Genomic DNA, 66,321 nt, shown 5'->3' on the forward strand with positions numbered 1-66,321 from the left:
ATAGCAGAGAGGTTTGATCTCAGCGGGTGGGTTAACTCCACAGGCCTTAAAGCTTTATTCTGAATCACTTCTGCTTCAGGACCTGATTTGTAAGATTTCTATTTATCCCTTTTCTGGGATGTAACCCGTTGCTAAAACATTACTTGACACTAAAGAAAAGAAAAACAAACTTACAAAAAATAAAGGATGTGTTTTTATAGTCTCTTTTTTTTTATATCATTTTTTATTGTTTTCAAATAAACTTCACCCACAGTTCATATTCATTTGCGACTGAACAGAAATATTTCCTTTAATGCCATTGAAGTTGGCATTTTGGGGCACAAAAGACTTTTTGAAAAGTGTGCTTGATTATGACATTAATGTGATGCCTTGCCAGAGCTTAAACCAGAACATATTTTGCTACAGTGTCTTAAAACTATTTCTTTGTATTTTGCAGCAACATTGTATTTAAATATACAATATATAAGGTAAAAGTAGAGTTCTAAGTAAAATTCTGATAAGCTTGAAAGTCAATATTCGGTATGATTACTTTTATTCTTTAACACAGCCAGAACTCTTTGGGCAAGCTCTCTTGCAACTCCTTCCAGTAGTGTTTAGGAATAGCCTTGTTGAAGGACATTCAAAGCTTCTTTGCATGTTGGCTGTCTTTTCTTCTGTTCTCTGTTAAGACGATCAGGTATTTTTATTGCATTGGCAGTGTTTATGGGTTATTTATACTGCTAAAAAAAAATAAAGCCAATCAGATGCTTTCTAGATGGTATTGCACGGTGGATTAATTCAAATCTGACAGCACTTTTCTGGGTTCATCTCTCACTGACATGTAACCCCAAACCATGATGGAGCCTCCACCGTGTTTTACAGATGACTGTAGACACTCATTGTTAGACCTTTCTTCTGTCCTCTTCCATTCATATCGATGGCAATTTTAACCAAAGATTATTCATTTTGGTTCATTACTCCATGAGACTTGTCACTGATTTCAGTCCAGTTCTTGTATAATTTCACCTCGGCCCTTTCTCAGTTTCCCTACCTTAAGAATGGCCTCTTGATAGCCAACCATCCATCAAGACCATTTCTGATGGGCTTGATGAAATATCCACAGCCCCAAACAGTCATGATTTCACAAATGTGTGCACAAAAAAAGGTTGGCTAATGATGTGTCATTAGAATATTTATTGAGAGATGTCAGTTTGCTGCCTATTAACAGAACACCTGTCAATACTTTTCTAAAATAAATGGGGGAAAAACCCAAACATTTCAGATGAGCCTCAACTACTCATCCACAACTGTAAAACATTTCCCTTTATTATTCTGACTTTTGTTGAACCCATTTAAAGCAATTTAAATAAAGTTAAGGTGGAAATATTGTTTTTTGGCAATAAACAAAGGAAGGTTGGCAATCAGACTGCTGACCTTGAGTCTAGGACACCCATGTCAACAGTCTTGGTGTAATCATTGATGAGACTTTAAATTTTTAGTGGCCACATCAAAGCTGTAGGAACAATCGTTCTGGCATCTCAAGATTATTATTATTAATACTGTGTCCAAGTACATCTTCGTAAGAGTGAGTCCTGCAACATTTGCAGCTCTTTTCAAATCTTGCTACTCAAAAAGAAACCTAACAGAGACCACTCACTGCTCAGTTTTTGGTTGATAGTTTCTGATTTTCTAGTATATGAATTTAAATAGTAAAGGACTTAATTATCAAGCTCAGTGAGTCATAGTATTTTGGAATAATGTGAAAGTAACAGTTCCTACTGGAATATTCAATCATAGCAATAGTTTTACGTGATGTCACTTACATATAAATCTTGACTAGAAGCAGTAGTGCTTAATACTTCATACTTAGTAGTACTTAGCTCAGGTCATCCCTTTTTAACTGGGAGGAAATTGAAAGATGGTGCAAAGAAAAATGTTGAACCAAGCATTTGGTCTGTAAGGTGTAATAAATGTTTACAGGAGCAAGTATGATAATAATTGTACAGATTATTGTTGTTGTGGGAGGCGTCTGTGGCTCAGGAGATAGAGTGGTAATCTAACAATTGGAAGGTGGGCATTGGCTCCGCCAGTCTGCATGTCAGTGTTTCTTTGGGCAACATACTAAACCCAAAGCTGCCCCAGATGCATCAGTCAGAGTGTGAGTGTATCTGAGAAAGTTAGAAAAGGGCCTCAGGTATACAAACGATGTGTGAATGTGTGTGTAATTGGGTAAATGATGGTTGTAGTATAAAGTCCTCAGTTAGAGTAGAAAATCACTATATAAAAAGGTAAGTAATATGCTGCTTGAATGTCTAGAACGATGATGTAAAAAAAAAAAAAAAGGTTTGCAGACCAGTTAAGGCCTGCCAAAATGTGTGATCTGGTCCACTAGATGGATGTGCAAAGAATGAATTGTGTCACAATAGTGGTTCAGTCATCATCAGCTCTGCACTTTCTGATAAAGAGATTTCCAATGGCCTACCATAGCACACAGCCATGGAGCTGCATTTCTAAGTAATGGCCATTAATACATATTTGACTGCTTGTCATCTATTTTGTATAGAGTTGATTCATTAATGTGAATGTTGAATGAGTGTTTTCAGAATGTGCTTCTTTGCACTAAAATTAATATGGGGAAAGAAATGTCCTTCATTCTACAGCGGAAACAATTCATTCACAAGTGGAAAACATTCAAGTCAACTGCCAATCTTCCCAGAAGTGTATGTCTTAGCAAAGACCTTACCACACAGTGCACAGTGATCACACAGCAAAGAGCTACATCTCAGAGGCCTCAAGCTTCTAAAAGGAACATTGAAGCAAAGCTTAGGTTTGCAGAGTAGCCTATGAATAAACTGCAGGACTTCTGGACTTGTGTCCTTTGTAGAGATGTTTGCCAATTAGCAAAAAACTACACGCAGCATATTAGCACAAATGGGGGAAAGAGGGATGATGATTTTGACTTGTTTTGCAGTCATGGGGCCTGGCCACCTATATGGAGTCAGATGTGAGGCCAAAGTCCAGACCTTAACTGGATTGAAACGCTGCGTTGAGGCTTTAAGAAAGCTGTCAAAGCGAATAGCCACAAACCGCAATTAACTGAAGCAGCATTGTGAAGACGAGTGGGCTAAAATTCCTCCACAATGATGTGAGAGTCATACAACATAGGACTACTTAAAGATACCGTTGCTAATAGTGGTTCCACAAGTCACTGAATTATGATGTACATTGAGCACAGGACGACACAGAAAGACTGTGAAAACTTTCCTTTTTCCCCATGACTGTATAATTACCCCTCCACAACTGCCGTGTCGCCTTTACAGATGCTGAAGTCACACATGTGTTGTCATTTTCTCAGACTGTTGGACCAAAGACTTCAACTTTACAGCTACAAAAAGCCTCCATCAACATGCATTATTCTCTTAACCTTCAGCTCCACAAACACAGAAGATCACATAGAGACGGAGACGCTCCATACACGCTGCATAAATATTTTTAGAATCTGCACTGTGGATCATACTGTATAAAAATCTTCAATATGTACTAACAGTACCCAAACTGCTATTATGCTCTTCAGGTGTGATGAAATCTGGCACATCAGAATACATTAGCGATAATGAATTTCCCTGGTCTGTTTTTTCACGGCGAACAGAGCTGGCCGAGGGAAGAAAAGGCAGTGGAGTGATGAGGCTTACAGTTCGATGCGTTTCCCTTTTTCCTTTTCATGTGGGAAGTGACACTGTCACGCTCGTGCCTCACTGACAAATGAAAAATATCAGGTTGATGACTGCTTTTTTTTTTTTTTTTCATTTGTTTCTCCACGCTTCCTGTCAAGATTTTGGAGATGTCTTTTCTGAGCCCTTGTGTTCGGTACCTGCTCGTTATTACTGCTTCCCCACATTTCCGGAAGATTACAGGTTTCTCATGCAAACAAGACAACAACACAATGCAGACAGACGTGCTAAAAGAAAGAGTGAAGTTAATGGGTGCTCAGCCACACTCAGACAGAAACACAAGCGCCTTAAGTCTGCCATCTATTTTGTCCCTTTTCTCCCTCACACACGCACACACACACACACACACACACACACACACACACGCACACGCACACACACACACACACACACACACACACGTACTGACAGTCAGCCACAGCAGGAAAGCCAGACACGCTGGCCCCCAGCTTTTTTCCTGCTTCAGCCCTGAAAATGCTGAATCAAACATAACACCATCTCCTTCACAGCGGCCTTGCCCACCACCAAAAACACCTAAAAGCTGCAGACACATTTTGGTTTTTTTTTCCTAAAGTGTTTTTTTACCAAGGGGGTTAGCTCATGCATGAGTATTTGTTTTCCTTTCCACCGTTTGGTGTGAGTGTGCTGTGGATTTGTATGTTTTTGCACGTGCATGCATATTTTTGTGACAAGGCTATTCATCTCAAACAGTCCCATCTGCGAGCAACAGCCTTGTTTACTTATCCCTCGACCAGAGAGCAGCAGCACTCCTGTCCACAGGTAAGCGTGCAGCCAGAGCCCAGGACAAGCGGGAGGGGTGTGATTCTGTCTTCATCCGGGGATAAATCATCCTTTACACAAGCGCCAAACTTCCAAACCTTTGTCTCTGCCCATGCTGTCTGCTCGTCGCTGCAGAGTCATCCTTTTCTGCTCTCCATTTTGCTGCATCGTTTGCCACTTTCTCACACCAGTTTAATTTACTCATCTTTCCAGAGCAATCTCTTTCACTTCCTCTCAGTCCTCCTCTCGTTGTCCTCTCTGAGCTCCACCCACACCCCCTCCTTTTTATACCCTTTGCCATTTTTTACCCCTTCTCTCTTCTCCCACACCTTTTCCTTTGTTGAGTGGCTGTCTAGTTATCTTTCTAAAGCCATCCTTTCCCACACCTAAGCCTTTCTCTCTTTCCTCCTCTCCCTTCACTTACCGTTCACCCATCCAACTTGTCTTTCTCATCTGGTGGTCAAAGGCATCTTTCAAAACATAGTCATTTCTTCCCTCAGTCTGCTTCTCATCTGTCTCGGCTCTGATTCTCATCAACATATTCTTAGCCCCATTCTCTCTTTCAGTCCCTGACAGAGGACAGGGAACAGCCGGCACGGGCTGATGGGGTGAAATAGCACCCAGTGATGAATATTCATCTCGTCCCGCCAGTCGCTGTTCCCGGCCGCCGTGTCACAGAGGCCTGCAGAACACAGATGCCACTATGTATTTGTCTCAGCCAAGATGGGACCCACAGGAAGCTTTCTTCTCTTTAAGCCCGATGAGGGAAGAAAGATCAGTGATTCCCACCCATACTAACATCCAACTGATACTTTCCATGTTAAAGAGAAATGAAGAACGGGGACACATCCCAGAACTCAGAATCACAGATTTAGACAGATTTAGGCAGACAGCTGGAAAAACACTGGAAAAAATGTTTCCTTATTTTGTTACAATTTTGACTTTTTATTTCTTTTTTTGGTTACACTTTAATCACAGTCTATATGATTGTAAATGTAATTCCTACTATTTTGGGTTCAAATCACCCAGCTGGCTTTCTGTGCATATTCTTCCTGTTCCTCATGTTCAGTGTACATCACCCATAACTTCTTCTGATTTAGACTTCCACAGAAATCTATGTCACAAACTACGATGTAATTAGAAACCACTTTTAACCCTACGACATAACCTGAAAAATAACTACACATCAAATATATAACTGGTCAGTTCAGCACCATTTCCAGCTACTTTTTTGTTTTTTAACTTACCAGTGGCAGAATAGCAATCATCGCCTCAGCACATAGAACAATAATAATAGCATATATATATATATATATATATATATATATATATATATATATATATATATATATATATATATATATATATATATATATATATAAGGAATCGAATGTCAGCAGATTCCTGGAGGGAGATTGCTGAAACGACCAAAATGGACTTGAGTGAATACGAAGAAGTGGAAAAACCTGAGAGACTTTTTTATCAGCTGGCACCACATATGTAATACCACACGATAATTAACACGTAATTACACACAAGCATGAATGTGGGCAATGACGTCAGCCAGTTATGTGACAGAATTTGAAAAGGCGCTGTGGGCATATATAATAATTTAGACTTATTAATGTTAATCAGATTTTACAACTTCTTTCTTTCTTCCTCTTTTTGCAGTAAGGGATTGTAATCAACAATCAGTCTTTCTCAACAATCAACAACCTTTATTTCCTGCTCACGTTCATTATTTTTCCTCCAGGCATCTCATTTAGATGACTGATTTTTGACTTTTGTGGCTTCTTAGACTTTGAAATGAAGCAAGGTGCTTTTTTTTTTTTTTTTTTTAAATGAGCATGAAAACAACTGTGTAAACATATGAAGAAAAAAAGCATTGTATCCCTGTATCAGTGCATCAAAATGTAATACAGTGACATTACAACAGGCTTGGCAAATACGTCACGATGCGCATGAAGCAACTGAAGCTTCTGCGCTGCTGTGGCGACTAAAAGTAGCAGCAGACAAAAGCGTCAGATCCATGTGGAGAGATTAAGAGACTATAACAGTATGTCCTCACCAAAAATACTGCATTTTTCCATTACCTTTTTTTTCACCTTTTATGGTTTGACTACGGTTTAAAGCTTTTTCGTTTGCATCTGGAAAACAGAACGTGGCAGGAAAATTAGAGACATCAGCTCAAATGTGTATTTTCTGTATTTTCTGTCAGTATTGAGATATAAACCTAACATTAACTACTCACCCCTTGTGAATGCTTACACTTTTACAAATTTTCACATTACAAAGTGTTTACAGTTTTCCCAATACTGTGCAGTATGTCATCACAAAAAAATACTATGAACGACACAAGGTAACTTTGATGATTGACTGTTTGAAGTCTAACTGTAAGCAAAAGCGATGCCATCTTGGTCCTTGTGGCATCACAAACCCCTTTGAATGTACTCACTGGTTTGATGATATAGTGACGCTTGAAGGGTGCTTAAAATCATTCTTTGTCTTTGATCGCATTCCCTGCCTTAGTGGACCAAAGCGGTATTATTTTCCTTTAATAGTGCTGCAAATTTTATACACTCGCTTCGAGACCCTGCTTCAGACTCACAGATGATTTTCTCTGAAGGCTCCCTGTAAAATATAGAAGAAAAATAAGGCTAATGGATTAAAAGAGAGCAGGGTCAGATGGGGCGAATGTGCCGACATGATTGGGGTTCCTGCCCAATTAACTGGAGATCACTTAAATGGTTGGCGAGCTGAAGAGGTCATTATCCTGAAGAGCTCTAAAGAAACCCATTAGGGCTTTTCAAAGCTGGACCCATGACTCTCCCACTTTAGTTTTACATTTCTCCAATAAAGAAAACACATGGCTGATTCTGCTTTATGGAGGCTGTTGGCCTTTTTGTTAAATTCTTTACCTTGATTGAATCTGGGGAACAGGTGCAGTCATGCATGTCATGTGTCCGTAAATTCAATCCTCAACACACTCTATCAGACATCCACTGCTATAAGCTGTGACGCATCGTATAAGCTATAGAGCAACTTTATCCTTTTTACGCCAAGCTAAGCCAAAAGGAAAAAAGACCAAAGAACAAATCAATGTTTTCCACAAACTGAGCACTGCACACAAAACAAATCCAAGAAATATTGACTTTCACGTTAGCCCTGAAAAAGAGATGGTAAACTAAACAAAGTACAAATGTTTCCCTGAACAGCCACAGAAACATGAATTGCAACATCAATATATACAACTGCAAAGGGACCGGGTGTATAAAAGTCTTTTTCAACTGGATTCCACATGCACGTTGTGTTGGAATCATTCATTCATGCGCAGCAGCTCTACATAATCACACTCTAACTGTGAACATCACAGCAGCATCTCCTGTATTAGTCATGCAGTCCCACCAGCACGTTAAACATGAAGCAGTCTGTTTCAGCCTCTTCCGAATCCCCATCATCCCTTAACTGACTTCTGGATTAAAACTACATTTATTTAAAAGGGCTTTTTTCAAATGATGTCTGTAGAAAGTGGTTAAAAGTAGAGCATAAAATTCTGATGAGATTGGAAGACCAGGGTATGACTGAATTGTAAGAGTGTTACTAGTTTCTCACTTTGCTTATATAGAGTGACTCTAATTTACTAAGACTGTTACACACAATGAAAGTAAATTCAGCATCAGTGATAAACAGCTAAATTAATCTCAGTTACTTTTCATTTCTGAGTGGATTATGTTTTGCCTATTTTTGGTCATCCTATGTACAAATAATCCAGATGAGCTGAGGGCACATCAGGCTCAAAATGTTCTGTTTCAAACGGATTTTTTAATATGTTCATCACACACTGTGATATTATTACTTTTATTTAAGTGCATAATTACTTCTTATTAACATTTAAACCTGTTTTTTATTGTTTAACTGTTAAAGAGTACAAATTAAGTCTGCAATGTGAAAATGCAGAGAAAAACAATTTCAGCTTGATGCCAAATTAGTCAAGAAAAAACACAAGGAGCACAATTAACTCGAAACAGATCCACCAGATACAGTCATGTGAAAAAAACGAGAGTTTCGCAGGACTCAGTGCAGCATTGCAAATAACTAACTCGACTCAGTAGCATGTAGAACCACCTTTATTAGCAATTACATGAAGCACTTATTTTCTGCAAGAGCTGATCATTCTCTCATGTTATTGTGAAAATTTTGGCCCACTCGTCATGTTGTTTCATTTCGTTGCAAGTTTTGGGCATTTGTTCATGCACGGCTCTCTTAGGATCCAACTTCTCCGATTGCTGCTGTTGCATGACTCGGTTTCAGCCACTCTTCAGCTCTTGGACAGATCTAGAACAAGTTGGTACACAGAGTTCATGGTTGACTCGATGACTGGAAGGTGTCCAGGTCCTGTGGCTGCAGAACAAAGCCAAATCAGGATATCTCCCCGTTTTTCTTGACAGTTGGCATGAGGTGTTTGCGATGCTATGCAGGGATTGGAATTGAGATCCAGTCCTTGGTAAGAACTTGTTCCTTTTAGTTCAGTTCCTTGGAATTCTTAGTCTGCCGCTTATCAATCGTACAATCACCTGATTTCAGTTCTTGTACCAGAAGAGGACATTAGCAGTACAGTCTAGAGCACTGATGTGGATAATTTATTTGTGTTTTATTGCAAAAAAGGACAAGAGCACAATGGTGAAGTGGTAAACTGCATCCAGAACAGCAACAGCTGCATTATGCTGCTAACACAACTTCAAGCCTGCAAGCATCTGCACAGCAGCATTCTAATACTAAGCTAGCCAAGAAAGCCAAAGTGATGTTAAAGCTGAGTGAATGCTGACTCCAGGCCAGCAGCCTGAAACTGAACTTCAACGGGTATCAAAAGCACTGACGAGCATTGAGGCTGCAACCTCTGTTTCTACCTGTTTCTAAAGTGGAATCACCATGGCGATCGCTTTAAAGTCTCGGCGCTGGTTTCCATCTTTATTTTCTGTTGTCAGCTTTGTGTTCATACCTAAATACTAAGAGAAAGATCATAGTGTGTCCTCATTAGCATAGGTGTTTGTGTTGGTGTGTGGAACCACACAGCATGCAATTACTTTGCACAAATACCTTTGATCTGCTGCTTAGCGATAGTGGTGAATCTCAAAGGGGAGCCAGTGAGAATCGGATAAGAAAATCGATAATGGAACCGGAATCGCTAAATTCTTATCAATTTCCATCCCTACTGATATGCTAGCATGTGGTGTTGTTCAATATGAGCAAACATCTCCATTTTGGTCGTATCTACCCAAGGGGTGTTATTCCAGAGGTCTTGTGGTTTGTTGAAATACAATTTTTCTAAGCTGTCCTGTCATGTTCTTTTCACAGGGAAGAGACTGTCTCCTGACAAACACTTCAAACAAGCCTTACTTTTTCCATTTTTTCTAATTTCAATAAGTCCTCTGAAACTGCTCTTTTTCACACGACTGGATAGAAATTTTGCATATTCTCTATCAGGTCCTTACTATCATTTTAGGCGCAAAAATCTACTTTACGCCCTTGCATCTCTTGCCAGGTGTGTAGCGTGGCTTCTTGTAGAATTCACTCTGCTGATGATGAAAAAGAGCATAACTTATTGCTACTAATGAACTGCTCATTTGTAATGGTGGTACATAATGGTGATGAGCAACAGGAGTTCATAGTTTTTCCCACCTTTTTATTCCTAACCGCATCTCTTGCAGCACAGCCCCAGTAGAGACATTGCCATATGACCTAATTATCTCTCATTAGTGGCCTCAGTAATTACAGGCCCTTTTACAGCTCCATCTCTTCTGTCTCACATAGGAGGGGATTTCAATTAGGCTTGCCTTGCAGCTCTGCCTGCCTTACTTTCACAGCTAAGCCACACTGTCACCTGTGTAGCCAAGCATAGCCAAGCGGCATGAAGCCCAGTGCTCATAGAAAGCTCCCAGCAAGTGTTTCTGCATCTGAGTTTTATTCATTCCATATCATACCCCCATCAATGAGACATGACAACGAGACAGCTTGAGGAGGTATCTTCTTTCACTGAAGAGAAAAATAACCTTTTATGCCATCTTCTTCATGAAAAATACATAAGAAACAAACTATGTATTGCAGCAGATCTGCCTGTCACAGGTAAATAGCATGTGATATGCAAAATCTCAGACATCTGAGTGACAGAAAATGCCTCCATCAAGCCACATTCGTCAAACATAACTAGAAGGGGAGAAAAGAAGATTGAATCAGAGGCCCCTACGTTATTCAGCTAAAAGCACAGTCAGATTCATAAGTACAGGAAAGTGGGGCGGGGAGGGGGGGTATGAACAGGAGGAGGCCTGAAATTGTTGAGTGGAGGCGACGAATTGCTGCACACACCTCTTCCCTCTACTCATGCTTATCATTTAACTCTCACTCCAACCTCAGCGCCAAATCATTCACCCTAATTAAAAGGCCAACGAGGAACACCAATCAATACTGCAGAGGGATAATTAACCCCTTGTGTTCTCAATTGTCTCTACAAAGGTGAAATTGAAATTGATTGAGATTCCCTTTTGTTGGCTAATTGTTGCCCTCAGCTGGGTGAAAGAGTGTCTGCTAATAGCGCGTGCGCTGCTATCAAGAGCAAGTGGCATTTATGCAGGTTGCAGCAAAGGAGCTTCATGACTACAGTACAAGGGTTGCTTTTATTTTGAAAATACATTGGGGAGTAGCCACTTTGAAAAAGAAACACAGTACAGGAAAAGGATGAGTTTTATTACTTAATGAAGCAAACAGTATTACCTTTAAGCCTGCTTACCTTTTACATATGTGCATCACTGCTGTGCAATATGGAAAATTTGGGTGTTGATCAGATACCAAGGAAATGCGAGGACAATACTGCCGATACTGATACCAGCACCGATACTATAAAGCCAGTTTATGTAGGAGAGAGTGTGTCGTGATTTATGAGATGAATCATTATTAGTTTGCAAATTCTGAACACATTTTAATGACCGCTAAATCACTTTGATTTTTACTTTCCACAATAATTAGTAAATGCAACAAATCACTCGTTTTGTTTTTTTTGTAAATGTGCCTGTTTTTAAAGCACTTTGGGGAAACTTCTGTTGTTTAAATATGCTAAAATAGAGACAGTCAACACGAAAAGGTTCAGACATTTTTCATAGCGCATGTTTCAGTTATATTTTTTTCATTTCCAAGAAAAAAATGCAACACAGTTCAGTGGGCTGCATAATGAACTTAGAGGATAAAAACAGAGGATCGATCACGGCAGTATTGATCCCATACAAATACCAGCGTCGACATTTGGATCAATCCGCCCACCTCTAATGTGCATACAGGTCAGCGCACTGCAAGCACATGTGTTAAATATACAAAACACAATATGCAAACATGTTTCAGCAGCCTTTTATTCACGATTCGTGTGTATGTGTCGCAGAGCAAACTGAGGAAATACAGCATTCTCATATTTTCATCATTTTAACAAGTCCTCTCTATTGGCACCCTCAGTGACCAGTGGATACTACTAGAGCCACAGAAACCCATTTCTCTTTTCACCACAACTTGAACAATGTCTGTCAAGCCCACACTCGGCTCAGCTTCATTTCATTTTCTTTTACCCGGCGTCGAGTCGCCTCAGGTGTCACAACCCCTAGAGAACACTTCGCCCAGCAGTCCTACTTCCTTTCTGCGCTCTTTTTCTCATCTGTTCTAAACCAACCACCTTCTTGCACCTATGTCCATCTATCCTCGGCGACTAAAGGCTATCCCTGCACATTACTAACTTCATTTGTTCTGGCCTCATTTTGCCACCAAAGTTTGGGTTGTTTTTACCAACCTAGTCCACCATGACTTACACTGAAGTTGAATGACAGACGTTTCTTTCTTCTTCATTATGGGACTTCCTACTTTAGGGGCAGTAAACTGTACATACATGATCTCAGTAATAAAATTAGAAAATAGGGCAAGTCTGTAATTTCATTAGGGAGGTTAGGATGAAAGGTGTTGCTGTGCCCCAGCTTGCTAAATGAGGCTGAGCTGCAAGAACACAGAATTATTCCCATAATTCATTTTCTGGGACAGCTGAAGCTTGTGTCAGCACGCACTAAAACACCGAAACTCTACTTTTACCATGATCTGGATTGGTGTGGACGTTTGGTCGTCAGTTTACTCAAACAAGGATTCTTTGAAATAAAAATGTTTAGATGCATTCACCTTTATAGATGCCCGAGGGCAAAGTGAACCAAAAGCTGAACGAAAATCAGCATAAACGACATGTAGCTTTAGTTTCTGTAATTAAAGAAATTAACATTAGTCATCAATACAACAGAAAATGTTTGAATTGGAGCTGCAGGGTCTCTCGAGGTTTTTAATGTGGCGATCACCTGACTACCTTTTCTCTTTGAGAAGGAGGCAACAATGAAAAAAGGTCCAGTCTCAAAAGACATCAGACTTCAGGCAGGTATAGCTTTGAAACCTGCTGTAATGAGCTGTGACAGTTGGAAAGCCGTGGACAGAAATTTCCCTCATTAGCACTGAGAGTAAAGACCAGCTAGTTATTAAATATTGCTTTCTATCCTGGGCAGGACAAGGTAATTTGGGGTTGATGCATGCCACCCTCATTGTAGGTACATATAAATCCATCCTCGCTGCAGGGGAAACAATTTTAAGAAAGAAAAAAAAACTGTGAAAACATAGCTTACCAGGTCATCATTCCTCCACTGTCACCTTGGCTATAACAGCTGCGCTAGATCAGAAATATCAGTTTTGTTCCAACAAAACAAAAAGTCTCATTGGTGTTCCAAAACCCCTCTGGGAGGGGAAACTATTATTTCACAAAGATCGGGACGAGGAAAAGAAAATCCTTGAAGATATACGCTGCAATCGTATTAGCATTAGGTAATGATGCATAATTATTTGTATTTCAGCAAACTTTTTGAAAATCAATAAGCCTCTCTTCACAGTTTGAAGCCAGAGCTTTCCAGGTAAGAGAGGAGGACTCTGGGGAGTGGGCAGCTCTCTAACTGTTGAAACCGATAAAGGATCAAGGCGGGATAAGGCTAGGGATAAAAGTAGCTAAACAGAGATGGGAGAGAAAAAATTAATTGTGACTCTCTAGAGACATGGAGTGGAGGACGGACAACCTCTGGAAACCTTAAAACAGGACAGGTAGTCACAAAGGACTGTGAGAAAACTTCTGGAGTTCAGATGGAATGGGAAGAACAACTGTTTTTTACACTTCCTAACCTTTACCCATAGCAGGGCCCCTGTAGTGACAGAAACATGAATAAAATAGATCAGAGCAAGATTGTATCCGAAGTCATTCACTGCAAAGATATGGTAAAAAATGTCACCTTTTAGAAAGGATGGGTAAAAGGCCAGCTCCACCAGGAGGACCACCGGGGACTGCTAAGAGCCTTTGAGCTGCCCCTGACATTGTGTACAGCTTCATCTTCTGCTCCCAACGGGAACAAAACACCGCAACTGTAACATCGTAAACTATACAACATACCCACTAATAACACCACTAATCACACCTCGGGGTACCATTCAGCTTTTAATTTATAAATATTTTAGTCTTTTATTTGACACTATTTAACTGAAATACCCCAAATATGCTGCTGCTTTTGTGTTGCCTGAGACTCAAATTGGAAAACACATGGGTAAAATTTGGCAAGGATTGCGAAAAATGCTAATCTTCTTGCATACTTTGGCACGTACGTGCAAAGTTATTAGAAGGATAAAAAAAAAAACAGCCTAATTTCCATGTTCGAGAAAATCCACAGCAAATAATTGTTCAGTAAATAACACAGAGGCCTTTGTATGTGTCATTCACGTAAGTGTGCCAACGAATGTGGACGTGTCTCCGGAGATTATCGCTGGTAGAAATTATGGGTCTCCTCCAACCCTTGCATGCATACACCTTGTTGGTTTGCAGTAAATTATACATATACATGGCTGGACTCCAGCCAGAGCTGAAAAAAGGCATCAGTCAAAAGTGTAACGTGTGATGTGTTCAAATGAGGTCACAGCGATTTTCAAAGATCTTTTCAAAGTGCTTTAAATATCAAATAGGTGACAACAACACAGCTACCCACACACACAGGTAATTATTAGGCTGCCATTACAGAATAGGGATTCTACCATTTATCCTTCAGTATCCTAACATCGCCTTCAAGGCATATATGATGGTCTAAAATAGCTTTACTACCTACACACGGTGTTTCAAAAAATGTTACATTGACAACATTCCTATATCCAGTTAATCTAATCTCCTTATATGAGCCCAGTCCTTATGACAGCTGTATTGCAACATATTAGAGGCTCTTTCTGTGAGGGATAATGGCCAGTAAGGAGAAAATTGGACAGGCTTGCTTTTAGAGTGGATCCAACCTGCCCAAACTGACATCACTGACACTGGGGGCCGCTCCTGAGTGACTGCAGCTTAGTGAGAGATGACATGACAAGCACATAGTGCTTTCTGCTGCACATCCCTGGTGTCACAAGTGACCCACTTTCCCCCCTCTCTCTAATTGCAATTCCCTCTTTAAAACTGTATTACTATGCACACCCGAAGATGCATTGTGCAACTGCCTTCTGCAGTGACACGCATAAAATGCAAAGGGAATTAGTGTTTATTCTCACAGTAGTTCTGTGTGTTTAGTTTGCAAGTACAAGCACATACGTTATTATACACTTTGCAACCCTTGAACTCATGCGGTGTATTTGTATTATGCGATTTTATCCAGTGAAATAAAGGGGGCTCTCCTAAAACGAGTCCAGAAATGTGAAAATTAATGTCTCATCAGGCAACTTTATACAGAGACAAGTTTGTTTCACACATCTGCCATAATCCTTATCAAACCATCCACACGGAAACATTAAAACCACAGGTTTACAACATATGTTGTGACAGTTTACCTGCGCTGTGAAAAGTGTTAATGAAAACGTAAAATGAATTTACTGTGATCAACAAATTGTTCAGAGTGCTAACAAGATACATTTCCATTGTTTCCGACTGGGACTGGGTTTTCATTTGTCTAGTTTAGGTGATATATTTACCAGAGTCATATCAAATGACAGCAGAAGAGGCAAAAAAAGCCTCAAAACATCTATTGCAGCTCACCAGACTGCAAAAAAAGTGATAAAGTGCAAGAATGCCCACAGACAAACATTTCAGTGTTACGTCTTCATCAGTGTCTCATCGTGCATCACAAGTCCTTGTACATACAATGTGGTTTTGTTATAAATCTCAACTACTGCGAGTTGATTAGGCTCTCCAGAATGCTTCATTAAACAACTTATCAGTGGACAATGGAGTGTAGCATGCCGGGGAGTCTAAAAGACCCGCCAGTATGTCCTCTAAATCAGCAGAAGAAGGGTGCATTGCTTTGAAATGAGACACTGAGCTGATACAGAATCCAGATGCTGAATTAGGCTACAGTTTGAGTTTGTATTAAATGCCATTGTAATTGAATGGAAAGTAAAAAACACTAGAGTCTGGCAAAGGAGAGATGCTATTATCAAGACCGAAGAAAAGCCAGCTCGTTTGATGAGGCCTCCTGGACATCCTGTAATTTATGTGAGCGAATGCTGCACGGCTTCTCCTGGGTTCCGAATGCAGAACTGGGTGTATCAACCAATTGGTTAATGGCTGGCAGAGAGAAAACCTCCCACACTTCCTGTTTTCCTGTTGGGTCTCACTCACAGGGGATTTTCCAAAATGAATAATACATCTTCTCCATTTAACTTGGAAAGCAGTCATAATGAGGCATTTCCCATCTCCAGGCTCTCACGTGCCACGAGCACTGTGCGGTTGAATTCAAAGCTGCGGTGAACCAACGTAAGGATGAGGCTCTTAAGACATGCGCAGAGTCATATTTTAAATGGGTGCAATATTGCTCGAGTTATTTACTGGTGCATTTTATCTCAGAAGATCAGAAAAATGATTTTGGGAAAGGCCCAGTTAAATATTTTAGCACAACTCAAGTGAAGAACCTGGTACCTAGTCTAATCAAACCCTGTCCTTATTGATATAATGAGATGTCAAAACCTGTCTCTAAGGGTGCTGGGAGATGGTGATATCTAGTCTTTATGGGAGAAAGAGTTAAAGTTTCCAAGTTATCATTTTAAATATCAATTAATCATTTTTTAAATTAAATATATGTTAAATTAGTTCATTTAACAGTAAATGATGCATATTTTGAATAGTATTACTGTCAGTAAATCTGTATTAAATTAAATATATAATGCTTGCCTATAGGGCCACATGGCATTAAGTCAATTAAACATAAGCTGGCAAAAGCAGAATAACAAGCTGTGGTTAAAAATCAACAATCTGAGCTGCTTTATAGATAAGATTAAGAATTAAATCCTCAGCTAGTTTTTTTTTTTTAATAATTTTGACATTTGTGATAAGTAGTAACATGACAACGACCCCAAACTGGGAACAACTGGGTGAATATGCAGTTCTTTGCTAACATGTGGCCAGTAAGAACTTTAGAGCCTTCTCAGAGCTTTTTTCTAAGGTCTTCTGCCCCCTAGTGGCCAAAAGTGGCACGAAAGAATTTGGAGATGCTGCGGATGGACGATAAAATCCTCACGCCCATTATCAGAAATTGTGCTTGTGTCATGGGCCCTGAGTTCCTGCTGCTTCAAGAGAACATCCAGTGTCCAACAAGAGTGTATAGGAAGTTCCCGGGTGATGACAGATGTTAATACCATTAACTATTGACAGCCCTTCACATTCTCCAGGCCTAAATCGAACTGAGAACCTTTGGGATGTGTCAGTGAATCTGAAGCCATCAAATAGCACTTGTCCAGGAGCTTACTGATGTCTTGACCCAGGTCTGGAAGGAAATTCCTTGACCCGATCTACCATCTTATCAGGAGTGACACTGTCAGGAGTGAACATGGCCTGTGATTTCAAATTTCAAACCCTCAAGCCGTTTGTGATTTTTGTTTCCATTGACCATATTGCTCTCAACAAATTACAAAATGTATACCATTAAAGGATTTCAACTTGGATATTTAATTCATTAAAAGCCAATTTGTGATTGAAGCACTCCCTTATTTCACTGAGTGAATTTGCTTCATAGATGTCCTGATATATTCAGTTAAAATCAAAGAGGAAAGGTGAATTGTATGTAGAATAGAATAGAATAGAATTCAACTTTATTGTCATTGCACATGCACAGGTACAGGGCAACGAAATGCAGTTTGCATCCATCCAGAAGTGCTTTAGTGATATAGATATATTACAATATATATTAGCAATAATATAGATATGTGAGTATATTACAGAAATGGGTCTATTATGGTATGTTATAATGTACACGGTATGAAGTATGTTGTGAATATTCTATAACTATAAGTATGTACAGGCTGTAGTGAGTACAAGCTATGTACAGGATATGAATATAAATATGAAAAACTATACAGAATATGAAATAAATAACTTTACAGAATCTGAGATATACAGCTATACAGAAATGGGAACTATGCAAGTTGTAAACAGTTGTAGGATTAAAGATTATTGAATGTACAGAATGATTATTTACACAGAGCTATACAGTAGTGCAGTTAAGATAAGTGAGATATAATTCCTACAGAGGCTATATAAAGTGCTGGTGGTTGTGAGTGGTGGTTCAGTCCATGTTATTATTGTGTTTGAGGGTACAGTTGTCCATTGTGTGTGTGTGTATGTTCAGTCCATGAGTTTAACGTGGGTCAGATGTCAGGAGGCAGAGTTCAGGAGTCTGACAGCTGTGGGGAAGAAGCTGTTCCGGTACCTGGTGGTCTTAGTCCGGAGGCTCCTGTAGCGCCTCCCAGAGGGCAGGAGGGTGAAGAGTCCATGTGATGGGTGACTGGGGTCTTTGATGATTTTCCCAGCCCTTTTCAGACACCGCTTCCTGTAGATGTCTTTTATGGCAGGAAGTGGTGCTCCGGCGATGCGCTGGGCAGTTTTCACGACCCTCTGCAACGCCTTCCGGTCCGAGGCAGAGCAGTTCCCGTACCAGACTGTTAAACAGTTGGTCAGGATGCTCTCGATGGTGCAACGATAGAAGTTCACCAGGATGTCTGAGGACAGGTGGTTCTTCCTCAGAGTCCTCAAGAAGAAGAGGCGCTGGTGAGCCTTCTTGACCAGCTTGGAGCAGTTGGTCGTCCAGATGAGATCCTCGGAGATGTGGACTCCCAGGAACTTGAAGCTGCTCACACGCTCCACAGCCGTCCCCTTAATGTGGATGGGTGGATGTGGGTCAGCATTCCTCCTGTAGTCCACGATGAGCTCCTTGGTCTTCTCGGTGTTAAGCAGCAGGTTGTTTCTGTCGCACCACTCAGCCAGACGATCCACCTCCTCCCTGTAGGCGGCCTCATCGTTGTCACTGATGAGGCCAATCACCGTGGTGTCATCTGCAAACTTAATGATGGTGTTGGAACCATCAGCAGGTCTGCAGTCGTGGGTGAAGAGGGAGTAGAGGAAAGGGCTCATCACACAGCCTTGTGGTACACCGGTGTTCATTGTGATGGTAGATGAGCAGCGGTTATCCAGCCAGACATGTTGGGGGCGGTTGGTCAGGAACTCCAGTAACCATTTGCAGATGAGGGAACTGATACCCAGATCTGTCAGTTTCCTGATGAGTTGTGAGGGGTGGATTGTATTGAATGCTGAACTGAAGTCTATAAACAGCATTCTGGCGTAGGTGTTGTTGTTGTCCAGGTGTGAGAGGACAGAGTGCAGTGCGATGGAGACTGCATCCTCTGTGCTCCTGTTCCGGCGGTATGCGAATTGGTGGGGGTCCAGGGTGGGGGGGAGACAGGATTTGAAGTGTGCTAGGACCAGTCGCTCTAAGCACTTAGTGATGATGGGGGTGAGTGCTACTGGGCGGTAGTCATTGAGGCAAGATGGGTTGGAGTTTTTGGGTATCGGGACGATGGAGGTGGATTTGAAGCAGGCCGGTACCACAGCGTGGGCCAAGGACAGATTGAATATGTCTGTGAGCACTCCTGCAAGCTCCCCAGAACACGCTCTGAGAACACGCCCGGGGATGCCATCAGGGCCTGCAGCCTTGTGGACATTGATCCTGCTCAGCACCGCTCCTACATCGGTGGGGGAGAGAGTCATAGGTTGGTGGTCTGGCGTCATGTCTGCTTTGATTGTGGTTGTGGGGTTCCCTCGCTCAAAACGAGCATAAAAGTTGTTGAGCTCGTTGAGGAAGGAGACATCAGAGGATGCGGGGGAGGGTTTGGTGGTCCTGTAGTCTGTAATGGTCTGGAGTCCTTGCCACATGCGTCGGGGGTTGGAGTTGGAGAAGTGTTCTTCTACCTTCTTTTTGTAATGGTGTTTGGCTTTTTTGATGCCCTTCTTTAGATTAGCCCTGGCTGTACTGTAGGCGTGTGCATCTCCTGACCTAAAGGCAGTGTTGCGGGCCTTCAGGAGGAGACGAACATCCCGGTTCATCCAAGGCTTCTGGTTGGGGTAAATGGTGATCCGTTTCTGGGTGGTGACACTGTCTGTGGTTTTGGAGATGTAATCCAGTACAGATGAGGCGTACTGGTCCAGGTCTGTGTGGGTGAACATATTCCAGTCTGTGTTTTTAAATCTGTCCTGGAGCACTGCGTCTGTCCCCTCTGGCCACACTTTAATTGTCCTCACAGCAGATTTCACACGTTGGATGAGTGGTGAATACCGAGTGTGAGGAACAGGGAGAGATGGCTGTATTTCTAAAACATAAACATAATACAGACAGCTTTTTTCTGATCTGAATGAAGAAAAGTGCAGTGAGGAGCAGGGAGGAGACATAGGGGAGTATTAATGTGATAAAGGGGCATGACCCATTAAAAAAAACTCCAGGCCCGACTATGACACAGTGACACGCACTCTCACTGTAATTTTACCATAAAGGAGTCAACCATTCCCCGGATGTAAATTTATTGGGGAGGCTGTAACATTTTATAGCCGGTACTCTGTAGTGGATGTGACCACATTTGTTCAGAGCTGTTGAAATTATGATCCCAGACATACTGCTGAGGAGCTTCCAGCCTCGCTGAAATTATTTTCATTACTGCTGAAAATTGCAATTAATGGCTAATTGCAAGCTGTAAAGCAGCAGAAGGTTTTCTGCGTGATAAAGAAACGAGTGTGTTTTTGCTACAATTCTTGGAACTTATTAGGAGTTTATACGGAGCCGTGCGTGCACAGCCTGTCGCTGTGATTTTAAGAGAAAAGCGAAAAGTAAGTGAAAGTATCTCTATCTGTGATTTAAACAGTGGTGACAAATATTAAGAGCGTCTCCCGTGCAGAAACAGATGGCATCCAGTTTGCTATATAATCCCCTCTGAGTCACTATCAGAGCATCCGGAGCATGTGGCCTTTATCAGTCTAGACTACTTTATCGCTTAGCTTATTTACAGATCAACAAATCAATTTGGTGTGAAAAACAAAAAAGAACACAAACAGAAAGCAGAAAAATTAACGCCATAAAAGTCCCCGTTTTCATTTCTTGGTGTGAAGTTATTTACTCGACTTGTTTCCCCGCAGACCCACGCGCTGCCTTTTCATTGGTAATGAGCAAAAACAGAAATCCTACAGAGGCATCCCGCAGCAGAGGGAGCTTAATTAAGAAATAATTGACTTATATTTTCAATTAATGGGGTTGTTTGAAGTCTGCCTCTGACAAACCGTACCTTTAGAAAGCAGGCACCTTGCGCGCATGTTGGTTGAAATGCGGAAAAGATGTTTTTTCAGAGACTGGGGAGAAAAAAGCTATGAAATAAAGGGCTTGAAATTGGAAATCTAACGCGATTTGAGATGCTAAGAGAGAACGTCTCACTTGTGATGCCCGATAGACTGGATGAGAGAGAATGCGATACTCCCTCTGCATATGTGTGTGTGTTTTTAAAGATGATTCCAGGTATAAGTTACAGAATTATGGGGAAAAAAATCATCATGACAAATTTATGTTTATTACATTCCAGCCATTAATTCAAGCTTGGCATGTGCGCACCCACGCACTCCACAAACATGTAATCTCCCTCCTACGGATTCTGCGGAGAAAGCAGAAATTTACAGATCACGCAGATCTGTTGTGACATCTAATATGAGTGGCGTTTAGCTGTTAGCACTGAGCATTCCTCCACCTCCACTCCAATAGAAACTCCACTTAGCTGTGGCCCAGGAGCAGAGGAACGTTTGAAATTCTAGCGATGTACGCGTGAAAGGGAATAGAAATGATGCCTAATGTATATGAATGGAAGCCATGGCGTTCAGGTATTTCACACTGCATGCCCTGACAGAGGCTAAAGTGAATAAGTCGTCAACTCGCATTGAAATTCATATTGTATCTCTGGCTGGGGCTGAGCCCATTTTCTCCACTGCGCTCTCGCCATGAGCCATACAATAGTCAGGGAGACATCTAATGAGGCAGGAGAAAAAATATTAAGAGCAAAATCCTTAAACTCAGGAGTTGGCATACTCAATGACCACACTCTAAATGCAATGAGAAAATCTTTTTTTGGTTTTTTTTGTTAGGAGCTTGAGGCCGGTGGGAGGGAGAGAACAAAAAGCGGGGAGAAGAAAAGATTGAGTGAGTGACTGAGATGGGCTGTGACAATGTCAGCTTTGGTCTGGTCAGCCCGCACAGATGATGAGTGAATATGAGGGAAGCTGGAAGAAGAAAGGCAGGAGGGGAGAGCCGGAGCACAAAACCAGAGCAGGAGGGAGCTGCCAAGTGGATAAGAATATTGTAAAAAGAGTGAAAATCTGTGTAGGACAGCCACTCTGCTCGCTACTACAGAGTATCAGGTGCTCTGGGAAACACCTTCTTTCTTGACTTGGTGGGTCAGCATTGCAGTCCAGCTCGTGTACAAAGCAGATACCCAGATTTTGCCTTTGATCCACTGGCTCTGCTGCTTCATGCAGCTTGACCTTTGGGTCTTCTTTAACCTTGCCCCACTCACCATCTGCTTGCCATTCTCAGAACCGGGTTTTGTTAGCTATGAGAATTTTCTGTACTTCAGTTAATGGCCTTCAATTTATTCCCTCTGTAAGTGCTATTGAAGCCAGAGAGTGTTGAAGTTTTCATTTCAGCAACACATTAAAGCAGCCGGCTCGCGCCTTGTGCTAATCAGGGAGCTATCACCTGCAGTGTTTAGCCGGAGTTCTTGGGCTTTTGGTAGCACTCAGTAGAAAAACCTCTTCATGACCTTCCTCCATTTAAACTTTGACCTGAGAGCGCCCTCCTTTCAAAGTCAAGACAACCTGCGCATGCTCATTTTGTGGCATCATTGCATTTTCTGTCCCTGGGATTTTTTTTGTGCAATTATGCTGAGCGTCTCCTTCGCCCTTCTGACTTCCACGTGTTTATTTGTACACTCTGCTGCGTAACATGTCCTTTTTAATAGTCCCTGTTTTCAAACCGAGCTGTGCTGTAATTAAATGTAGCTAGGCCATTACAATCACAGGCTTTGAAAGCACAACATACATGCTAAAATATCTGCAGCAGATACTGTAAATTTAATCTCCACTTGACACCAAGTCATGCATTTTATCAAACAGCTGCTTGTTGGCAAAGATCAACTTCTGATTTTCCGAGCTTCCCTAATTAGACGTAATCACAAACAGGATCCACACACATGAAAACAGTTTGAACGCCTGCTTGTTTTGATGTCTATCATATTGTTTTAAATGGTTTCAAATAAGTAGAATTTGTGATTTTATGGCCGGTTCTGCTATTACTGTTTGTCTTCCATTAGAAGAAACACAGGGAGCAGCTGCTTGGATCGTCTTTGGCTACATACTGCCCCCTAGTGGTGAGGCGCTGCATTGTCAGTCCTTATGCTGCACCTGGTTGTTTAACACAACTTTTTAAAGATGCCAAGTAACTGGATGGAGGCCAGCCTCCACATTTGAATCAACTAAATGTTTTGTTGGGAGATTATAAAATGAAGTAAACTAAATTTGCTAAACAATTTAAAGAACTCAGAAACTACCTGAAGTTAAGTTTGAATACAATTACAGACAGTTAAGAACACTTTGAATGAGTTTTATGATTTTAACACACAAAGTCTGAATTCTTCTTCCTCAAAAGAACCAGACTCAACAAACATGCTAATGTTTTTCATTTAAGATGTAAATGCTATTAAAAAAAAAAACAACTAACAATTGTTGAAAAGTTTTCCATTTCAAAAATAAAAATATGCCACTGGAAACCCACTAGCTGCTCCACAGATAAAACCAAATGCGTCATGCATCTGCGCCTCCTTGTGAGTGCATGGCATGGCAGTAGCGCCCAATCATACTGATTGTTAATAAAACATGAGTGAATGTACAAGTTTTGCTTTTAGTATGCATGCCCTGAAAAACACATTTGTAGCAATATTAATTTGCACAACACTGACGTTCAGTTGTGCCACCCATGCAAGAGCTGCATTCAAGGATTTGTGATAACTGCTAATGAGCCTTTTATATCACTGTGGAGAAATTGTGGCCCACTCTTCTCTGCAGAATTGTTTTAATTCAGTCACACTAAAATGTTTCAAGCATGAACAGCCTGTTTATGGTCTTGCCGGAGCATCTCATCCGGAATTAAGTCCAGACTTTGACTCGGTCACTCAAAGATGTCAAGTTTGACTTTTTGAGACTTTCAGAGGAGGACTTGCTGTTGTGTTTTGGATCATTGTCCTACTGCATAACCCAAGTGCCCTTAAGCTTCAGGGCTTGAGTTGATATCCAGATATTCTTTTTCATGATTTTCTGGTAGCGAGCACAATTCATGGTTTCATCAATTACAGCAACTCGTCCAGGGCCTGAAGCAGCAAAGCAGACCGAGACCACCATGCTTGACTGGTGGTATGAAGTTCAACTGACTTTCATCAGTCCACAGAATATTTTCCCAAAGATTTCAGTGATCATCGAGATGTTTTTCTTTTCTTTTTGTGGGGCCAGTAGTGGATTTGGGCTTGGACCTCTTCCCATGGACACAATTTCTTATTGTTGAATCATGAGCTCTGACCTTAACTCTGGCAAGTGGAGGTCTTTAGATGTTGTTCTAAGTTCTTCTTTCTGGGTGAGTCATTCATCACTCTTAGAGTAATTTCAGTAAGATGGCCACTCCTTTCAAAGGTTCTCAATTGGGCTTCACTGGAGTCCCAAAGCCTTAGAAATGGTTTTAGAATCCTTTCCAGCCGGTAACATGTCAATGACTTTGTTTTGTCAGTTGTTTCTTTAGATCATGGCATGGTGTGTTGCTTTATGAGCCTGCTTCACTTTGTGACAAGGTTCTATTAAAGTCATTTCTTGATTCAGCAGGTCTGACAGTGGTCAGGCCTGGGTGTGACTAGTGAAACTGAACTGAGCTTTCCAAAAATTCTGGTTATTTATCTTTCCTAATATGTTTTTTAAATTATCTGAAATATGTTAGTGTGATAAGTGTTATACATTTTCACTCAAACTCAAATTTTGGGTCATAGTTTTTGTTGATACTGCAATATTCCTGAAACAATCATTTTATCCACAGATTTGATCATTTGATCATGAACACAACAAAAACAAAAATAAACTTTATTATTCTGATGCATTTCCTGTTGTTGTTGACTTGTGAACAATCAGCAGAAATTACAATTTTCACCAGACTAGCACCAGACTAACAAGAAGAATTTCTGTTTTTAAAGGTAGAAATGCATGAAATTAAAGCTAGAATTATTGTAATTAGTCGAACAAGAAGATGCCAGAACTTAGTGCTCAGCCCGTGAATATTAGTAAAGTCAATAAAAACGCTCAAAAGTAGAGAAAAAATCAAAAAATGTATTGAATTGAAATCAGTTGATATTTTAAGTTTAATGGCCTTTTTCTTTCTTACAGTGTGCATGTCAAAAGATGTCTCCTACTTAAAATCTCCTGCTTCGGATTTGTATAAATAATGTTATTGAACAATAACAAGACTTCCAGTCTTTTAAAGCTAATTGCTCCAAAGAAAAAGTGTTGCTCTCATTAGATTAGATCTACAAAAGGCATAGAAGTTAAAGATTCAATATTATTCACATGCAGATAACACTCTAAGCAAGAGGTTGTGACTTGTTCACATTCATTCATAATAAAGGTCAGGTAGAGCACATTTTAAAGCTTTATAAACACTCCTTAAACCTTGCTCAAGTAATCAGTAGAGAACACAGCTGCACTGCACTTGGAAAATTAGAGTAATTGATGCCCCCAAAGCAGGAGAAGGCTGCAAGAAGACAGTAGGAAGATGGATGTTTCCTCAGTTAGAAGTGCAATTAAGAAATGTTAGTTAACAGGAACGGTGGAGGCCAGGCTGCGGTCAGGAAGACCTGGAAAACTTTGAGAAAATTGCTCATAGAATCGCTAGAGAGGCAAATCAAAAGCACAGTCTGAGTGCAAAAGACCTTCATGAAGATTTAGAGTGGTGCCACTGCATTCTGCTGTGTTCAAACAACAACTGTAAATCCCCCCAAACAAGAACTGAAAGACTCATAGCACCACAGAAAGCACCTTCATGCTGTGATCCTTGCCAAAGGGCACGCTGCTAAGCGCTGACCTATCTTTGCTGTGGGCCATTTTTTCTTTTTTATGTTGAAATTGTGGAATATGCAAATTAAAGAAAAGCAATTTGCGTGAAATATTAAATCAAATGTATCCTCTTTAACTCGGTGCCTTTTAGAAATCAGGACATCTTTATTGGCCATTCAGAGTCATTTTGACGAGCACTACTGCCCAAACGTCTGCACGGCACTGCACGCAGAGAGAAAAGCAGGCCATGCGAGTGCAGCAGAGGACCTGCGCTGCCTGTCTGAACCAGCTCTGAGTTATTCATAAGGTCGCTCACTGATGTTGGATGATGAGTTCTGGCTCGCAGTCAATGTTCTAGCTCATCTCAAAGGTTTTGGATGGGGTTGAAGTCAGGTCTCTGTGCGGGCCAGTTCTACACAACTTCTTTATATTTCTTTATATGGCTGTTTTTGTTGGTTGGAAAAAAGGGAAATGTAACAATTTCTTGACTGAAAGAACTCTTGAGTTCCGTTTGATGTCTTCCATTTAGTGGATCTGTCCTTAGAAAATGTTCCCCTGGAGTCAGATACTTTTTCTGTGTTTTACACGCTATTAGTAGAGACGCTGTTATTGGAAAGTTGATGGACCAACACTTACTTAGCTGATGTCTCCACTGGCATTATTTATAATAGCTTCAGGATGGAAAGATGAGCATTCTCAAAACAGATAAAATACAGTACCGCCCCTCATTTCTTTATATTTTGCTATATATGTGTGTATGTATGTATATATGTATATATATATATATACATATATAAGGCAAAAACAATTTGTACAAGCTGGAAAGTTAATATTCAGTATGACCACCTTACCAACTTTCTAAGGCAAGCTTTCTTGTCATCTCCGTGAGGACTCTTCAGTAATACTTCTTCTTGTCTTGTACTTGTCCTTTTTATTTTGCAATTATGTGGAAGTCTCCCTCAGTCCAGCATCCATCTTTTAACAAGTTCTTTCTCTATGAAGAGAGCTCCAAGTAAGATTTCCCCTCCAACGTCCTTCATGGCACACTGAAAGTCACAGTAACAGCTCCCTCTCCTGGTCATACCATGACATTACTTGTCACGATCAGTGTAAAGGTGTTTATGGTGGTTCTTTTTTTTCAGTAATTTTTGCTCAGCATATCAAATTCTCCTCTTGTGTGCTACATCTCATTTAAGGTGCAATCCCCAGCTCCTCGCTGATATCTTCTTTTTTTTTTTCTTTTTTTGGGTGGGGGAGATGTGCCGCATCCTTGATTGCAGACTACACAAGTATCAAAGCATACGCCTTGGGTAATACAAGAAATTAGTTTTATTTTTAATACAGGGGGGGAAAAAGAAGAAGATCAAAGCAATCAATGTTGGCATCCACACAATCTCCTCTCCACACACACAGACACACACCTAAAAACACAGCTCTGGTTTTGGTTGCCAGCACAAAAAGTGGGGTTTAAGAAGCTCTTAAGAGGCCAGAAGGAGGAGCAGGAGAGTCTGGCTCGATGTGAGGAGAGGCAGTCGGGGGGGAACAACAGATGTTCACAAGACACAGGAATACATTTTTTATTTGTTGAGTCAGGATGTTTGTGTTTGTAGGTCTACTTGTCATCATTTCCTCATGTTTTGTTCCATGTTCTGCATGCCAACATTTCTGCTTTCATTCATAATAGTTTATCCAAACGTCTCCTCACTTCCTGCCCCGTCCGTTGTCCTTAGCATCACTGGCATTGCGGCATTTCTGCTATAAATTGTCATAAAACAACTCAGATCTAGATCTTTTGTTCTTCCCTTTCTATTGTGCATTTCTTTAAGAGGATTTATACTGTGTTCTTGTTCTCCCAAAACATTCTTTTAAAACCCATTCGCTATCCCGATGAGTAGTAGGAAACGTAAGGTCTTATGAGGAGTTACTATAAGGCAATAACACTCCGAGATTTCATTTATACTCACTGAAATCTGAAAAAGCACAAAAAAGGGTCAAGTCTGGCTCCTCAAGGTCACACTGTGACATTTCGAGTATGGTGAATCAGATAAACAGCAGGCTTTAATGCTGACAAGTACGTCTTAACTGGCCTCTGCGACTGCACTCTTTAATCTGCCACATTTTTCTTTCCACTCTTCAATTTGACAAACAGGATTTGAAGTGAAGCCACCCACACAGTAAACAGCCAAGAGTGAGCTGCAAGTGGATGAGGCAGGTATTTACCACTCTGTGTGTTTACACATCATGCAATCTCTAACAACAGCAGCAGCAGCAGCTGGTAGTCCGCTCTTCGTCTTCCAGCGTGGAAATGTCACCGGAGGTGAATGACAGAGGGCTTGTTTGCTTGGAAGCCAGCAGATATAGCTAGAAGTAGCTGTAAATGATAGCCCGCCCTCCCTGAAAATGGCAACCGTGGCTGCTCGGCTTTATTTGGCCATATAAGCCGCTACTTCCTTTTCCAAACTCTGGGCAAAGCGGTGGTTGAGGAAGAGCAGCTGGCCGTGAGGAAGCAGGCGACTGAGCAGGACGTCGATCCGGTTGCTCTTCAGCAGGACCTGGAGAGAAAAATGCCACAAGTGATGACCCCGAGCAGGCTTCTCGATTAATCAAGAGATGCTTAAAAGCTGGTAATAAGAATGCGCGCTGCTGCAATCTAGTTTCATTACTGCTGAATTTTGCTTTATTGATATTTTTCATAGCACGTAATGAGAGGCTGCTCTTGCGAGTCTCGATACCAGTGTTCGACAATCATCTTTCTTTGGGGAGGTAAACTGTTTAAGTTAATGGATTGCAGTCTGATGATGCCTTAGGACGCATATAGACACAAACACTCGCTACAGTTTCTGAATACAAATGCACTTTACAGCAGCCGGAAGATGCATGAGTCACAGTGATCTACTGTATGTTTGTGGTAAAGAAAAGATGTTTATGCAATTATTCCTGTCAGAAAAAAAGAAAAATTGGAGAAATGAAATAAAACAATACATTTTATCAACAGCTGGTCAGTGACTCATGGCTTCACTAGGTTTGTACAAGTCAAAAGGCTCAAGAGGTCTTTAAAGTTTCACTGTTGAGAATAACTTCAAAGCTAATGACATGTCTCAGTGTTCTTCACACACTTCTCACTGAAGCAGCCATCAGAGATAACACTTCTTTAATCTATGAAAGCCTTAAACAGTATATAAAAGAAGGCATTAACAAATGTGATGTTGCACTTCAGCTTGTGACATCCCCATGTTTAGCATTTTAGCTGACACCAAGATTAGCCAGAAGCAACTATATTTCGATGAGAGCGCTAAGCTATCAGCAGGTTTATCGCACAGGCGCTAAAAGTAAGTGCTGTGAAACACACAAACACATAAAACACCATAACTTCATTCATCAAAACTGAGAGAAAGACTTCTTGCATGGTCTGTCAGCACAATCAGTGACACATGGCCCCATATTACTTGTCAGATAATTGAACTGATGACACTCAAAAAGGCATCAATACCAGAGTTCTCATTCAGTGACGTGAATTAACTGAGATGAAGCTCATGAAACTGCTGCTGGCTACAACCCCGCAGGCAGGCGTCCACTTCTCAATCAAAGGGACAATACTCCTGATAATACAAAGTTTAAACCCAATTTAAATGGGTTTAACATATGAAAATTCATACCGCACCAGACCATAGCCATTTACAAATTACAGTAACTGGAATTGGCAAGTTTGAACTATAGTAATATGGGCACTTATTATAACTCTGTCATATTTATGAAATCTAAACTGTATTTGTGAAAATAGATCCTGAATACTCCAGACCAGGGGCCCGTTCTTCGTACCTCGCTAAGTAAGTTAGCTGGATTTGATTGTTGACGATTTCGCGTGATCCTGGATCGTTCGGTTCCCCGAAGCTCATTCGGGACTTGCTGCCATAGCAACAGAGCCGTAAGCGTAAACCTGCTCGGGAGCAGGTTTACTTTATGTAAACAGGATTAGATCGCGGCCACGCAGGTATGTCCGCTTCATTTATACGAAAGCAACAGCGATATTTTTCCACTGTTTCACCATAAATAAATATTATCAATGTAACTAAAGATAATGCAGTACTTGATCCTTTTATTGGTTTCACACAGATACATACAGGTCATTTCCTAAAAAAGGGAAATGTACTATTAACATTCTATTACATGTATGTGATTATTACAGATGTAATTCATATTTTAGAGTAGTAATTGTAAATTACTTCGTGTAATCAAGATGAGAGACCACGGCTATAAAAGCGAAGGTGGATAAGGAGAGTTTTCAGAATTCAGCGTATATTGCGGGACAGACAGGATCCTTTAGCTCAGCGCGACAGTGTGCTCATAGAGAGATATCGATTTTCCCGTGAGGGTATTATTTACTTAACCAACTTGTTGACGAGGGGGTGCAGGACCACCACCTGTCTTTTTTTTGCTCTGCCCTTTTCTTGGTTGCTGTTATGAACAAACAAACAGAGTATTTCAGGGTCTCTTTCCAAGAGACGAAAAGCAATATAAGTGATAAATATTACCATTCTGTAGAATATTCTTATATTTCACTTTTACTTGTTCCCATGTTCTAGTGGGTCCTGTTGGGGCTCTAATGTGAAAGGGGATATAATATAACATAATATAATATAATATAATGTAATATAATATTGGATAATATAGTGTGATATAGGGCTGCTCAATTAATCGAATTTTAATCACGATTACGATCTGGGCTTTCAACGATCATTAAAAATGACTGAGCCGATTATTAGCCCCTCCCTCATTTATCCGTGACACCTTAAAGGCCGGTCCGTGAAAATATTGTCGGGCATAAACCGTCCGTGGCGCAAAAAAGGGTGGAGACCGCTGATTAAGAGGACCCGAGGGAAGCTCGGAAAGCTAAGCAGAAGTTATTTGGAGAGTGACTGCCGTTGGTTGAAAAGAGAGTTTTAAAAAAAAAAAACTTCAGTGGTGTTGCACACTATTTTATATTATTTTTTTAAAGTCATTGTTAACCCTTTAAAGCCGGTCAGAGCAGCACGCTCCGTTTTGCGTAACTATTTTTAAACCCCTGTAGAACCTGAACCGTGTAAGCTAGCGCAATAATTTGTTTTGCATATGAAACCGGAGGAGTTGTACTTACATCTGATGCCATCAGCTTGTCCTCGGTCACGGTTTCGTTCCACATATAGCTTTGCAAAAACTGCATAAAAAGCGCTTGCAGGAACAAAAACATAATATTCCAGAAACACGCTTTGCCGTTCCTATCAGCTGTTCGTAACACTTCCCACAGTGAAATGATGCACATGCTGTTTTCTTTGCAAATTTGCATCATAGGATTGTTTTTTGTTTTTCCTGCAGTATATAAAAATTGCTGTATCTCCAAAATAAAACTATGAAGACACTCAAAATAAATTTCCTGTTGTTGTAAACTATTTTTTGCAACTTTATTGTATTTAAAGTTTTGAGGGATAAACCTCTTAAACTTCTCCAAGTAGAAATATATGTAAACAAAACAAAAGCGATTTTCAATTTTTTTTGTAGTTTATTGCACTTTTTTGCAATTTATGTAATTACTATGCACTTAATGCATACATATTATTAAAATATGGGCTATAACAGTTGTATTGATGTATAGCAACTTGAAATGCTCCCACAAATGGCACTACAGCATGTAAAAAAAATAAATAAAAATAATATAAGCTCTGGTGGACTTGGTTCTATAGTAGGTCTTAAAGGGTTAAATAAATATCGTCAAATAATCGTGATCTCAATTTCAGTGAAAATAATCGTGATTATCATTTTTGCCATAATCGAGCAGCCCTAGTGTGATATGAAATTACTTACGAGTTTAATTTGTCAGCAACTTTCTGCCAGCCCTCTCTCCTTGCTTTTGCAGCCTTTGCAGTGTTCCCTTGAGTTCTGATTAAACTCCTGAAATCCCTCACTCAAGAGTTCTTGCTCTGCTGCCGAAAAATACTGAGCGCGCTCCTTCGACATTTTCGCCGACCAATCAGAGGGTTGCCGATCAATGTTTCTACTATGGATGCGTAGCCCCTTTTACGACACCCAGTGATCTCACATTAATTCATCCAGCTGTACTAATCGTCAACAGCAGGTGTGTTCGGAGAACCGGATTAGCGAGCTCACGGTTAGCGCGATGATTTGGTCTTGGATGTAGTAAGCGACGTACGAAGAACGGGCCCCAGGTCCAAATTAAACACACATCGAGTGCAACAGAGTGAGTATGCTCACTCTAGAAGAAGTCCAGCTCTCCTAGAGTAGCTACCTGCCTGCTGGAATCTCCTGTGTGGTCTTGAGACTGTGCTATGAGACACAGCAAACCTTCATATTGAAACATATTGATGTGTCATCCTGAAGGAGTTGGAGTACCTGTGCAACCTCTGTAGGGTCCTGGTACCAGAAAACAATCAGAAAAGATGAGGCAGGAAAAAAATGTCAGGGGCCTCGACCTGTAAAACCTGTTTTGGGGGTTGTCTCATTTTTGCCCCTCTAGTGCACCTACTCTTAATTTCAAAGCAACTGAAACTTATTTACAACCTACTGCTACTTAGCTGACCAGCTCAGTATCCCAGAAACTTAACTGACTTGATGGTGTACGCTGATTAAAAAGTGTTCCTTTCATTTTTTTGAGCAGTAGAATGTGTGTCCACGGCTCACCTCGCTCCCTTGCCCCAGCATATGCAGGTGCTCCAGGCAGTGGCGGGTCAGGTTGCGCAGTGTTCCCTCAGCCAGCAGCAGGTTCTCATGAGGCTCACAGACGAGCGTGAAGCCCAGACTCTGAACCCCCAGCCACAGAGCGCTCGTCTCCTCGGAGAACGGGTCTCCGGCTCTGAGCCGCACCACGCCGCAGTCGGCGTCCTGCAGAGCCAGATTCTCTTCGCCCGGCAACGTCTCCACTATCAGCCGACCCGAGGCTTCCCGGGACAGAGAGATAGCACTCCGGACTTGTCTGAGACACAAAAAGTGTTTTGCCATTAGTTAGGATGCTTTCATAGTCACAATAACTGTGGGACTCATTTTATTTTGAGCTATTTAACCAGTTTTACTGATAACATTAGAACAACCGTTGTCTTTGACAGTAGTAATCACTAGTTACAGGCTGGAACAGGAGAAAAACAAAACACACACACACACAATTAGGGATGGGTATCGAAAACCGGTTCTTGTTGAGAACCGGTTCCCACTGTTTCAATTCCTTGGAATCGTTTGCCATTTTTGCAAACGATTCCCTTATCGATTCCAGTCGCCCCGAATGACGTCACCACGTTGCGGAGCGTCATTTACCTGGCAGGAAACACGGCGCCTAAGCGGCTCAAACGCTCAAAAGTTTGATTATACTTCATGAGAACCGATGACAACAGGGCAACTTGCAAAGTAGATATTTCATTTAAGGGAGGAAACACTACGAATATGCAAAAGCATTTGCTCACAAAACACACGATGACCTTAAATGAATGTCGTGTTTTTAATTCCACTCCGGACTCGTGACTCTCCCAGCAGCAGCGGTAACGTTTGCACGCCCTCTTCCGTTAATGCGGCAGGTAAATAATCAACTAACAGTGCATATTATGTTAGCGTGATCTGCCTTATTACAAGACCTGCCATTACTGTACATGTAGGTGACCATGATGAGAGAGACAGACAGAGTCTGGCTCAGATGCTGGCAGTTCTCGCTGCAGTCTGCCGGCAGCGTCTCCTTTCAGGCCAGGATAGACGAACGTCACAGAGCAGTGACTCAGTTTGTGGTCAAAGCCTTGCACCCGTTTGCCACAGCAGATGATTTTTGGTAAGTGAATGTGTTTAATTGTAGGCAGGGACATTACTGGATATTCTTGTGTAATTGCCACAGAACAATTTATGTTATACTTTGTTATTGCTACAGAAGAATATTTATTTTATTATTTTACATTTACAATTTTTTTTCCTGGGGACCCTGTGACACCCCATTGAAGAGCCGTAGGCTGGATCTCTGAAGCTCTCACTGTTGGGTTTGTAAGGCCATGTTACTCCTAAGTTTCTATCTTGTTCAAAGAGAAGATATAAAACAAAGTTCTAAGCTAATCGACCTTAGTGTTCTCCTTTTTTAAAAAAAAAAAAAAGAATCGATAAAGAATCGAATCGTTAAACAGAATCGAAAATGGAATCGGAATCGTTAAAATCTTATCAATACCCATCCCTACACACAATGATTCATGAGTCACTGAAAAAAAATATTATTGTCTGGCATTTTACATTGTGTGTTCCCATCAAAATAGCAGGATGCTTTATATGAGAAAACAGAGAGGTGATTGATGGTGAAAGAACTGCTATTATGAGTTATCAACAAGAATAAATCCTAAAAATCACTAGAAATAAAGCCAGGGTGCTATTTTCAGTATTTTTTTAAATTACCTTCATACAATTAGCAGTAAAAAAAAAAAATTGCTCAAAAGCCAAAAATGGCTCTAGGTACTCTGGCAGGTAAATTCATTTTTTTAAAGCATTGAGACTGAGGCCATCTCGGTGTCTGGCAGACCATCTGTATAACAAGTAGTCCTGTGTTCTTGAGTCTAAACATAGCTCCTGTGCTCATCGCTGGATAGATCTTCATGACACTGCATGACGGATATGAATAGAGCATTCAAAGAGCCTTTTGAACAATACTGTATATGACAAACATCAACAGGCAATGCAGGGACACGAACAGACGCCACTCAACAGAATACACTGGCTGCATGTCTTTATCTGGACAGGTGTTAGTTCCAAAACATGAAAAGAAAACACACATCAGCTATCAGAGCTGACTGAGACATTTATTCAGGAGGAAACAAAAACATCTTTGCCCCCTGCAGTCTCTGCATGAACTGCTGAATCCTGTTGTAAACACGAGGGAATAGTGTAAATCAGATGCATCCACAAAGCGGAATCAGAAGACTACCACAACAAGTCCACTGCGCAGGCCTGGGGCTCTCACTCTGTCTACCTGGTGGAAAATGAATGAAGCTCAAGTAATGGGACAGAGCCTTGGGCTGTCAAGTCGTTTCCACTATGTTAATGTAATGCAAAAACACAGAAAGGTGATTAACTGAATTTAATTATGTCTGCTGTCCTTATCTCTTCACTCCTACAGGCAAAATTATACAAAAAGGGCTTAATTAAAGTGTCCACTTCTGTCCCAATCTGTGGATGTCCAGAAAAAAAATGACTTCGAATAATGATTTATTTTTAACTGTTAACCACAAACACCCACCTGGCTACTGCGGTCACCCTCTCCTTCTGCAGAAGCCTTCTTTCCTCCGGGCTGAAGTCTCGGTGCCGCTCGGACAGGACTCCGTCATCTGGACCGAAAACCCGGGAGTACAGAACACGGCTCTCCCCGGCAGACAGAGCACTCACCGGGCACACGGTGTGTATGAGGAAACACCGAACCATGCTGTCGTACTAGGGGAGAAAAAGTTATCCAAACAGAGCTTTTTACTTTATTTCTTCTGAATCGTTGTTTACACTGCTGATTTTAAGCACTTCCGCATTGGTCAGCTGACCAGTCTCGTGCACTGTTGCTTTTCATAAATATAACCACCAGAGGTCGCTCGCAGTCAGCGACTCCCACATATGCTCCCAGCAGTGTTATTCAGAGCCATACAGTATCTTTGAAGACTGTTTGTTTGTTTGTTTGTTTACACTTACAAATGATTGTTTTTAAACGGCAGCATGGAGCTGTGTGGTGGCTGTGTGTAAAATCAGAATGGTTTAGCCAGAATAGCATTGCTTTAGCTGACAGTCTATAGTACACTGATCATAGACAATACGATCAATAATTCTGACCGTAACATTCTATTGAACAGGTCACATGTGAAATTAAACACTCCTGCTTTCAGCTCAACATACCTCACTAACTCAATAGTCTCTTTCTTCCTAGTACAGCTCTCAGGACTGAGGGACAGGAGAGGCTGCAGAGAGGCTGAGTGAGAACAGAGGGTTTCGGGGTCTCAGCAGATAAACAGAGGCAGCTGGTAATCCAACAGCTGCTGCTGGTCATGCTTCTTTACACTGAGAGGCCCTCCTCTGTGTGTGTGCATGCGTCTGTCTGTGTGTGTGTGTGAAGAAGAAAGAGAGCATTCACTCTGCTTTGTTAGCATTCACTCCACCATCCTGTTAACCTCTTCACCCTCAGCCCTGAACTTACTTGGTGTAACTGAAACACAGTGTAACAAGACCTGGGGATAGTTCTAGCTCTTCATAGGATTTTATTTTATTTTATTTTATTAAAAGAACTGCTGATTTTATGACATTCAGAACTCCGTATGTCATTATTACAACTCTAACAGCTGGAAGAGAGTAGCATCATGAGGCTGTTAGCAGTCTGGCTTTATTATTAGGTAATAGGGACTCATGTTAGTTCACCACGTTGGTCCAGAATGAAACATCTCAGTAGGTATTTTAGGGATTTCTAGGCTAGACTAAACTAGACTCCTTAGCATCAGGCAGGAAATCCTGGAAATCCTTATTTTGATCCAAAAGGCCACAGCAAACAAGTAACATAGGCAAGAAAGAAGGACTGTATTTCTCCCATATTAGCTTCTCTTCATTGGTTCCAGGTAAAATCTAGAATGTCATTTTAAAACCCTTTAAAAAGTCTCTTCTCACATGCAATTTGACATGACGATGAGACCCTGTCATATGTTACAGATCGTTTAGTGTCATATTATCCCAATAAAGCACCCTGCTCTCAGAGTGAAGGCTTACTTGCTGTTCCTAGAGTTTTCAAAAGTAGAATGGAGGGACAGCCTTCAGTTTTCAGGCCCCTCTTCTGTGGAAACAGCTTCCAGTTTGGATTTGGAAGACAGACACAATCTCTACTTTTAAGATTAGGTTTAAAACTTTCCTTTTTGCTAAAGCATATAGTTAGGGCTGGATCAGGTGACCCTGAATCCTCCCTTAGTTAAGCTACGATAAGTGTAGGCTGCTGGGGGATTCCCATGATGCATTGAGCCCTTCTTCTTGAGTCAGCTTTTCCACTCAAAGTGTGTTTATACACCTCTCTGCATTTAATCATTAGTTATTGTTCATCTCTGACTCTCTTCCACAGCATGTCTTCTATCCTGTCTTGCTCCCCTCTCTCCAGCCGGTTGTGGCAGATGGCCCCGCCCCTCCCTGAGTCTGGTTCTGTTGGAGGTTTCTTCCTGTGGAAGTTTCTCCTTCCAACTTTTGCCAAAGTGCTTGCGCATAGGGGTCATACGATTGTTGGGGTTGGTTGTATTATTTTAGGGTCTACCTTACAATATAAAGCGCCTTGAGCGACTGTTGCTCTGATTTGGCGTTGCATAAATAAAATTGAATTGAATTGAATACAACAACTTCTCGCTGCTTTCGATAGGTTCCACATTTTGGTGATTCATCTTCCTGAATTCAGTGGTACCCTGACTCTTCTTTTAGATATACAGTTTGGTTTAGTTACCTCAGTCAGGTTTAACCTGAAATTAAGCTGTCTTGTTTCATTATTTAGCTAGGACACTCATGTCACCTTTGTTTCTATTGCACATTTAAAACAACAGGAGTTCTATCCAGTTAAAGCAGATGTATTTATACTCCAGGTCTACAAAAACTCAAGTACCATAATTCACATAAAAACCACCAGTCAAATAGAAATGACTATATAAACAATGTCTAAGAATACAAACAGCAGCTGACATAAATGAGCAGGAATAAAACATTCACAATGGACATGACAAAAACCACGAGGCCCCTCAAACTTAACTCAAAGGGAATACAAATAAAAGTAAGTCTTCAGATTTGATTTAAAAACAATCACCTGTTTGACAGGTTTTTATATGGGATGGCAAATTATTCCAGAGCCTGAGGGCTATAAAAACAAAGATGCGGTTGCTTTTAGGCTTTAGGCGAAAAGGGGACGCTGAGAGACGTTGCTGGAGGATGACCTCAGTGACCTCGAACCTGGAGGCAAAATTTGGGCTTAAAACATCCGTGAACTATTGTGGAGCTGATCCTCAGAGGGCTTTTAAAGTAAATAATAATATTTTAAAAACAACTCTATTTCACAGGTAGACAGTCCAACTGAGCTAAAAAAGGAGGGATGTGTTGTCAGGCAGTTAGAAGTCAAGCAGCAGAGTTGTAAACCAACTACAACTGAGAAAGACACTAATACAGGGAGTTACTGTAACCCCACACAAAAATTACTATCTTTTATTTTGTTTGAGATGTCTCCATATAAGCATACAATATTGTAGCTTAAAATGACAGTGTGTAAAAACTTACTACTAGATGTCTGTAGATTGCAGACTCCAGTCAACACACATGGGATGCTTACCATTTGTTCCAGAAGACAGACCATTAATCTGTAGTGAGTGTACTCAGGCATTAAAGTGACTCTGGACCAAATCTGCCCTGGAGTCTTTTTGCTATCTGGGCAGGCCACTGTTTGCCTCAACTGTCAATATGCAGATGAGAGGCGTCCACGTCTATTTACTTTTAGGAGGCTGTAAAACTTGAATACGAGTTGATGTGTCAGCGATGTTCACTTCTGTTCAATGGCACAGACACTATGATCTTTTTTTGAAGATATCCTGTTAGCTGTTAGCCACCAATAAACTCGGTTAGCCGCTGTTAACTGGTGTTAGAGAAAATTGGAACTTTGAAGTTAATATAACATTATTGGACTTTGGCACTTTGTAAATAAACTCATATGACGTGAGAATGTAATCAAACTGTTTATCAGAGGGAAAGTGTGATTTTTAGGAAACTCCATTAGCTTTCACAATGTTAGCTTATAAACAGCTGTTTGTAAGCTAGCCAGCCTTGAGCTGTCCAGATTCTCTTCTTCTCCACCTTTTGCAAGTCTCCAGACGCATACATAAGATGCGATTACGGTAGGTGGAACATGATGACCATCTTGGCCATTGTAGTCAAGATGGCGGAGCAACATAGTAGCTGCCACAAACCGGTGTTAACTCCTGTGTATTTTTAATGGGTGAATTCAAAGTTATGACAATGCATACATTTGTTGGAACAATTACTGTACATTTATGAGAATAACATTCTTTGACTCTATTAAATAATTTTTTTTAAAAAAACAACTGTCTGTACTTTTAAGATGCGCATAAAAATTCCATGTTTAAAAGAACAGACATAAAAATGGGAAAATATGAAGATAGTTGTAGCACTTCTCAAATCACTGGTTAACATATGAATGTTGTGCAGGTGAAATTATGTTCCACTTACAGAAAAGACAGAAAAGAATTGAATGAATGTAACTTAATAACTAACTATTCTTTAGACCAGTGTGTCAAACGTAAGAACAAGCCTAACAAAGAGCTTAATCTGTACGACTGCGTGGCTGGTGCATTTCTCTATGATGACAGTGAAATGACTGAACATGGAAAAAATTAGTCAGAGCGTTGAAGACGCATTTATTTTCTCAAGACTTCATTAGCTTTTCGTCATCAATTTTTCTGAATGGGTGGTTCATCAAATGTGAACGTTTCCACAATATAAATCTTGAGACTAAAAGAAAAATGATCCAATACTTTTGCGTCCCACTTGAGATCAAGTGGCCCGTGAACAAAAACGATTCTGCTGCTTTAAACACTGACTACTTTGGATTCAGTTCAAGTCTGGTTTTGATTCATGCTCGGAAACCAAGAGAGAATTTTCAGCCTACTTTTATGGAGCTTGTCATCAAAATAGACATAGGAGAGCAATATTTCTGCAACACACACATAAGGTAATGATCTACACATGCACACATTGCTCCTCAGCAATAAAGTAAAGGGTGGAGATCACTGCAGGTAATAATTAGACAAAATCATTGAGAGCAGTCAGTGTGAAAGTGAAGGCAGATTATGTTGTCATTGTGAAATTTCAGCTTCAAACACCAGCTGTTTGACGAGGATCGCGTTTTCAGCGTGGAGGAAAACAAAAAAGCAAAAGCAGCGAGCGTGACTGAAGTGCAGAAACTTGTGTCGAGATCACCACAAAAAAAAGTCAGAACACGTTTCGGTGTTTTTGACCTATGAGTCACATTTCCTTGTGATGAAATAAAAACCAGCTGAATATGAAGAACAACAGGATGTGGGGGATGGCAAGGGCAATCAGCCAGTCATACGGACCAATAATGATGAAACCCGCCAATTTGAATTAAAGGAAGCTGAAGACAACATGCAGCGAGTGACATAAAGAACATTTTGTCTGCTGCGCAGGGTGAAATCTTCTTAAATTGTGTGTATGTGTGCGTGTGTGTGTGCAGAAAGCAGAACTGTGAGTGAGACATTAAGAAGTTTCTAATCCTCAAAAACTTTGACTTCACCTTAGAAAACCACAATCTCCACCCTTTCCTTGAAACCACACTGTTACGCTTCAGAATTTCACCACCCTTGTTGGCCCGTGCGACCCTTTGATTTGCAGGCTGGTTTGTCAGTTTACTGACAATGTCGGCAGTCGCACAGCAAACAGAGGTTTATGGGTGACACCCAGGCTGGAGGTTTGTTTGAGGGCACCTTTGATCGGCTTTGCAGAAAAGGAAAGACAGTCACAGGAAGGGTGGCGAGGTTTTAAGGGCAATTCTACAGAGCGCTGGCATGCTTTTTCATCTCATGTCAAGTCTTTACATATCTTCATCAGTCTTTGGCCATATTTGAATTAATTAAACTGATTTAACAGGAACATTGCTTCACACCATCAAGGGTCCACATTTAGTCATTTGACTAAATCCAAACCAAAGTAATGAAAGGTCATCAAACAGCATCCACCATCAGAGAGTCACACACTGTATACGCAAAGTATAGGTAGTGAGTCTGTGAAGTGAGTGCCTTAAACATGCATTCAGAATTTCCCTTTGTTGCAAAAAGAAGTCCAACAATCTAGCAAGCTGTGGGAAAGCAGCCCTGGGCTCGCTTGAGCCATGTCCCCAGGAGACACTTTCCTCAAAGTTTACAGACTCGATTGCTGTTTTCAAGTCTTCCTGAATGGAAAATGTCGTTTATTTTATTCTCTGTTGTGCCCAGAAGGTACCCTTTAGGGTATGTCTTTATAATATACACTGTTTTCACTATGGAAATATGGGATTCCTCCACTATACAGGGAGTGAGACCTCTATTGTGGGAGGGAAAAAAAGGAAAACATACACATAAGATATTGTTTCTGTTTATGTTGTATACAGTTTAGAGTTTACATTCATTCAACTCTTTTGAAAGCCGTCAGATAAACAAAGCACACCTTTGAGAACAAGCCACTCGGTAATGCAGCATTCATTCGTGGAAATCAGTTTAAGTGTCCCACTGTTGCTTTGCTGAATTCTTGAATCTCCTAATTGGATGAGTCTAATTGTAAAACCTGGCTCAGTTTACTTTTTGAGGACCTGCCAAGGACTCATCTACATTTTAAAAACGACTATTGAGGTGGAGAAGGGAAGCTTGTATTGAAAGGATCTCGCAAGTGTTGCATTATGTATGCCTCGTGTAAAGGTGTGAGGCCTCTCAAATCTAAGCAGCTGGCCTGGTAATTGCAAAAAAAAAAGGTGAAAGATACCATAGACTCACGGACCAGTATGTGTAAAGACTGTGGAAGCTAAATAGTCGTTTATTAAGCTGTGTAGTGTTTGCTCTTTAGTGCTGCTGTCAGTAATTTTTTAGAGGATTTAGGAGAGACTTGAAGCAGCTTCAGTTGCACAATTCAACCAACAGACATTAGTTTCGGCAATTTGCCACTGGCTGTAAATAAGTTAGACTTCACTCACTGGAATGCAAACAAAGCCTTGCCCTTTCGTTCCCACAGCCACATGGACATTGGGAAACTGTCTGATTTCAAACTTTGGTGAGGTGCCAGCAGGCTTGTGCTTTTACAACCTCTCCTCCCTTCATGTCACGTGTTTTCAGCACGTGGTGACTGTGATATTTTCCCTCCACTCCTTGTCCTGTAACAGGACAGTTAACCTCATGTCAGGACACGTCAAGCTGCCAGGTACTGCCTTCACAGAAAGGAATGTGTTTGTATGCGTGGACACGTGCTGGAAAGGAGAGGCCACTCCCACGGCCAACTCGAGAGGGAAAATTTGAAAAAACAGGAAGCAGCCTGTGGAAAGAAATCCTTCACCGTGCACAGCAGGCATGCTAAACAAAACGGCAGACGGGCTATTCTTAGAGATCAAATGTGGAAAACTGGCTTTGGGTGAACTCAGGCTGAAAGCTGAAGGAAGTTTAGGTCCAGGATGTGTACAAATAATGTGTATATCCCGGAATATGAATAAAGTTTCTCTAAACTGGTCTATCAGTTCTTTCAGTTAGTTTTTGCCAGAAAGCAGTGAAAAAAAATTACAAAAACAAATGTTGTTTAGAGGCTCTAATGTGATTCGTGCAGCCATCAGAGAGCATTTCCTACATTATAAATCACTTTATTAATCAGAAACAAATCACTGTTCCGCTTGGAATGAAATTTCAATATCACAACTTGGTCAATATTAATATACAAAATCAGCATCTTTCTTTAATGTAGTTTTGTGTATTTAAGACTAAAGTTAATCCTGAGACGAGAAGAGGAAATAAGAATAGTGGCCCTGTTGACACATAGCATGTATATCAATGAATAAGATGTGAGATACACACATGCTAAAGTGACTTCACTTTGAACTGGTCATTGATTTTCAACACTAATCAGAAAAATAGTCGGGGGGGGGGGGGGGGGGGGAAAGAGACTCCCTCTGGGCAACCAATTAATTATTAATCATTGACAGGAAACCTGCTGCCTTTTCAAAGAAAGCATTCAATTAGCAGGGTAATAAACTGACTACACTCACGTATAAAGTATATTCAAATGCATCAAAGGCTAAAAATTGCATAAAAGTATTGATCTATTGAGCCTTTTGTACATTTTTAAATCTAGGCCTTATTAAAGACCGAGATCGATATATCTATGAACTGATAGTCCTAATTTTAAGTATGAATTTTAGTATTCGTACCTCACCAAAGCAGCTCAACTCCTTAGTAGGACATACATACTGAACATTGAGACTTTCTTATAGAACAACTGGTTTCAGCTAATAGACGTGGCAATCATGAAGCCAGTGGGCACTTTTAGTCCCTTAAACTCTGCACGAGTGGTTGTGGCCATTAGAGCTCAACACTTTCGATCTTTGATGGTCTTGCCAAAACCATAAAGGTTTAAAGTTTGTCAAGCTCAACTAAAGCCTGATTTTATTAAATAATTCTGACAAACCATTTTTAAAGAATTTTAAGTTTATTTTAAAAAGTATTATTCATTCACAAACTACTTGCAAAGAAATATAATTTTAAAATCCTGCGTGATAAAACTCCGAAAGAAGAGGCTGCTATTCATCTCATTTCAACACACATCAGATCTTTATTTCAGCAGCTCCCCCGCAAGCCTGGACCAAAATACCAAAAGCACCCTGCTCATTATAAACCAACATTATTAGCTCGGCAGAGGGTTAGACAGTTCTCTCTGGATTTTAAAAGGTGTCAAAGCGAAACAAAAGACTTCTTATAAGACAGAAAAAGAAAAAGAAAAAAAAAAAATCTGTCCACACTTGCTGACCTGCAGCATCAGAGAAATCTCACTGCAAAGTAAACAGGTAGCTTTGTTTGCTTTGGTATCTTCTGACTGAGGAAAATAATTATTGCAACAGATGTGGGTGGAGGTGATGGGGCAAAGCTCTGCATTGATCTTGTGCTTTCACATGTTATCATTAAGTATCCAATTTGCATTTTGGAATGCCTGGAGAAATGCACACTCCAAAGAATACTCAAATCATTCTTTAAAAACAAAGTGTGTGTGTGTGTGTATGTATATATAAAAATCTTGGGGACAGGGACACCTCTCCAATTCAACTTTTTTTTTTCTTTAATTAAGTGCTGATATAATGTAGTACATGACATTAAAAGAAAAAAGAAAAAAATCCAGTGGGGGGGACTGAAAGACAAAGTCCTGGCAGTGTGGTCTGTTTGTATATTGCAATATGGCATTGATTCATATCACTAATGCCAGCTTATATTTAAAAAAAAAAAAAAAAGGAAAAGGAAAGGTAAAAAACAGGCAGTAGGTCCTAGTGGTTTGTTTTGTTAAAACATACAAATTGTTTCAAATCACCTTTATAAAATCTGTTCACTGCACTGCTGATTTCTTCAAGGATCCATCATTCCACATCCTTCTCTCTTTAACTCGCATAAATAACTAAATTGGCTATAAATGAAACTTTGTAGGAAATTTAAAAATCCCTTTTTCTGCTGGCGCAATCACAGAAGGCATTTCTCCTTGGTTAGAGTGAGGCGTTAGACACATGAGGAGGTTGCACTGAGTCCGTTTCATGGAGAGGCAGTGTGTTTTAGCGGGAGGTTGGGAAGATGAGGACGTGCTCACAGCTTCTTCAGTCGTCCGTACATCTCCCTCTTACTGCGCTCTCCGGCCCAGGTGCGACTCTTGAGGCGGCACTTCCTCAGGTCCTCCTTGAAATCCTCATGGTGCATGGGTCGGTAAGACTGAGGTTCACATTGTGCCTGCACAAGAGAACGAGATGAGGATTCAGAGGACTGAACAGCTGAGATTCATGTGGGTCTGTGATAACTGATATGCTAAAACATGAGCACGCAGTTCTTTGGACTAAAACCGAAGCATTATGCTCCAGATACACAAGGCCTCACCAGCATTTATATTTCACTCCTTGAGAATCAAATCAAACCCAACCTGAAAATGAGGGAAGAAGTCCTTGTAGCCGCCCTTGAGGATGTAGAGCTCGGGGTAGTGAAGTTTGGGATACTCGTTCATGGCGCGGTCTTGCTCTCTGACGAAACGGCACATTCGGGGGCCGCGCTCCGAGGAGAACTCGCAGTGGAAGATGATGACGATTCGTTTGTCTGGGCTGGATGGGACAATCGGGTTCTTGAGGAGGAAGTCCTTCACCTGGTCCTCCTGGTGTAGGTTTAGCGCTCCCTGGAACAAAAACAAATACCTTTAGAGCTCAGGGATGGATCACCTACAGAGAAGTCTTTAATTAAGCAGTTTTTACATCATTACCCCCCCCACAGTTGTTACTGAAAACATCTATCACCGATTTTCACATCGTTCTGTGTGATTTTCCAACACAAATTAGGAAACACTCGAGTTTTATGTATACTGCAATGTCTGTCACTGACTCACCTTGATATGTCCTCCTTCAAACTCATAAGGATAGCGGCAGTCAATGACGATGACTTGTTCAACTACATGATCAAACTGGCCAGTGAGAGCTGCCACCATCTAAAGACCACACAGAACATACTTTTAATGTTTTCAAAAGGAGCAGTGATTACTGTGAAGGGACTGAGCGCTTTGACACAGTGCGTCTACTCACCATGTCTGAGGTAATGTATTTGAGGTCTTGGTGTTTTCCATGCACTGTGGGTAGAACGAAAGGCTAAAAGACGAAAGAGGATTCGTTATTCCACTTTTTCAAGCAACTAACTAACAAGCACACAGAAGAGTTTTCATTCTCCCTTACCTTGGTGAAATCGCCTATTAGCTCATTAGAACCAGCCTCACCGTCCAACAGCTTTTCAATCTCTGCCTGGCAGAACGACTTGGACCTCTGGAGCAGTGAGCAGCCCTGGAAAGAGAGGAGAGGGACACTTACCGAGGTAGCCAAGGAGAAAATGAAGCGATTTAAGATAAGCTTCAAAGCCTGGAACAATAGCCAGTAAGCCTCAGTGGATGTTTCAGAAGCTGGGTGACAGATGGTCAGTGGAGATTTTTTAAATCACGCCTACAGATCATTGCTGTCTGTTCAGAGCTGCAGCTCCATGTTATCACTGGTTTTAAATGTTTCAATCAGAAAAGGACTTGAGCTCGACAGCACGTTTTTGTAACACAAGACAGTTTTTATTAATCTTGCACCGTGTGGCTTAGACCTGAGCAATGCTGTAAGACCAATCTCAGCATGCATGCACTTCATTCCGTTTTCATTTAAAAGACGATGCTGCTATTTCCTCCCATTCACCTCAGCTCCTCATGTTATTGGCCAACATGTTAAAATGATCAAGTCATCCAACTAACTTGCATCAACTATCACAACAACAAAAGTGATGCATGTTGTCCAAGGCAGTATGGCCTTACCATTCTTGGGGATTCTGGGTTTTGTTCCAGGGTGGTTACTTGCGTTCCTGCAAGGCTACGCCGCCTCTTCACCCTGATGGGTGTATTTTCATCTCCGGGGCGGTCAGCGCGCTTCACAGAGAGACGGGAAACAGGACTGGGCATCGAAGGAGAGCGAAACAGGCTTCGTGGTCTGCACCGAATCACAGGCTAAAGAAAAGCGAGAATAAGTACATTTTTAAATTCAACCCACATTTTGCGTGAGGTGCTACAACTTGTGACAGCAAAGCATCAAAATTTATTCTGGGTGATTGCATCAAAATACATCAGGACTATTCTTTATACTATGCTGTGACATATTGTGTTTGTTGTAAAATGGTTGTCAAGATGGATAAGTCATCTGTGGCTACTGAGAAAAGCAGGCACACACTTTACATACTGCACCTAAAGTACGCACACTTACAGAGTCTTCTCCTATACTGTCAGCCACCAGTGGGGCAGTGAGTAAGCTGGCCATGCCCATCGGTACCCCAGAGTCATTCTGCAAACAACAAATGGGTGCCGTTAAAAATCAAGTCTGACAAAAAGGAATTGCAGAAAAAAAATGAATCCATAAAAACATGAATGGCAGGGACTCACCTCCATGTTGTCATCAAGTACATCCAAAAAGCCATCATCTTCATCATCATTTGAGGAGGTGAGGGAGGAACTTCTCAGAAACATGGGGCTGGAGTCATGAAAGTCAAGCTGCTGCACCGGAGGAGGTGAAGAAAGCTTTACATAAAAATGAAAAAAAAAACGTCAGTCAGCATCTTTCGAGAAGCAGATCACCCCTTTTTAACTTGCAGACAGATTCTTCACATACCATGAGGGCTGGTGCGGAGCTGGGACGGCAGGCAAAGGCATCCTTAGACTGCCCGTTGTTAAAGGATCGCCCACGACACCGCGAAGCAGGTTTGGTGGGTTTCTTGAATTCAAAGCTTTCCTGAAAGAAAAAAAAACAACAAGGCATTTTAAACAAGGAATGCCAACACAGACGTGACAGATTAATAAAAGCACCTGCTAATGACACTAATAATTTTCACTTACATAAAATGCAAATATCCCGTTTTTAACCCAAATGATGAAATGCCGTCTCCACAGTAATAAAAGCTCATTTAGCATCGCCTTAGTTCTAAGGCAGTGAGACTTAAGTAAATGATTTTGGTCCAACTGACCTCTGGCATGTTCTCCTTATTCTCATGCTGAGAGGTGGATACTTGGGAAGGTTGCTGACCAAATACTCCATAGCGGTTTGGATCATTTTGCTGCCCCTTCAGAGCTGGACTGAAGGCCATGAGCTGGAGCTGAGTGGGGGAATAAAAGGGAATCAGTTAGCAACGCGTTTAGGCTTAACCTCCACTGTATGGTTTGTTTGAGTTGTGTTTATGTGTACTGTCAACTCCTCTTTAAAAATTAAGATTAAATCCTATTCAAGCGCCAAAATCACAACTACAACAGGACATTATCTGTTATCTCTGGGGATAACAGATAATATGTGTACGCATAACACACAAGCTGTAAAATACTTACGGGCAATGAGTTGATTCTTCGAATTGGCATTCTCCTATAATCAACAGATGGCAGAGAAAAGAATTGCAGTCAATAAAATAAGGAGATAAGATTTTTTTGGCTTGAAAATTAAACTGCTCTGCAATGTTGTTTTTGGGGGGGGGGGGGGGGGGGGGGGGGGATAATACCAGGTACAAAACTTACTCATTGACAACTCTGCTTGACTCTCGAATGGCTTTTTCAAATCTGTAACAGAAAGAAGAGCAAGGAATGCTTCAGAAATTACAAAACTAATATATTCTTGCAAGAAGATCTGCTAAGAAAAGAGACTAGGAAGGCCTCAACTGTCAGTCGAAACATTGCATACTCATAAACTACAAAGAGTCTGGGACTCTATTGAGACACCGAGAGGAACGGTTGGACATGAGGAAGTTGGGTGAATGCATGGAGGCAAGACGTACTCTTTGCATTGGGAGTACGGCCCACCTGTATGCTAAATAAGTGGGCCTGAGAGCTCAGGGGGTGGGAGGGAGGTCAGGGGAAGGGATGCGGAAATCAGCTAATCTACCATATGCCTGCTGGAGCCGAAGCTGCAAAGCCCCCTTTCTGCAAGAGCTCTTTTGTTTGTCGAGGGGGGAGCGTGTCCCATTCAGTGCAGACCACAAGAAGGGAGGGCAGCTGTTCTCTGGGGGTGCCCTGATTTCAATAGCTGATGCAGAGAAACTCCAGCCCTCAATTCCCTATTGAAACAAGGCTGCAGTAGAAGAGTGTGCCAAAGCTCAGAGGGGGTGGGTTATCAAACCAGAGCACGCACGCCACATCCTCCCCCCCATCATGGAAAACTCCTAGCAACCTAACAGCTGTAAAAGGAGGTGAATGAAGTCTTGAGCACCAACTGCTGCAAAAGAACTCACATCAGATCTCGGCAGATGTCTGCAGGGCAGACTCACCCAACTGAGAATAAGGAAAAGGGCCACCCAAGATTAGGCAGCTGAGGGTATGCTAACAAACTGATCAAGATAATAACGCTGAGCACAAGTGCAACAGTATTTTCAGTGAGCAGCACTAGGGTTTCCAACTGATTTTACAGAGCATATTGTCCCAGTTGTATTACTTCCCACCTACAAAATTGCAATATTTAACTATTAAGTTAAGTCCATAATATGTCACACTACATTGATTTAGAAAGTAAAGCTCACATGGTGTATCAGCTAATCTGCTTTGTCTAAGAAAAAGGAGCGAGGTCATCGTCTTAAAGTCAACGGCAGAAATATTAATCCCTCAGATGGGAAATGGTGCTTAGCGCTGCTGAACCCTAGCACTGGGGTGGGGGTGGAGGGTCGGGTGAAGGGGCAAAAGGGTAAGGAGACGCACTGCTCAAAGGCTGATAACAATAGTCAGAAGGAGGATAGTTTAACTTACGTGTCTTCCACTTCGATGGCATCTAGTGGGCTGGGGAGATCCATGCCCAGGCCTGAAGGAAGAGATATGTGTCACTAATAGATGATACTGACCTGCCACATGTATACACACATTTCTCATATTGCAGTGCATAGGTGAGCTGTCTGGTGGAGTAAGGACTTTACATTAGAAGACTGGAATTACAAATAATAAATAAATAAATAAATAAATAAATAAATAAATAAATAAAAGACTATACTTGATACATTTGAGTCGTAACTGAGTCGTAAATTACAATACATAAAATATTACTGCAGCTAAAATAAATAATACAATACTACATTCCGCATAACCGTATCGAATCTTGTGACTTGAAATCAAATTCAGTCCATGAACATTTGGCCTTATAGCATAAATTAGCACAAACAATAGCTTTAACGGGGTCTCACCAGCATCAGATGAGACGTCAGAGGCGAAGGAGGGAACCTTCTCGAGGGGTGCATGCTTTCTCCTTTTCGGGGTATCACATTGGCTGCACGACAAAGAAAGAAACAGAAAATTTTCCTTAATGTCAAGACTGAAACGTATTGTGCATTGCAAAGAACCGATCAAAAGGAATAAACAGATGACAGGGTAGTTAGTGGTTTGAAAAACGGGAACTGCAGTTACATGAAAATAATTAACAAATAAAAACTTAGTAGTACCTTCCGAGTCCAGCTAAATTGTTCATGTCCATAGCCAAATTGGTAACAGGAGACAGCACAGCCGCGGGCCCAGGGGAAAACAGATTCCTGCAGTGCGAGGTCTTAGTGCTGTGCTCAAGCAGAGAGGGCAAGGAAAGCTCGGGGATCCGGTCGGGCCTGTTCGTCTTAACAGGACTAATCCTGCTAAAAAAAGATTCCATGTTGCTTTTTTCGCTGTGAAATCTGTGCAAAAGTCACGCGGGAGTACTACTGTATGATAGATTTGGTTTGAATTTCGAGTCGGAGAAAGCAAGACAGTCAAAGTTTCGAGCTAACCCGGAAGCTAAGCAGCTAGCTAGGAACAATTGAGATTACATTTCCAAAAATACGAAGCAAAACACCGGCCGTAAGTTAGACGGTGGTTCCGTGAGGTGTAAAACCTAGATTTGGTCTTTCCAAATCACTAAAGTCACATAGCTGTTGTTTATGCCAGAGAGTTACAGCATAAGGCACCTCCTCTCTGACAACCCCTGATTTGTGAGGAAAGGACTGAAGCTGCTCGTATTTATGTTCAAAATAGAAGCTCAGAAGCGGCAATATTTGAGCCAATCAGCGACGTTGTTACATCTGGAAAACCAATCAGAGCGCGAAAGGCGTCTCCGCTGTTGTCCTCTCACCGGATGAGGGAAAAAAGGAGGAGGATATGACACAATATTCATCTTTTTTCTTCCTCGCAATTCTTTTGTTCTGAGAAGAAATTTGAATTTTTTTATTTTTTATTATGTATTTACCGGGACTATACACTCAGAAAAACATGTCTTCAGATTACTTTATTAGTTTTTCAATTTGTGGAGTAAGATTTACTTAACTGTAAATGATGGATTTGATAGGGAACTTTGAATATTTCGAACAACAATGGACAGTCTTGCAAACAAAATGCCCGTTTTTACAAACCTGTACTCAAATCGACGATTAAGGGCATCAATAATAATCTAACCTCAAGTACAAACTGAAACAAAACGTTCTCCCTCATATTTTCATGAATATTTTTAGTGAAGGCAGAAATATCAAAGTACTTTTTAAGTGAAAGACACAAAGTAAAAAAGCATAAAAATGCATGATTTTATGTACAAAGCATTATCAACATTAGGTTTAAAACATGAAACCAATTGCAGAAATTACAAAAATGCTTCAAGTGGGTGTTTTTGGTTGTGTGTGTAACAAACTTGTCAAATACAGAAAACAGATATCCATTGTTGTTCAAAAGGCAGTGAAGAAGAATTGAAAAGCAAATGGACAAACAAATTATAAGTACAGTACTTCAATAATAATTAAGCATAAAAGGCCCAAATATGTTACATAAATCTTACAGATGAACCGCAGGTTGTTCCTTAAGAGGACTGAGCTGCACAAAAATTTGGTAAATCCCATTGTAACACTGATTGTGTACATGCTTAATGGCAGAGTGAGTCAGTCAAAGAAATCAGCTTCTCGCAGGGCGAACATGTATTAAGAACACCACGTTCTTTCTCTTGTGCTTTTCTTTCTGAAATCATGTTAAATGCATGAAGCATTTTATTGATTAGATGAGAAAATAGAACTCATGTTCTAATGAATGCTCCTTGTTGATTGTGAATGCTGTGGCGTGATATGGGAGTTGTTAGGACTTCAACTAAGTGTTTTAAAATTCATCTTATTTGAAATTAAACATCAGAACCTGGCTCCTAAAATTACAACTAAATGTTTTAGAAAGCATCTCAAATAGAATGAACCCATTTTCACGCTGCTGGACAATAGAGTTTACCACGCATATGTTTCAATTTAAAGCATGGACTTTTGACTGTACAATGTAATGATATTATAAACTGCAAAAAATGTAAATGGTTCATGATTTCTGTATTTGTACAGCAGGTTATTACGTAGGTTCTGGTTCTAGCTGGCTTCAGCACAGACTTTTTATTTCCTTTTATGCTTATCCCAATCTCCTATGTGCAGTGGGCTAACAGTCATAAAGTTTGTACATGCTCGCTGTTGACTGATATGCCATATATTGAACTGAAAGGCACACACCTTCCTGCAACTAGTTCAACCAGACAATTGAAGTTGTCCAACCGACAAAACCAGACAGATGTTCGTAAAACCACATCGGTATTCTGCCTGAGGTTAATGTCAGGCTTTGTTTTTTGCTTTCATCCATCTCTGCGTGATTCATTTCGAAACTTCTTCCACCAGCAGTCCAGGTTTCCCACATTTTGATTGCATTCACAAAGCTAAGGGCGCAGTGGTGTATAGTTGAAAATCTGATATCTTATCACTCATTTTAACATGACAACAGTGATTTAGTATTTCAGTGAGAAGATCCTCGGCTAACATTTTCAGCAAAGTCGGTGTGTTGACCCTGTGACCTTCTGGTTTTAATCGCTGTTCACTGGACTTCGCTCAGCTAAAGTATCCTTGTAACTGCCATCTCAAATGTAAATGAACTTTCTTTGGAAAGGTGTGAGCACAGCGATACGACCCAAGGCTCCACACCCCGCAAGTGAAAAAGGGAGACAAAAGGTGGGAGAGGGAAGGTGAATCATCCCAAATGAACCCCCTTCAAAACTACTGCTCCCACTTGATAGTGCTAGTGCACTCACACCACAACCTCAGCTGCACAAACATGCAAATAAGACTGAGATCACTGAGAATCATTCTACTGAAAACAAGACTCTATCCGGTTGTTCAGTGATGACGCGACGAATCCTACTTCCGGGTCTAAAGTAGTCTGCGTTTAATATGGCTTTTGTGTTGTTAACATGTTTAATGTTATGTATTTTCTTCTATTTAATCTCAAAAAGCTCCTAAAACAGTCAGTGATCACTGTTGACCTCCCTCGGCTTTTATTACCACTAATCATTTATTTAAGCTCAGTTTTAAAACCTTAGGATGTAACTACAGCACAGCCCATGCAGCAGTATATGAATGACTAACCCCGTATTGTGGATGGATTATCTCAGTTGTTCTCCTGGCTGAAGTTTGGTCCTTTTACAGCATCCTGCCATGCGATTACATTTGTTCCTGACCACCGAGAACACTCACGTTAACTTTTATCGAGTGGGAAAAAAGTTAGCTTGTGTCTATTATGCTAACATAGCTGTGTCGCTAGCGGTCACGTAGCACATCATTATATACCAGCTAGCCCAACTTCAGTAACCCTACAAATGTCACTGCTGTTTAGTTTTCTGTCTTCATTTATGTTGGAAGTGATAGCAGAGCTGTACGTTTTAATTTGTTTCCAAAACCCCGCAGTCAGGACATGCTATATTGTATTTAGATAGAAGCTAGCGAGCTAACTCCCTGCTAACTTCTAACTCCGTTAAATCTCATAAATTCCGTTTTCATGGATGCCTGGATGTTAAACTCAATTGTTACACCTGGTAGAGCAGAACGCTGATCATTTTATTAAGGATGAAAGACTTTAGACAGTTTTTCAACTCTCAGTAATGCCACAGTGATCGCTTGATATATGGACCTGCAGCGGAGTTTAGGCCCAGACACGGCGTCAGACTGAACAATCGGATACCATTCAAGTAATCCGATACCATAAACATGTTGATTTTTTGGATTTATGAGAATTCATTTTCCTTCACACTTTAAAGAAACAATGCTGACATCAGTTTATGTATTTGTTGTTACTTTAAATAAGTGAATTGTAACCAAATACAGAATAATTGCAACATGTGTTACATGTGTTACATGTTGCAATTGCAAAAGAAGCAAACGTAGAAGGGTAGAATTGGCCAGAAGTATTACGTTTTCCCAGAGTTAGCTATGATTGCACTTTCTGAGCTTCTGATCATGCCAGGCTACAGTTTATTCATAATTGCAAAGATACACATCCACATACACAAACATTTGCAAAACCTCCGACTCGTTCGCCAAAATCACTCAAATGCCTCAAAACCGTTCTTATCTATTTCAAAACCACACAACAATTTCAGATCACATGCACACACACAGTCAAAATAACAACACTACTGAGCATTCAGTATTCAAACCAATCTCTGAGCCAAATTTTCTGTCTTTTGTTTTTACCACTTTTACTTAGTTAGATAAAGTTTGTAAATCTCATTTAGCCTTTTTGCTTATCTCTAAATATGTTCACATGTCATTAAACACAACTGCAACACATCTGCGCTGTAGTTGTGTTTAACTTCTGCCTATTGCGATACCCATTACACATCACAAGTGAATTGGTGTGCAAAATGTGTGTCAGAGAGTGATAAAGACTACTATGTTTTCTTTATTGTCTTTGGTTTTGTGCTCCATCCAATTTGCTGCAAATCACCTACACTTATGATTGCAGTACACCAAGTCAATACAGCTTTAAATATCACTGCAAGGGCAATGGCATTATGCAAAGCATGCTGCTGTGGAGTTTTTGCACCATAATGTACAAAGTGAATCAGCAGACTCTTGAAATTTGCTTGACAACTGTAATCCATCACAGTCAGCTTATGTCAAAAAAGCATCTTTATTATCAAGACTCAGCAAACACAACGTTGAACTCAAACTTTTCTACAGTTCTACACCGACAGGCTGACTAGGAGGGTCTCACTGCGCCATAATTATAGATAAGACCCAAACAAATAAACAGTAAAATGATGATCCAGGGAGCTTTTAAAACGTTACAGTGATTATCTCGGTATACTGTTGTAAACTGTTGTAAAGCCCCTGTGCTACTTGGGGGAAAAAACTAAAATCACAGTCTGTAAGTTTTAGTCTATAGCAACAAGTTGTTTGACACGGAGCTGTACTCAGTTTTATCTAACGTTTTATATACATTAATAACAGTTAAAGGCACATTTTGCTTCTTGTTCATTTCTGTCAGATCAGTTAGCAGGCTGTTATCTGTGGGCAGCTGTTTGTGTTACTGTGGAATCCTGCAAGTGTGAGTTCATCAGTGCTTTTCCACCAATTGTCCCCCGACTAAACCATCTGCGCTCTTTTCAACCCCCTCTGCAGCTGTGTAACTACAAGGGAGCTGAGACACAGAGAGAAAGAGACACACACACGCGCACACACACCTTGTAGTCTCATAGGTGTGAAACTGGACTTTCAAGGTGGTCTTTGTGAGTAACTTCTGAATTTGACTACCGAAGGTCATGGAGTTTGACAGATCTCTTGCCAAAGGCACCGGGGAGTTTAGACTTGTCACTGTGTGAAACTGCAGAGGGTGCATTTCGGTTATAAAAACGTGACCCACAAGTGTATCACAGATACTCCCAGCAAAATGAAAGCAACGCAACAGCACCCGTGGATCACTGAAACATTTCTATTATTACAGGAAGTGAGTTTAAAGGAAGTATCTTTAAATTATATGGAATATTTGGGAGCACCTAGTTATGTTTAACTATTAATTTAGGGGCTTTTACAACTAGCCGACAACCTCAGCAGAAGTTAAGAGCTGATAAAAGCTGGAGCTGTTGATTGGACACTTAGGTACGCATTTGAATTTGTCTTATCTGGAAATGAATCCTGGAAGGAGCATTTACATTCACACTAGTTCAAACAGCCCATTAGCACAGTGGCAGAGCACTCAGACTGTCATGTGGACAGAGGAGACAGTTTACCACCTCAGGCTGATGACACCAGAGGGTAATTAACATGGCAGACTGCTCACAAAACAACGTCTCTTGTAGCTGCTAATAATGATCTCTCTGTAGGTTGAACAGCACTGCTGTAGCTATGGCTTTGTTCCTTTACAAAGAAAGAATTAAACAATCAAATTAACTAAATTTATAGGCATGTTTTCTCACTGTTGTTGCAGTCCTCCATGAGTCATTTGAGCTATCTTCGCAGCTTCAATCAATGCAACAGAGATTAACCTGTAAATGCAAACTAATATAAGCCCTGTGTTTCCTAATAGGACAATTAAAATGTGCTGTGTGATAAAGAAATCTCAGCAGTGTTAAAAAAAAAGTGGTACTATGAAAGAAATGCTGCAGTAAGTTAACATTTAACTGCTCCATATATTGTTCTTCTTTTCATTTGACCATTTTATTATGCTTATTTTCTTGCTTTCTCAGAGTTATTACATTTTAAACCTGAACAACCTGCTAATCGATTAGCTTATTTAGCTTTGCTTGAAGATGAAAAGGAGAGGGTAAAACAGCTAGCCTAGTCTGGCTCTCTGCAAAGCTTTAAAAAATGCATTCAATCCAGATTTATGACACAGATTCACAACATTTCTTCAAGATGGAGCAGCTTCTCCACCTAAAACACAACTTGTGGTATTTATAGCTGCACAAAGACATAGTTTGAGGGTTTGTTGTTGTTTCATTTGATAAACCCAGGCTAGCTGTTTCAACCTGCTTTCTATCCTTATGCTAAGCTAAGCAGCAGTTACTGGGTAGCTTCATGGCAGTAGTATAACATTTTCCCATCTATAAAATACAGTAGGCAAAACACCATATTCCTTATTGTGTTTCTTAACGTTCCCTAGCACAGGATTTCTGGTTTCTCACCAGTGGACTTTTCGCATAAGTGATAAGCATTTGCAAAGTAAGATGCATTTATGTTGCCAAAACACTTTCTTGTCATGGAAGCAAATTACGTGAGGTACTGTGCTGAAGTGTCTGTTGCTGTAAAATCCAATTTTAATAGACATTATGTAGAGGTGTTTTGGACTTGCACATTATATTGTTATATTTATATTAAACCTTTTAGGTCATTTTATAGTGATGAGATCATTTTGTGAGCAGAAATCCTGCGGTAGTCAAGACCCTTGAAAGCTTTAACTCGTCCTATGTATGTTTACAGCCCTCCGCTCTACAGAGGAATGAAGGCTTCATATGCATGGACACAGTCAGGCAGCTATGTTACCCCCATCCTCCTCCCTGGTGTCCTGCCTGGTGTCCATCCATACCATTGTTTTGGCGCATTGTCTCTACTAGTGTCAGTATGTATAGGTAGCCTTTCACTCGTAGATACCCCAGCTCCCTCCACATTTACCCACACCCCTAGGCGCGGGCCAATGCAACAGCAGTCAATATCAGCTCTTGGAGAAGGCTGACAGATGGACACGGGGGGAAAGAGCTCCAGTCTTTGGCCGGAAGTTCTGGAGGGAAAGACAGACAAAAGGCAAGGAGGGGGCAAAGATGGGAGGCTGCAGCGGGCAATTGAAGGGGTTAATGAAAGGGAGGAGGAGGAGATAGAGGTTAATAGAGTGAAATGACATCCTGATAAAGCTCAGTGTATTCTGTTAATACACAATATTAAAGCGAGAGAAAGCAGACATTTTTTAAAAAGGAGATATTATTACACATCTTCAGCTCCATTTTTGCTTGAAAGGTGCATATAAATGAAGTCAGTCCTTATTATTATTATCATCATTATTTGAGAGTAGGAAGGAAATGAGCCTTTTCTTAAGCAGCTGGAGCAACACAGTGTTAGTCTGCTCTTTTATGATTATAAAAATACAAAACAGAGCGGTTTAAAAATAGAAAAGAATAACAAACACAAGGTAAAAACACCACACCACTAACTGTTACAAAAGATATGAGCAGATCTATAGATTTGAAGCTACAAAAATAAAGCAATTAAAAAATGAAGGATCTCAAATATGTCTGAAAGTTTCTGAAAAGGATTTCAGAAACAAAGATGGAAGGACGTTTTACAAGATTGTGTACATTCATGTTTGTTTAGATGTTACATCTTGTTTTGTTTTCTGGTTTATGGTATTCATACCTGCATGTGTATGCATGGTTAACACTTTATTCCTGATTTATAATGGGTAGTTCCACATGTTTTCTACCATCTTTTTTAACCCCTTCCTGACCAGTGTTGGTCAAGTTACTTGAAAAAAGTAATCAGTAACTAATTACTGATTACTTTCCCAAAAAAGTAATCCTGTTACTTTACTGATTACTTATTTTCAAAAGTAATTAATTACTTAGTTACTTAGTTACTTCTTAAAAACACGATTTACAACCTGAGGAGGTGATAAAGCGATAGATCTTTCAGCCCAATTCTACTTTTTCTACATAATCCATCATACAAAATGTAATCAAATAGAAAAATCTCTTTTTTTAACTTGATTTATCAGTTTTAATCGTTTAACTTTATGCATCAAGCAAAAATTTAATTATATGCAACATTCTCTGACTTGAATAAATTAGTTTAACATTTAAACCTATTTTCTGCACATTCCAGCACATAAAATATATATATTTTTTGTGTTTACACTCAGTCTTTCAAATAGATGCAAGTAAAACACAGCAGAAAATAAATAAAGTCAAAGACTCAGCGGTCCTGTTGCTCTATTTTCACCTGTAAAGCAGGAGTGGGGTAGGCGGAGGTTTGCCCTGGTGCAGGTGTGCCGCGGTCAGTTGAAGAATCCGCGAGTTTCTCTGTGAGTTTCCCATTACGTCCTTGCGCACTCGGTGCTTGCTTGGAAGTTTAGGGGTATTTTTTCGCTGTAAAAAGAAGTTTTCTTCCCACGCACAACGGACGCTAATGTTTTTGTCACTTTTTATGGAAGTAAGGTCAGTACTTCCACGCTTTAAACGCTGCACGCTCATACTCTCTCCACACTCAATATGTGATCCATTGTTGATCTGCACACAGCTGTTGTCACTAACAGCGCACTCGCTTACGTCACTGTCGTGAGACATTCTCGCGAAAAATCACGGTTTTAGTAACGCAGTAACGCAGCGTTCCTACGGGAAAGTAACGGTAATCTAATTACCGATTTTGCAATAGTAATCCCTTACTTTACTCGTTACTTGAAAAAAGTAATCAGATTACAGTAACGCGTTACCCATCTCTGTTCCTGACACAACACCTAAGCGATCGCCTCCTCCTCAGTTTGAACCAGCGATCTTTCACTTGTTAGGTTATTTACTTTTATTTTTACCTTTGGTTTATGTTATTTGTATATGGCACATATACCACACCATAGATATGGTATCTGTGTTATATGTTTATTGTTTAGTGTAAATAACAGAATCCATAAGGCAAAGAAGAAGAAATGTAGCCTTTAATAAATACAATCTTAGCTGCATTTAAATGTAAAAACAACAAAGATAAAGAAAAGTAATACAGAAATGTATAGTTATAGAATAAAACAAACTGCTTTTAAGCCGAGCAAACGAGTGAGGCAAAGTTCATCATGTTGCGTTGAGCAAGCTGTTAAGTCAGGCTCCACACTGTGAGAAAAAAAAACGACTTCAGTGGGAGAATTTGTGAGTGAATACCCTTGGCTGTTTACAGTTTCTGCTGAGCAGATCTTTATCTATGCAGCAGCTGGGGAAATGGATTTAGATACCATCATAGTGTTTTACAGGGACACCTCAGAACAAACTCCACATACTGGTGACATTTAAGTATTTCCTGCTTTTAGCATTTTTAATTATTGTATTCTTCAAAATTGCTATTGCTATTGACGCGTTTATTATAAGCAGATAAAACCGTGTATGTAGGTCATCAGTAAGAGATGGATTTAAAACTTTTAAACTAAATGTGTTTATAACGCATCGTTTGCTTCAAAACATGAACAATTATCAGCTGAAGGACATGAGTTTCCCCCAGAGCGCTCAGTCTTAGGCTGTTTCATGGCATTTGATAGACACTGCTCTGTTGTCTTAGAAAGCAAAGAAAAAAAAGAATTTCTAAAAGGCTTCAGTGACAAAGTGTACACTTGTACTACACAGGAAACAGATAATCATATGCAGTACTACCGAGCATAGATCACACAGTTTAATGTGGTTTGTACATGAAGCAGATGCTTTTAGTCTTTGAAAATGTTCCTCACACACGTTTTTTGGTCAAAAACAGTTTTTTTTACACACACACACACACACACACACACACACACACACACACACACACACACACACACACACACAAGAGAGAACAATGTGCTTTATATTGTTATATTATAAAGTAAAGACCCAACAATAATATAGCGAAAACACCACCGCATTCAGACGAACCCTATATGAGCGAACACTTGGTGACAGTGGGAAGGAAAAACTCCCTTTTAACAGGAAGAAACCTCCAGCAGAACCAGGCTCAGGGACAGGCAGCCATCTGTAGGTGAGGGGAGGTAGACAGGACAAAAGACAAAAGGCTGTATAAGAGAGCCAGAGATTAACAATAACTTATGATTAAACACAAAGTGGTGAATAAACACAAAGAGAGTGGAAACAGGAGCCTTGGCCTGTTGCAGTGTAACTAAGGGAGGGTTCAGGGTCACCTGATTCAGGTCTAACTATAAGCTTTATCAAAAAGGAAGGTTTTAAGTCTAATCATAAAATAGTTAAGGTGTGTGTCTGTTAAATCCAAACTGGGAGCTGAGTCCATGCAATAGAGGCCTGGAAGCTGAAGGCACCATCCTTAGAACGCAGTTCCTCATTTTACCACCAAGTCTCTTCATCCTCTTTCTGTGGTGTTTGTATTCATCCTCTGGAGAGAGCATTTACCTTCTTGGAAGTTTCCCTCAGAACTGTAGCAGATATACATTTAGCCGATATAGTGAGATAGTGAGTATCACTTAGTATCAGGGATACTGAGTGATAACGCGAGACTCCCTTGGTCAGAAAAGGGACAAAACTAAAGGCAGAAAGAGCCACTAGCAAACACTGCACATAGCTGCAGTAAAGTGTCACAATGGCAGAAACGCATGTAAAAATAAACATCCGTCTTCAAGCCCTTGACTTGAAGCTCAGTTGCAACTTGATTATTTCATTTCTAAGTTATTACATTTGTAATACAGAAAAAAATGATGCATAAAAATAAAGTATGTTACAGATAGCTCCGAAAATTCCTCAACAGTCATCATTCTATGACATCTCCCAGTTTTTCTCAAATAGCCTAAATTATGTTGCTGTTGTCACCTTGATGGATAACTACAAGAAAAGAGGGGCAGCCTGTCTAGGAATAAAATCACCGTCCTTGTGATACTGAGACTGTCCTTTTGTTCAACTGCCAATGTGAGCCATGGGCACTGGTTGTGTGTGTATATGTGTGTCTGCGCGTGCACGCTCAGGCATATGCATCTTGAATATTGCATAGAAAGCAGCTGGCAGCAGTTGGGCTGCCCATCTGTCAGAGCCAGTGCGGGGCTTCATTTTCACAGGATCAGACAGAGAGTTATTAATCATGGATGAGGTCAGGGATTAAAAGTTAATAAGTTCCACAAGTATCAGAGGAAACGTTACTAAATATTCGCTCAACAATTAGGAGCTCTTGCCGATTATCACCCAAATGACTGATTCCTTATTATTACTGAATTAATTGGGATTAATGTCATCCATCTATGCAGGGATTAACTTCCTGTTCAGAAAACGTCCACTGTATTGGGGCAACACTGATTTAAAGAGTTCCCCACACTTTTTCTGACCAGCAACGTTTTAAAAACTCCTGTAATTTCACTTTTCACTCTACTGCTTATTCTTTTGCAGTTAGTAATTTCCCCCTCAAAAATAATCCACAGACAACTTTAACATTGTGTTTGTTATTATTTATTATAAAGTAACTGATTCAACATGTGCTGCAACCAGCGGTGGTATGCTGCCACCTACTGGCGACATTAGTGTAAGACAAAAACGGGAGTAAGAAAACCTTTGTTGTTTTGGCTCAGGCGATTAGAGGATCATCAGGGGGTCCTGTTGTCCCTCTGTGGGGGGTCACTCCCACTAGGTTTATATCTGGGACTCTCCACCATTTGACCTTAGAACTGAAGAAGCTTCTCGGATGAGAGGTGAAACGTCTTCAAGCAACTTAAAGAAGTCCAGACGCTTTTCTTTGCAAGCTCCTTTGACTACGATGACCTAGATGACTGAGAACCTTCACAGACACTTTGTTGTTTTTCTTTCTCTCTTCTTTGGGAAATAAATGTCACATTCCAAGTGAGGATTCACAAACTATGCAGATAATTATAATTTTTTTTTTTTTTGCATCATCTTCATGGAGATGAACTGAATTGATGATTAACTGTTCTTTTACTGACGGAGAGTTTATGTGAGAGGAGATATTTGGTTTCCATGGGCTCACTTTTAGCTTGCTTGGCACCTCCTTAACTTCTCCCAGCAAATAAAACTTCAGTTGAAGTTATAGGAAGTAGTTTTCACACTAGTTTTGTTCACTAATTTCCCCTGGCAGGGGTTGTTTAATGTGTAATAATATAATATAATATAATATAATATAATATAATATAATATAATATAATATAATATAATATAATATAATATAATATAATATAATATAATATAATATAATATTAAAGGTTTTCTTTGTTTGTTGTTTTATGTATTGACCATGTGGGTGTAGTGTCGGTGTCACTTGTAGTGTAACACCAGTCGAAGAGCACAGGACGGTGTAGAAAAAGGTGCAGTTCCTTTAATGGCCTCTAGAGGCGAGCTCCAAAAGTGAATCAATCTCCTTTTTTTCATTTAAAAAAATTATTTTAACCTGATGTAAACAAAAACAAAACACAAAAAGATTTGGATCTTCAGAGGTAGTATCACTCTTTAAAGCAAACGTATGGTGGGTGAATTTCTTTTTAACAACTCATAAATGGACTGGTACTCAATATAGCGCCTTTCTACTCAGTTAAAAACTCAGTCGTTCACCAAATCACACACACATGCACCCGCAAACGCACACATTTGTTGTACAGGTAATTATTAAAATTAGAGGCCTGGCTGCTGTGATCAATAAGCTGCAGGTCGTCTGTTTGCTAGCATCACCTCTTCACGTGCTTTTGGTCTTGCAGAAATTAGTGAGCAAACTGCAGAGCAAGGAGTTGAGGGAGGTGGTTTGAATGGCACCAATTCAATGGACATACCAGGCATCTGGAGGCATCTAGACATTAATCTCTTAAGCCGGTTTAAAAGGTTGTTTGGCGACAAGAAGCCAGGAGATGCTGGCTGAAGTTGAAGCTGTCTAGGAGCTGCACAGAGTTTTCATTAACTCTGCCTTAACTAACTAACTGACTGCAGAAGTTGAGGATGATGATGTAAAGAAATTCCAAACTCTTAAACGTCCCAGAGAGGTTTCCCTCTGAGACTTCACTTTGTTTATGGTGATTACAACTGTTACAACAGTTTATAACCTCATCTGTGTTATTTTAATTGAAAAATATATTTCGATACAAAGTAAATATATTTAAGTTGAAAGTGTTCTGTTAATTCATTTCCTCTTTATCCCATTCCTACAGTCTCTAGCCCAACTTACATTTTACTAATCAATAAACCTCGGATGGGTTATTTTTTTTTATTTAACAATAAATCTTTGTTTGTTCCGCATCATTTTTGTGCTTTGTCTGTTTCCCTTTTCTGTTATGATGATAGCTGAGACTGTTTTGACTCTCAAGGTCATTCTGATCTTTGAGATTCATTTGCAAATGTTTTATAAGGCCTATAGTAGACGGTGTGCTGTAAAATACTTAATAAATATCCTGTAACCGCCTGAATTAGCCATGGATATAAATTTTGGTCACTGTTAAGTTATATGTGTGACGTATGTTGAATCTAACATGAAAAAAAAATACAGAGAATGTCATATACACATTGCATTTGCAGAAATCCAAATGAAAAGAATAGAGATTTATAATACATTAAAAAAAACATATAGATGTTAATAATTGCTGTATGTATTAAGATGCTTATGCAAAGTTTCATTCATATAAGCCTACCTGTTGACGAGGATATGGGTACATATGTACATACATAAGCTAAGATCATTATAGTAAGATTAATTTGAATGTACATCTATAAACTTTCTTACTCATTTACTTAGATTTTCTAAATGATACCATGAGAAATAAAGAGCTCCTAAATCCTTTTTGTACATTATTTAGAAATGGTTAATCCATCATTTACAAAGTATGAAAATGTTGTCATGTTATATATGAATTTATTAGGCCTGAATAAAGCGTTTAAAATGATATAAATGAGGTACAAGCCGTCCAAGAGGTTTGTGCTTCAGTTTTGATACGTTTTTGGCAAATTAAATTCTATTATTTTACCGGTCTTTTACTGACTCTGACTGCTTTGTGTACTTTGAACAGCATGATATTGTGACAGTAGGATATTATAACCAGTTAATATTTTAATTTACTGTAAATGACAAAGGATCATGGGAAAAATGTTTGCGCAGAATGTTACAGTTTCTGAATACAGTAGATGATAACTCAGGACTCCACCAGTTCTTGAAGGACTGAGGAGAGCAACATTTTTTCCAAGGTGGCAATAAACTGGACTACTGAAACACGAATTGACTTTATGACTTTTTTTTTTCCATGTGGATGTTTTTCATCACTTTAACAGCTTGTACCTCACTTGTCCACCAGATGTCACCAGATGCCGTCCCTGGTTCTACCTGTGAGCCTGTGTGTGGTCTTGTTTGAAGTGCTCAGTCTGCCCTTGTGAAAAAACACTAAATAAGCCATTGTGTCCCTGACTCTTTGCATACTGGAGCAGACAGGGAAGTGAGATGTAGTGTGCCTCTAGGTGGGCCGTCCACTCTAATTATTGCACTCTGTCTATCATGGCCCACATAATCTGCAAATCTGTCTTTGTTTGTCATTTCTCCATGGAGACAGCTGCTTTGATCTGCTGTTTAAAGTCCCTGTTGCTCAGCTCAAAGTCAGGCTACATGACAGAAACAAAAGACTACAGCCAAGGTGAGCCAACTATAAACTTTGAAGTTACGCGTCAAACCACAACATTCATTTACAGTTTCCTTCTAACTGTAAACAAATGTTTATCCCATCACCAAAATTACAACATAAGAATGAAAGTAGTGCTTTCAGGTTAGATCTGCACAACCCTTTCAATCAAAGGTTCCTGAGGGTCAGTCCTTGTTCATTAGTCTTCAACCTTTACATGCTCCTGCTTGTCAGTGTCATAAAGAATTCTAATATATCCTACCGTTCTTATGCAGGTGATATTTCTATCATCTGTCTTTAAACTGCACTGAGCAACTCAGGAGTCATTCTGAACAGTGCTCAGAAAACAGTGGTTTGATAATCACATCAATAGTATTACATGAACTGCTTTCTGTCACTTAAAAATATATGTAAAGTTAGAAGACTCCTAACACAAAATGATTATAAAAAGGAATTGGTCGATACGTTCACATCAACCAGTTTACATTATTGCAATGCTGTATTATCAATAGGACAACTTTAGCTCATTCAAAATGCACCATCCTTACGGCCACACGGACATTTTACCATATTACTCAGCATTAAAGGGACTTCACTGGCTCCCAGTGTAATGTGGAATTACCCCTAAAAAATTTTTACTAGTTTATTGTAAAGAATTAGATTGAAGTGTGCTGAAGGTGCTTTCAGCTATCGTGGTTCTGTTCTTTGTAACAAGCTGCCTGCTGACCATCTGTGCATACACAAGAACAAACTAAAAACCTTTTTTATTTACACAGGCCCACAATCAATAGCTTTTTACATTTAATTTTTAATAAACTTGTACTTTTTTCACTGCCTTTATGCATGAGGCAAGGGGCTATGACTTAAATCCAATCCACTGCTTTTGTGGCTATGCAGCATGTGTTGCCTGTTCACCCAATGAGCTAAACCAGCACTTGCCCAGGTACTCTTCTGATACACTGAGCATATAGTTTGATTCAAGTATTTGGATAAAGACAACCATCTTCTCATTTTGGTTCTGTACACCACAATATGTTCTGGTTCATTGTCTGTATTATGAAATGCCTCCCAATCAATCTGAGTGCATTTAGCTGGATTTAAGCAGACAGTATGTCTCTGAACACTTCAGAATTCATTCGGCTGCTTCTGTCCTGTGTGTGCTGTGCTGGCTTTTTTAGAGTTTTGTTTTTTGTTTTAGCCAATCTAGCCTTTCTATTCCTGAGGCTTATGAGTGGCTTCCACCTTGCAGTGAACCTTCTGTATTAACTTTCATGCAGTTTTCTCTTTATGATAGACTTGATGTAGATATGCCTACCTCCTGAAGAGTGCTGTTCACTTGGTTTGCTCCTGTGGAGGGATTTCTCTTCACCATGGAAATGATTCTGCGATTATCCACCGGTGTTGCCTTCCATGGATGTCCAGGTCTTTTTGCATTGCTGAGTTCACTGACTTCTTTTTTCTTTGTTTTCTCAGGATGTCTTGATGCATGCTTAACCATCCAGGTAAGTAAATCCCAAAAGGTTGATTCAGTTCATCTGACAGCAGCATTTTCAGTGGGAAAACGCTCCCACTGAACAGAATCAACCTTTTGGCTCTTTCTCGGGATGCACCAAAATGTAGATTTTGCCACTCCTAATATTGTAGCATTTTCTTGGATGGGTTTTTTCTGTCTTCGCAGCTTAAGGATGGTTTGTTTCACTTGCAAAGAGAACTCATTTGACCGCATGTTGTCTGTTCACATCAAAATCTTCTAAATGGAAGATTTTAATGATCAAGCTGACGCTTTTGGTATTGCATGGTGGATCAAGATCTGACTGTACTTTTCTTGTTTCATATTTCCTTAAATTTTTAACAGGATCCACTGACTTAAGTGAAGCTCCAAACCATGACAGAGCCTCAACCATGCTTTATAGATAGATGTAGACACTCACTTTTGTT

At 40.3% G+C, this 66,321-nt stretch overlaps 2 protein-coding genes across 3 annotated transcripts; both read right to left on the reverse strand.

Annotated features, from left to right (window-relative positions):
* Window positions 1–27,315: 27,315 nt before the first annotated feature.
* ap5s1 (adaptor related protein complex 5 subunit sigma 1) lies at window positions 27,316–35,546 on the reverse strand. Its single transcript, XM_026153026.2, has 3 exons — window positions 35,249–35,546; window positions 32,677–32,968; window positions 27,316–28,556 (listed from the first exon to the last, which is right to left on the reverse strand). The coding sequence occupies exons 1-3, from the start codon at window positions 35,428–35,430 to the stop codon at window positions 28,428–28,430; spliced, it is 603 nt and encodes a 200-aa protein (XP_026008811.1). The 5' UTR covers window positions 35,431–35,546; the 3' UTR covers window positions 27,316–28,427.
* A 7,799-nt stretch (window positions 35,547–43,345) lies between these two features.
* On the reverse strand, window positions 43,346–50,278 carry cdc25b (cell division cycle 25B). 2 transcript variants are annotated; one of them, XM_026152738.2, is made up of 15 exons: window positions 49,749–50,278; window positions 49,494–49,576; window positions 49,066–49,117; window positions 47,848–47,889; window positions 47,665–47,698; window positions 47,310–47,438; window positions 46,958–47,077; window positions 46,732–46,866; window positions 46,556–46,633; window positions 46,114–46,302; window positions 45,503–45,607; window positions 45,356–45,418; window positions 45,163–45,261; window positions 44,710–44,955; window positions 43,346–44,522 (listed from the first exon to the last, which is right to left on the reverse strand). In XM_026152738.2, exons 1-15 carry the CDS (start codon window positions 49,946–49,948, stop codon window positions 44,382–44,384), a joined length of 1,716 nt encoding a protein of 571 aa, XP_026008523.2. In that variant the 5' UTR covers window positions 49,949–50,278; the 3' UTR covers window positions 43,346–44,381. The 2 variants fall into 2 exon arrangements, with proteins under 2 accessions (XP_026008523.2, XP_026008522.2); XM_026152737.2 differs by having other exon boundaries at window positions 46,550–46,633.
* Between the last annotated feature and the right edge of the window lie 16,043 nt (window positions 50,279–66,321).

The sequence above is a fragment of the Astatotilapia calliptera genome, chromosome 19 (genome assembly GCF_964374335.1).
Source record: "Astatotilapia calliptera chromosome 19, fAstCal68.1, whole genome shotgun sequence".
NCBI classification, from domain to species: Eukaryota; Metazoa; Chordata; class Actinopteri; order Cichliformes; family Cichlidae; genus Astatotilapia; species Astatotilapia calliptera.

What these genes read in the sequence shown, in the direction of transcription:
- cdc25b (XM_026152737.2), bottom strand. Translation starts at nt 49,948, where the DNA reads ATGGAATCTTTTTTTAGCAGGATTAGTCCTGTTAAGACGAACAGGCCC. An exon ending in ATAAGGAGAACATGCCAGAG is followed by an intron (nt 47,078 to 47,309) that starts GTCAGTTGGACC and finishes TTTTTCTTTCAG; the next exon opens with GAAAGCTTTGAATTCAAGAA. An exon ending in ACCCAGAATCCCCAAGAATG is followed by an intron (nt 45,608 to 46,113) that starts GTAAGGCCATAC and finishes CTCTCTTTCCAG; the next exon opens with GGCTGCTCACTGCTCCAGAG.
- ap5s1 (XM_026153026.2), bottom strand. Translation starts at nt 35,430, where the DNA reads ATGGTTCGGTGTTTCCTCATACACACCGTGTGCCCGGTGAGTGCTCTG. An exon ending in AGGGTGACCGCAGTAGCCAG is followed by an intron (nt 32,969 to 35,248) that starts GTGGGTGTTTGT and finishes TTTGTGTCTCAG; the next exon opens with ACAAGTCCGGAGTGCTATCT. An exon ending in TGCTGGGGCAAGGGAGCGAG is followed by an intron (nt 28,557 to 32,676) that starts GTGAGCCGTGGA and finishes TTTTCTCTCCAG; the next exon opens with GTCCTGCTGAAGAGCAACCG.